The sequence below is a fragment of the Euphorbia lathyris genome, chromosome 10 (assembly GCF_963576675.1).
Source record: "Euphorbia lathyris chromosome 10, ddEupLath1.1, whole genome shotgun sequence".
Lineage (NCBI taxonomy): Eukaryota > Viridiplantae > Streptophyta > Magnoliopsida > Malpighiales > Euphorbiaceae > Euphorbia > Euphorbia lathyris.
The window spans coordinates 18823699-18895787 of record NC_088919.1 but is presented as its reverse complement, the minus strand read 5'-3'; the positions used below and the strand labels follow the sequence as shown (position 1 = coordinate 18895787).

The 72089-nt window shown below is 33.7% G+C and overlaps 3 protein-coding genes across 6 annotated transcripts; all 3 read right to left on the bottom strand.

Moving 5' to 3' along the window:
- Positions 1–34237: 34237 nt before the first annotated feature.
- Positions 34238–35390, bottom strand: LOC136209111 (transcription repressor MYB6-like). Its single transcript, XM_066000491.1, has 2 exons — positions 35115–35390; positions 34238–35034 (listed from the first exon to the last, which is right to left on the bottom strand). Exons 1-2 carry the CDS (start codon positions 35372–35374, stop codon positions 34617–34619), a joined length of 678 nt encoding a protein of 225 aa, XP_065856563.1. The 5' UTR covers positions 35375–35390; the 3' UTR covers positions 34238–34616.
- A 19174-nt stretch (positions 35391–54564) lies between these two features.
- LOC136209321 (uncharacterized) lies at positions 54565–56979 on the bottom strand. The gene is made up of 3 exons (XM_066000761.1): positions 56366–56979; positions 54835–56155; positions 54565–54739 (listed from the first exon to the last, which is right to left on the bottom strand). The coding sequence occupies exons 1-2, from the start codon at positions 56658–56660 to the stop codon at positions 54840–54842; spliced, it is 1611 nt and encodes a 536-aa protein (XP_065856833.1). The 5' UTR covers positions 56661–56979; the 3' UTR covers positions 54565–54739; positions 54835–54839.
- A 1776-nt stretch (positions 56980–58755) lies between these two features.
- On the bottom strand, positions 58756–64575 carry LOC136209565 (1-acyl-sn-glycerol-3-phosphate acyltransferase LPAT1, chloroplastic). 4 transcript variants are annotated; one of them, XR_010677585.1, is made up of 10 exons: positions 64372–64574; positions 63404–63446; positions 63260–63303; positions 62696–62765; positions 61226–61399; positions 60730–61136; positions 60478–60579; positions 59972–60192; positions 59300–59525; positions 58756–59192 (listed from the first exon to the last, which is right to left on the bottom strand). XR_010677585.1 is itself a non-coding variant. In XM_066001061.1 (9 exons), exons 2-8 carry the CDS (start codon positions 63444–63446, stop codon positions 59977–59979), a joined length of 1056 nt encoding a protein of 351 aa, XP_065857133.1. In that variant the 5' UTR covers positions 63447–63451; positions 64372–64575; the 3' UTR covers positions 59209–59525; positions 59972–59976. The 4 variants fall into 4 exon arrangements, 3 of the variants coding, with proteins under 3 accessions (XP_065857133.1, XP_065857132.1, XP_065857134.1); XM_066001061.1 differs by lacking the exon at positions 58756–59192 and having other exon boundaries at positions 59209–59525; positions 63404–63451; positions 64372–64575; XM_066001060.1 differs by lacking the exon at positions 58756–59192 and having other exon boundaries at positions 59209–59525.
- Positions 64576–72089: the final 7514 nt, after the last annotated feature.

Genomic DNA, 72089 nt, shown 5'->3' with positions numbered 1-72089 from the left:
TCCAATAACTCCTCTTGTGCCCTGATAAATTCAACACAATAATTGACAATATGGTCCACCTTATACTGTTGCGGATGAGTTATATTAAAAACATAATCATTCCTCCATTTCCACAACCACCAATCTATAAAGGAGAAAAGGGCACCTCTAACAACTGTGTAATAAGTATTTAAGTTTAGTACCAATCAACTCACTGTATCCCCGCAACAAAAGTTGTGAGGTACCTAGTCGGAATGAGAATCGACCAGACAGAAGCTGCCACTTTATAGTCATGAAGGACATGAATGACTGTCTCCTCTAGAGGACAACGAACACATGTCGACGAGTCTGTTAGCATTACACATAATGGCCTCGTGTGCGGCCTGCCATAGGAAACAGTGGATTTTTGCCGGAGCCTCAACCTGCCATACAACCTTCCAAATTTGTGAGTCCACTCCTGAAGTAGTACTTTGTAGCAGTGCATAACCCGTTGCAACCGAATATTCTCAGATGCACTAGGATGCCAGAACCAGGGGTCACGCACCTGACTAGACGGACGTACATCCAATGCTGCTGTTTTAAACATATCCGATGAGCTGATGCGCCCCCGAAGGCGATCCTAATTCCAGCAGCACCGATCAGAATCCCAGTATGAAGCCATCAATTCATCCATTTAAGCAGGGTCGTCAGTAATAGTATTAACATGCGTAAGAACTTCCCTACCGCACCAAACATCATCCCAAAAACGGGTGCTTTGTCCATTAAAAATCAGTTTCGCCGCTCTTTTGGTGAGGACCAATCCGCCCGCTACAATGTCTCGCTAAGTAGTCGAATTGGATGACGAGGATCGAAACATTTCCAAACCCACCTGATTTCCTATATATTTCCTGTATATTCTAGTTAATATACTACTAAAGTTATAAAAAATAAATGAGTAAAATTTCAGTCATTTTTTAGTTTTTCTATTTTTCTATTTTTCTCTTTTTCTTTTTTACTTTCTATTTTCTTGTTTTTTTTTACTTTACTTTGACAGTGTTAAAATCAATTATTGAATTTTGTAATTATAGAAACATATAAAATTTGGATTGGATTTTTCATTTTTGGTGGTATAAAATCTATAAATGTTTTATATTTTTAGCCTAGTTATACAAAAAGACCAATAATAATTATTTACCTTTTAAGCCTTATGGTATAAATTTAGCATTATAGGTATTGAAGGAGAGTGAATTTAGCTTTTACGTAAAAAAAACATTAGATTCTTAAAAATAATGTTTACGAGTTGGTGCAATTTCAAGCCTAGTTGATTAAAAATGAGTTTTTTTTCGATAACCTAAAATGTGTAACTTCAAACCATATTAAATAACCAGAACGGTGGAGGTTGGAGCGAGGATGAAATATGAAATTACACATAAAAAATATTATTATCATCAATTAAGCTTGAAACTATTCCAACTGAGAAACATTAGGTTTAAGATTGCACTATTTTATGCATGAATGTTAATTACTCTCCTAATAACCATATGGCTAAATTTGTATCTTATCCCTTATAATAAAAAAATTTATCTAGCCTCCGACTAAAAAAAATAGAATGTATATATGAAGAGATTCAAGTTTATCATCTCGTTCCATGCCTCTAAAAGATCAGGAACGACTATGTTTAAGATTGCACTGTTTTTTGTGTGAATGCTAATTACTCTCCTAATAACCATATGGCTAAATGTGTTCCTTATCCCGTGTAATAAAAAAAAATCTAGCCTTCAAGTTAAAAAAATAGAATATATATATATAAAAGGGTTGAAGTTTATCATCTCGCCTCACACTTCTAAAAGGTCAATGACGATCCTGGTCGAGGTTAGTGAAAAAAAAAAACACAATGGATCCACGAACTAAGAGCTTCAGTTGAGAGAGAGAGGGTGGCGTATACGGAGGGAGGAAGGAGGCTCTAAGTCTCTTCATTACTATTTATTTATAGTCATTAATTGATCCTAAACTAAACTCTAGTATATATATTATTTTATTTAATTATTTAATTATCTAGATTGTTGCATTTTTTTTCATTTGTAAGTATGGTTTAAATTTAATTTTTAAGTTTTTTATAAATATAATATATTAATTCAATGTTTTGGGTGTTGAAAATTGGGTTGTTTACCTGAAATTCATTAAATATAATGATATTTATTGTTTAATCAATATTGATATTTTAATTAGTAATATATTCTTTCTCAAAAAAAATTAGTAATATATTAAAAATATAAATCTTTATCTTGCAAATATCAAATTTTCTAAGTGGGCTACTGGTGAAATGCTTAGAAATCATTAACTGTATATTTAACATAATTCATAATTTTTTTTTACAAACTTGTAAATAATTTTTAAAATTTGAATCCCTTAATTTATAAAATTAGTATTCTTAGCCCAGCTCAACTCGATATAAATATAGAGTGGAGTAAACTGAAATTAGACAAGCTAATTTAATATAAAATCCGGTCCAAGCCCAATTCAATCCAACCCATAAAGAAGTATAATCTACGTTAAGCTAGTGATTCCTTTTTGTTATATGTTTGGTTGTTTATTTTTCTTGCTGCGGATTTCAAAAAATTAAAAATCATCTTAGAATTTATTTTATTATATATATATTATGTAACAATCCCTATTAAGAATATAATTGGGCTATACTTTTTTTTTTCTGTTTTGCCCTTGAGCTGCCTGATTGCTTTTTGTATTAGTAGTCTCTTAGAAAATACAAGAAGAACAACAAACTATCTCTTTCGATCTTCTTTGCTAATCAAATTCCCGTACTTTCATCTTTGGTAGATTTTTGTTGTTTTTTTTAAGTTAGTGTTTATATTTTTTTTTATCTCTTTATCTGTCTAAATTGTATATGCTCTCTATTATTTTTTTTATACATTTTTCGGATTTAGTAAGAGAGATAACAATTTGTTTTGTTCATAGATCAATAGATCTATATGGTTACAACATAAGAAATGATTCAGATCCAACTATTTGGAATGATCTAAATAATACAGATTGGACTGTAATTATTTGTCTGCCGATTTGGATTTCAAATAATTATATGTTTTTTTTATCTTTTATAGCTTTTTTTTTTTTTGCTCTTTATAAATGTTTTTATCTATTCGTGGATGTTATAAGGTATTTTTTTTTTACTGTTTTCTTATTGTATTCGTTATTATTTTAACCAATGAAGATATAAATATGTTAATACAAAAATGAGAATATATTTGGGCTAAAATATTAAAAGAAGCCCATCAATCTTTGAAGGAGCTTAAAAAAACTTTTTGAAAGAAGTTAGGAAATTTTAAAAAATAAGGAGACTACCTAAAATTTGGTGGAAGATTTGATGTCCGAATTACATATGGTTTACATGTCCTCCATTGAAATTTAGGGAAAATTACACAGAAATTCAACTTTTAAAAACTATTTACAACTATGTGAAGTCATAATTTTGGATTATGTCAAACTAATAAAATCAGTACTTTTACTATATTTTAAGGATTAGAATTTATAAATTAGAAGTCTATAATATATTTTCTAGGGTTTATGATTTATGAATTGGTGTCTAGAATTTTTAAACTATTGTATAGAATCATAATATATTGAGAATAATGACATATTAAGAATTAAGTTTGATTATATGAATTAGTTGTAATTTTTTAGTTAATTATGATATTCATGTATTTGACCCTTGAATTTATGACATGTCCCATAATTAGCATACTATACCCTTATTAACTTTGGTTAATTTTGATTAACCTTGATTAAATTGGATATTTATGTCATGTGTGATCAATTGAGTAGGAAATAATATAAGAGTTTTCTCTAAAACTTGATTTGAAATTTTTTTTTCTTATATATATAACTAAATAAACCTTTTGAAATTGCAAAATACTTGCTTAAATGCCAAAAAGAATACTTTCTACAAGTTTCACGGATTTCCAATAATTCAATATTGTATGCTTCATTCTCGTATCAATTTTCCTAAAAAGGGTGGCATGGATGGATTCAAGATGAGTTAACAGATGGCTATTCGAGTTAGCATTTTCAAAGGGATTTTTAAGAGATTCTTTTGAGATGTTAAGTTAAATTTTGAGGAGTTCATTTTAAACTCAATCCAAAAGAGTTTTTCTTTTCTCTCTATTATTGAAGAGCCTTTTACCACTTCTAATCCTCTCATTAGTTCTTTTTTATTATTATTCACGAGTCTCTCCTCCTAAATACAATAATACATAATGATAAAATAATAAATAAATCGAAGTATTGTTAGAGATGCCATTTATTATAAAAAATCGAGATGACAATTATTATAATGTCTTAAATGGTAGTCAATTGTTTATATTATATTTCGAGAGTGAACTAAGCTTCTCTTGGAGATTCTTTAAATGAGTCGAGCCACTCATGACCAATTTGACATCATACTCGATAAAAAAAATTTGACTACGCTCGACTTTATTTGTAAACGAGCCTAGTCTGAACATGATTGTGAGGCTCGATCACCAAACCGAGCTTGGGCATGGCGAAACTCGGATTGAAAGAATAAGCTCGATTTTATGTTCACCAAGATGCTCGTGCGCAAAAGTTCAATTATTTTTTAGTAATAGTATTTCTATAAAGGGAAAGATATAAAACAATGCAGTTTTGTGTGAAACTTTAGTTTTGTAGGTTTCAAAACTATGTAATTTTGTATTAAAGAAATTTCAAACGAGACTGAAATCTTATCTTTGACTTTAAAATCTTCATTTTAAACAGAGTTAATGAGTTGTTCACAAGCCTTGCTTATGAACATAATTAACGAGTTGTTCGCTAGTGAAATTCACGAAGAGAATTAACGACTTACTCGCGAGAAGCTCACGATTAGATAATTTTCCTAGTGAATTGAGTTCGAACAAAATGTTGAGGTTGAACTCAAGCTCGTCCATTCTTTACCGAGCCGAGCATGAGCAGGCCAAAGCTCGGCTTAGCTCGGCTCGATTACAACCTTATTTGAGAGTACTCTTTGGTGATATATATGTGCGCAACTGATCTTTTGAGTGCTTTTATAGAAAAAATTAAATCCTTCTAGTGTGTACCTAAACCCCCTAGACAACCGCCTTTGGATCCGTCCCTGAGGTGAAACAACGAGGTGTGGATTCTTCAAACCCTATAGGACGTGAAACATTTTGTTCTCTAAAGCCGAAACGGGAAAAAAAGAAGTACTATCTTAGAACTATGGGAATCTTTGTTCCATCCATGAATAAATATCTGTAAGGATCTCCAAAAAAACTTCATAAAGATCCCTAAATTTTTATAATTTTAATTATATTATATAGCTTTTGGATATTTAGTTATCTACTAATTTGGAACGAGACTATTCTTTCATTTAACAAGCTTTAAAAGTTGAACAAAACTAATTTCAAATTATATTGACCTTCAAGAGTGATGTGGTTGAATCCTGAAAGTCCACATGTAGATATAGAAATGTGAAAAACAGAGATATAGAGATTAAAACGATTGTTTTTTTATTGAATAATGAGTTCAAATATTTATACAGCAGATAACAAACTAATTCTGAAAAAAAATCTGCTATATCAAATCACAAACTATCTTCCTGAAAATAAGCATAAAGATCTGGTCAAAACTAACTAAAGCCTGACTTATTCAAAACAGAATCAAACAACAGTTTAGAGTCATATAATTCAACACTCCTCCGTGACTCTAAGACTGCATACACCAAGTTTTTTCCTGAGAAATTCAAACCTTGCTTTAGGAAGTGCTTTTGTTAGAATATCAGCACTCTGAACTTTTGTGTTGCAATGAATTAAACACACTTCTCCTTGTTATTGTATTTCTCTAAGAAAATAAAACTTTATCTTGAAATGCTTTGTTTTGTCGTGAAATACTGGATCCTTTGCAATTGAAATTGCAGCTTGGTTATCCACAAATATTTGTGTATGTTCCTTTTGCTCCATCTGCAAGTCCATCATGAGTTTTCTTAGCCAAAGAGCCTGATTTGCAATTAATACAACAACTATGTATTCAGCTTCTGCTGTTGACTATGCTATTAACTCTTGTTTCTTTGAGCGCCATGAAAAAATTCCAGAACCAAAGCTGAAACAATAACCAGATGTACTTCTCGCATCTTCTTCACTTCTAGCAAAATCACTATCAGAATAACCATGAAGATTCAGATTTTTTACTTGCTGAAATCTCATTCCATAGTCAGTAGTGCTCTTCACATATCTCAGAATTCTTTTTGCTGCCTGAAAGTGAATTTCACTTGCACAATGCATGAATCTTGACAACCAACTTACAACGTGCATGATGTCCGACCTAGTTGCAGTTAAGTACAGTAGGCAGCCTATTAAGCTTCTATACAACACTTCATCAATTGTTTCAGCTCCATCCTTTTTTGTAAATTTCTCCTTCTGATTCATTGGAGTTGCAGTAGGCTTGCAATCCTTCATTTTGAATTTTTTTAGGATCTCCATCGCATATTTGGTCTGACTTATGAATACACCACTTTGATTTTGTTATACCTGCATGCCAAGAAAAAATGACATCCTCCCAAGATCAGTCATCTCAAAAGCAGCTTCCATTTCTTCTTTGAACCTGTTAATGAGCTCCACATTACTTCCCGTGACAAGTAAATCATCAACATATAGGGATATGACAAGTATCTCTTCATCAACCTTTTTTTATATAGAGAGTAAATTCACTTATACTTTTTTTAAAGTCCAAGCTTAACAAGTGTGCATCAATTCTGCTGGACCTTGGGGCCTGTTTTAAACCGTACAAGGCTTTCTTCAGTCGATATACCTTCTCTTCTTGCCCTTGAATTACAAAACCATCTGGTTGCTCTATAAAAATTTCCTCCTCCAAGTATCCATTCAAAGAGGCTGACTTGACATCCATTTGATGTATAGTCCATCCCATCTATGCAGTAAGAGCCAACATCATCCTTATTGTATCCAACCTAGCAACTGGAGCAAATGTTTTAGAGAAATCTACCCAAAACATCTGAGCATATCCCTTAACGACAAGCCTTACTTTGTACTTGTGCACCGAACCGTCGGGATTGAGCTTCGTTCTAAACACCCATTTGACTCCTATAGCCTTTTTGTGTTCAGGTCTGTCCACCAACTCCCATGTTTGATTTTTCTCAATCATGTTAATCTCCTCCTGCATTGCAACTACCCATTTGTTATCAGTTGTAGCTTCATCATATCCAGCAGGTTCCATCAAGGCAACATTGCATCTCTGATAAATTTCAGAGAGTAATCTAGCTCCTTTAGCAGGTTGATCATCCACGTTATCATCATTCTCCTCTATGTTGTTATCATTTTGATCCTCGAAATCAAGTTGCTTTTCATTATTCCAACTCCAAGTTTCTGATTGAAGAAACTTTACATCTCGACTAACAATCAATTTGTGGCTTTGAGGCAGATAAATTCTGTAAGCTTTTGATATTAAGCTGTATCCTACAAAGATTCCAGGTTCTGCTTTCTCATCAAGCTTGTCTCTCTTAACCTGTGGAATGTAAGAGAAACAAACTAAAAGTTTTCAGATTCAACAGTTTTGGTTTGAAACCATACCAAGCTTAGAATGGAGTTTTCTCCTGAAGAGATTTAGACGGCAATCTGTTTAACAAAAAAACTGCAGTACTTGTAGCCTCGGCCCAGAAGTTCTTTGGCAGATTTTTGTCATGAAGCAAATATTTTGTCAACTCCATTATTGTTCGATTTTTGCGCTCTACAACCCCATTTTGTTGTGGGGTGTAAGGTGTTGTCAGCTGGTGTTCAATGCCTGCATTTTCACAAAACTTATTGAATTTTTCAGATGTATATTCGGTCCCGTTATCTGACCTTATCATCTGAAGTTTTTTTTCCACTTTGAGTCTCCACCCAATTCTTAAACTTGTGAAATATATCAGCAACCTCTATTTTGTTTTTTATAAAATAAATCCAATACATTCTTGTATGATCATCAATAAAGGCAATATAGTACTTACTACCATTTAGAGATGGTGTTTTCAGAGGTCCTCCCACATCCGTGTGCACTAGTTGTAGCTTGTTTGTTGCTCTCCAAGCATTGCCTTTTGGGAAGGGCAGCCTCGTGTGTTTGCCGTATTGATAGGAAGCACATGGAGGCAATTCTTCATCTAATTCTGGCAGCCCCTCCACAAGATCATTCTTTTTTATGTAAAGCAAAGCATCATAATGAAAGTGACCTAGCCGTTTATGCCAAAGCATTATATTGGTTTCTTCTTTATGCACCGCAGCAGTTTGCCCTTCTTCTATCAAATTCAAAGCAAAGATTTTGCCTTTCATTTGAATTCTGAATAGTTATGTGTCTTTTGCATCTTTGATTATGTAGGTTTTGTCTTCAAATGGGACTTTGTACCCCTCTCTAGCAGCTGGCCAACACTTAATAGGTTTTGATCAACATCAGAGATTTGTTTCAAAACTTGGCAGCCTTCAATTGCAACTGTTCCTTTGCCTTTTACAGCTACAAATGCTCCATTTCCAATTCTAACTTTGGAGAGATATGCGGTATCAAGTTCCCTGAATTGCTCTCGATCGTAAGTCATGTGGTTTGTACAACCACTATCAATCAACCAACTTTCTGTGTAGTTTGCAGTTGCAAAACAAGTTGCTATAAAAAGTTGTCCTTCGTCCGGTTGTTCAATGGCATCTATTGCTTTTCCTTGTTGAAACTTACAAACCCTCTCCAGATGCCCTAATTGACCACACTTTGCACTTTGCATCAGCTCTCTACCAACACCTCTCCTGTGGATGATTAGTTTTTTTGCAAAAAGGGCATACAGAGAAATTTTGAGAGTTGTTGCTGCTGTTTGAACTCCGTACCTGACTGTTCTTCTTGCTTCTGCCTCCATAATTATTTTGAAATTTAGCCAAGAGAGCTCCTTCCATAATGCCTTCTTGTCTCATGAGTCGTCTTTGTTCTTGAGCTTGTAATGCATTCAGTAATTCTGCCAAGGTGATAATTGACACATCTTTTGAGTTTTCCAAAGAAGTGATTGTAGCTTCAAATTTTTCAGGAATTGTTATAAGAATTTTTTGAACAATTCTAGAATCAGAAAAATCAGCACCAAGAAGCTTTATTTTATTTGCAATACTGAGTAGCTTGTCAGCATAGTCCTTAGTTATTTCCGAATCTTTCATCCTTTGTATTTCGAAATCTCGAACTAAATTCAGTACTTGCATTCCTTTGATCTTTGCACTTCCTTCATACTCCCGCTTCAAGAAATTCCAGATTTCATGTGCTGTTTTCATTGTCATGATTCTATTGAAAATGATAGAGGAGACAACAATGAATAAAATTGATCTAGCTTTGGACTTTCATAGCCTCCGTTCTTTGTGATTTTTCATTTGTGCAATGGTAGGATTGTCTGGCAAAGGTTGAATTGCATAATCATTTTCAATAGCTTCCCATAAATCATTAGCATCAAGATATGATTCCATTTTGACAGCCCATATTTGATAGTTTGTGCCATCAAATGTTGGAGGTGGAAGAGAGGTGAAAGAAAAAGAATCAGATTCCATTTGGGCTTGTTTTAGGGTTTTGTATTTGTGAAGAAAATATGATTATTTGGTGGTTGTATGTATGTGTTTGGAAAGTTGTGTGTGTTCTTTAAAAATCTCACAGATCCCTAAAGAAATAGCTCTGATACCAATTTGTAGATATAGAAATGTGAAAGACAGAGATATAGAGATTAAAACGATTGTTTTTATTGAATAATGAGTTCAAATATTAATACAGCAGATAACAAACTAATTCTGCATAAAATTTGCTATATCAAATCACAAACTATATTCCTGAAAATAAGCATAAAGATCTGGTCAACAACTAACTAAAGCCTAACTTATTCAAAACAGAATCAAACAACAGTTTAAAGTCATATAATTCAACACCACATCTCAACTTACAATTTCACAGAAGCAAGGACAAAGGGGGTCGTTTGCACGGCGAACCTACTATGATGCCTAAGTCAGTTTGTGGAGAAGACTGGAGGATGATCATAATCAGTAAACTAAAGCTATAATTTAAGCTTAATGTGAAAAATGAATGAATCTATTTACCTTGAGTTGAGCTTACTCTATTTATACTGATGTTGAGATGTAGAGGATGGTTACCGATTATAGAGTGGAGGTGGGTCATGTGTCTCATATTGATAGGACGGAGTGAGCCCAGATATTGGGACCTAATATCTTTTAAGGCCACTTGACAACTAACATGCTTTATTAACCGAGTAAGAAACAACAAGACGTGTAATTTCTACTTATTACAAGTGGCCCATCATATTGCGATAAAGCCCCGGACCAGTGAAAAGTTCACCAACATTGACTGACGATTTAGTTGAGGAGCAGAGTTAATACATTTCTAGACCAATGTGCCTCAAGACCAAGAAAGTAGGACAATCGGCCAACATTTTTGCATTGAACTCCATTTGCATAGCCTCTTGCCACTTGACATTTTTCATTGCTGGTGTATAATATGTCAGAGTTGGAACTATCACTCTACCTGTAGAAGTGTTTTTTTTAATGTACCCATCTTGCTGTATGCAACCATAGGGTTAGCATAATTATTAGGAGGTCATGGAATTGGAATTGGAGAGTATAAGGTTAAGTAAATTTGGAGTGGAATGACAAGTATTTGAGTGTGGGAGGCGTCATTCATGTGGTCATGTAAGGGGATGGCTAGTTGCGTGGGACGATTCGACATAGTGGCTTGTTGTGGCTCCTAGTAATGTGGGTAATATGATCGATGTGGTGAGTTAATCGATGAGGGTGTAGGTTGGTGTTTGTGCAATTTTGAAGTAGCGGTAATAGGGCAATAGATCGAGTTTGTGCAGGTATATTTGGGGTAGCAATGATGGTTTGAGGTACAATAGATGGAATTTGAGTAAAGGGTTCCCGAATTGGCAGAAATTGGATGTGTAGTCGTTGAGACTGATTAGCACAATATATTTAGTGAGACTTATGCATCAACGGTTGATATGGAAACACATGTTCATAAAAAATGACATGGCATGAGATAATTTTCTTTATCACTGAGTAAATCAAGACAACAATAGCCCTTATGAATCTTATTATAACCTAACAAAATGCACTTTTGGGAACGAGGAGATAACTTATTGAGACTATAAGGCCAGAGCCATAGATAGCACAAACAACCAAGTACATGAAGCATGGGATAATAAGGAGACACATAAAATAGTTTTTCATATGGAGTGCTATAATTCAAAGTTGGAACAGGTAAACGATTAATAGCATATATAGCATTGTCAAAAGCAAATGCCCAAAATTTAGACTGCAAGCATGACTGATGTAGCAAAGATAAACATGTCAGCACACCCATTTTGTTCAGGTGTGTATGGACATGAGACACGTTGATTAATGACATGTGTAGTTAAATAGTCGATTAAAGCTTAAAACTCCCCACCCTATTCTGACTAAAATAATTTAATGGAACAATTAAAGTGCTTTTTAACAAGAGTATAGAATTTAATAAACACACTAACAATTTTGGATTTGAAACAAACAAAATAAAACAACGAGAATTTACTGTAATGGTCATAAAATAACATATAATAATGACACTTATGAAAAGATTCAACTAGTGTCGGCCCCCAAGCATTCGAACAGATTAAGTCTAAGGGTCCTGAAACAGTAAAACCTGATTTAGGAAATGGAAGAGGATGTGATTTTCTAACACAACATGATTCATCTAAATTTGAAGTTTTATTATTATCAACCAAATGGATTTTATTCATACAGAGACATTCTTTAACAATAGGAAAATTGACATGCCCCAATCGAGCATGCCACCTAGGTAAAGAAACATAATAAGCTTAAATTTGATGATGAATTGACGATGGTAGTGATCTATGGTGTAGAGCCCATTTTTATTCTATCTTTGGTGAATCACTTGCTTTGTCTTCAAATCCTTCAAAACAAAGTCATTAGCAAAAAAACTCAATTGAAATCGAATTAGAATGGGTTAAGATGAAACAGACAATAACTTGTTTATAGTTCGAAGGGCACGAAGAATATCACAAAATTTTAAAGATGAACCAGAGACACGAAAATTTTAGTTACCAACATGAGATATATGAATTGAATTTCCATTACTAACTGATGAGGGCATCTCTTCACCCTATCTGATTTCGGAACCAAGAGACGAGACGCGGGGAAGACCATCCGAAGAAGGCAAGAACAAAGGCAGCCAGCCGAGCACGCGGGGCATGCCGCCTCATACGTGGAGCGTGGGGAGCTCTGTTTCTGGAAGAAAGTCCAGTAGCTCATCCACGCGGGGCGTTACACCTTGTACGCAGAGCATGGAGCCAGCTTCCAAAAGTAATTCTATCTGGGAGACCAAGTGCGCGGTGCGTGCTCCTATGGACGCCACGCGTGACACCCACCAGCCTGAGTTTCCAAGTCTAGGAGGTCAAGCCCGTGAGGCGTACGCCAAGGGATGCCACGCGTGAAGCCCACCTTCGTGAATTCCCCAAGTCTAGAAGCTCCAATATGCAGGGCGTGATGCAGGGGGCGCAGGGCGTGCGCAAGGGAGAAGACTTCTCCACCAAGTTCTTATTTGTTGGGGACCATTTCTGCTCCATATGAATTTACTGTTTTGCCACTACTCTTTATTTACTAAGCTACCCCTTATTAATTCCCTCCATGATGCTAGAAGGAAAACCCTACTTGAGGGGGTAAATTACACCAATAGTACATGAACTTTACCTATTTTACACTTTGGTACCTAGATTACATTTTGTCCCAAAAATATACCCGAAGTAACGATGACTGGAAAATTTAGTAAATTTTACCGATAAATGACCGGTCAATGCAAGTTTGTTTGAGTAAATTACATCAATGGTACTTGAACTTTTCCTAATTCACACTTTGGTACCTGAATTTTTTTGTCCTAAAAATATAACTCAAGTGAAGGTGACCGAATAATTTAGTACATCTGATCGGTTAGTGACCAATCAATGAGAGTTTGACCATTTTGAATTAAAAAAATTAGGACCTATAATACACTCAATTAACATAAAATTATAATACTACCCTTTAATATATATGTAGAGCTAAAGAGTAGTATTGTATATGTTAATTGAGTGTATGATGAGTCTAAATTTCTAATTTAAAATGGCTAAACTCACGTTGACTGATCAAATATACTAAATTATTGATTCATCTTTACTTGAATTATATTTTTTGGACAAAATGAAAATTAGGTACCAAAGTGTGAATTAGGGTAAAATTTAGGTACCATTAGTGTAATTTACTTATCAAACTCGCATTGACCGGTTATTGACCGGTAAAATATACTAAATTGTCCGGTCATCGTTAGTTCAAGTATATTAGTGTGAATTAGGATAAAGTTCAGGTACTATTGGTGTAATTTACTCCTACTTGAGGGCTTTGACGTCCTTTCCCTCTTATTTGGATGGAGTATATAAGCTCTTTATTTTTTAATGTTAGACAACTTTTTATGAAATCAATATCAAAGCCTCCATTGGAGCTCAAGGTTCATCCTTGTTTTGGGTTAATCCAACCTTCAAGTTTATCTTGAGAAGATTGAAATCTTTGTGAGTTTAAGATTAAAACTCTCAGTCTGCTTTAATCTACATCAGTTGGTATCAGAGATGAGTCGTTTTTCCCGGAGACTTCTTCTCGGAGATGGTTCAATCACGTATCACAAACGAAGCCACCGGATCCATAGAGCAACGAGTTGAAGTGCTAGAAGGCGCCATGAGGCAACTAACGGACTCCTTACGAGTGTTAGACGAGAAGCACAACTCAAGTAAACGAGATATCCTTCTTGCGATTGAAGGGTTAAAATTCGAAGGCCGAAACGCTCAAGCTCTTCTAATCGGAGAACCACAACGGCGACACGAAGAGCAAGTCCGCCTTCAACATGAACGACAACCGACACCACCCCCAATGCGAAATTATGCACCCCAACCAATGGACCCTCGGGTTCTAGAGGTAAGGTGAACTAATCCCGTGATCATTAAAAATACGGATAGTGGTAGGGATGGGGATTTATTTGATGATTATGATATGCCTAGGATTGCTAGGAATATGGGGATTAGGATTGATGATAATGTTATGAATGATAGACCTAGGCATGATATGAATGCAAATGATGTTGTTGGTCCCACGCATGTGCGTGCAGGGAATGTGGATATTGTGCATAATGATGTTGTAGATGGTTATGAGAGGGAGAATTTTGGTTTGAATGACCCGTATGGGGGTCGGGGTAATGAAAGAGGCGGATATAGAGGCGATCCGAATATGAGAATGGCATATGGGGGAAACTTTGAGAGGGATGATGCCTTCAAATTGAAAGTGGACCTACCGTCGTTTGGGGGAGAACTCGACATAGAGGGTTTTCTCGATTGGTTGCTAGAGGTGGAACGGTTTTTTAACTATACGGGTATACCGGAGGATCGGAAAGTCCGTTTAGTGGCTTATCGGTTAAAAGAAGGAGCCTCGGTTTGGTGGGATAACGTCAAAGAGGGGAGAAGAAGAGGAGGAAGGGAGCCGATTAGATCTTGGCTTAGAATAAAGTCGATGTTGAGAGAGCGGTTTCTACCACCCGACTACGAGCAATACATCTATAGCTCATACCGGAATTGCTCTCAAGGTGCAAGGAGTGTGCACGAATACACCTCGGAGTTCTTGCGGCTTTCGACAAGGGCTAACTTGTCGAAAACCGAAAACCAAAAGACTTCAAGGTATCTTGAAGGATTGGGATACAACATTTAAGATCGGATTGGAACGCAAATGGTGATTCAGGTCCAAGACGCTCGTAACCTAGCATTGAAAGCCGAATCTCAGTTGAGTTTGAGGGGCCGAGAGGGCTATAGGAGAGCCGGGGTTGAGAACGCGTATAGCGGGAGAGAAGCTCCCAAAGGAATTGATAAAGACAAGGGCATTGCTAGTTCAAGCGATCCCAGGGCACCTAGTGCAGGAAAGGCACCTATTGGGGATGTAAGGCCTTTCAAGGTGGCCCAACCCCCTAGGGGCAACAACCCCTATGCAAGACCTGCTCTATTCAAATGCTTTCGATGCAATGAGCCGGGTCACCATTCCAATGAGTGCCCCAAGAGGAGAAGCGCCAACATGGTTGAGCGGTATGAAGATGAGGATGAGTATGATGATGAAAGGGATGTTTTTTGTGATCCGATAGATAAGGAGGATGATGGATAGTATGATGGTGGCCTAGTGATACATGTAGTGAGGAGACTTTTGGTCTCAAGCAAGGTAGAGTCGGATCAACGGCACCAATTATTCCGAACACGATGTCTAGTGCAAGGGGTGAAATGCAATGTGATCATTGATAGCGGAAGTCAAGATAACATTATTAGTGTGGGGTGGATCAAGGACGTGGGAGAGATGAAGCTCACCCAAAGGTGTAGGGTACCCCTTGAGATTGGGGAGTACCGAGATGAGGTCTATTGTGATATTGTGGATATGGATGCTTGCCACCTACTCTTCGGCCGTCCTTGGCAATTTGATAGAGATGCTACCCATGCCGGAAGGAAGAACACCTATCGGTTTGTAAAAGATGGGGTTCGGTATGTGCTCACACCTCTTGTAGGAGAGGCTAAAACCAAAAGGAAGTCTACCTTGATCGTTTGCCCAACTCACAAGGCGTTTATTAACGAGTGCGAGGAAAGTCAAATGGTCTACGTAGTTATGGTGAAATCTAGCACACCGTCGGATGGGGTAGGAAGTGAAGATGGAGAAGTTCCGGAAGATGTGGGAAGATTTCTTAATGAGTTCCGTGACGTCTTTCCGGAAGAGTTACCATATAGGTTACCACCTCTACAGGACATCCAACACCATATTGATCTCGTGTCAGGAGCTAGTTTGCCTAGCCTCCCTCACTACCGGATGAGTCCCAAGGAGAGTGAAGTGATGAAGGAGAAAGTGGAAGAGTTAATAAAAATGGGCTATGTTAGAGAGAGTATGAGTCCATGTGCGGTGCCGACATTGTTGACACCGAAGAAAGATGGTTCATGGAGGATGTGTGTGGATAACCGAGCCATCAACAAGATCACCATACGGTACAAGTTCCCAATTCCCTGACTTGATGATATACTTGACCAATTGGGTGGGCTCTTTTCGAAGATTGACTTGAGAAGTGGATACCACCAAATTCGGATTAAGGCGAGAGATGAGTGGAAGACGGCGTTTAAGACGCGTGATGGGTTATATGAGTGGCTAGTGATGCCATTTGGGATGACCAATACGAGCACTTTTATGAGGTTGATGAACCAAGTCTTGCGTCCGACGATTGGGAAGTTTGTAGTGGTCTACTTCGACGATATTCTCATCCATAGCAAGAGTTTGGAAGAGCATGTAGAGCACTTGAGGTCCGTCTTAGTATTGCTTCAGGAGAATCAACTCTTTGCCAACACTAAGAAGTGTGATTTTGTGATGGAGAGTTTGGTGTTTCTCGGGTATGTGGTGAGTGGAAATGGAATCCGGGTTGATGAAGAGAAAGTTAGAGCTATTCGGGAGTGGCCGACTCCGAAGACCGTTGGGGACATTAGAAGCTTACATGGGTTAGCCACTTTCTACCGGCGATTCATCTGGAATTTCAGCGCTATCATGGCACCAATGACCGAGTGTTTGAAGAAGGGGAGAGGCTTCAAGTGGGAAGATGAACAAGAGAGTAGTTTTGCATTGATAAAGGAAAAGCTAAGCACCGCTCCGGTTTTAGCGTTTCCAGATTTTGACAAGCTCTTTAAAGTGGAATGCGATGCAAGTGGAGTAGGAGTTGGGGGAGTGTTGATTCAAGAGAGGCGGCCCATTTCTTATTTTAGTGAGAAGTTATGTGATTCACAGCAAAAGTGGGCTACCTATGATAAGGAGTTTTATGCGATAGTGCGAGCTCTCAAGACGTGGGAGCACTATCTCATTGGGAAGGAGTTCATGTTGTATACCGACCACCAAGCCCTCAAGTACTTGGGAATCCAAAAGCATCTCCAAGTTCCATGCACGCTAGATGGTCCACTTTTGTGGATAAGTTCCCCTATAAGCTTCTCCACATAGCGGGTCAACAAAACAAAGTGGCGGATGCCTTGAGCCGAAGGGTAGCACTCCTCAAAATAGTGGCGTTAAAGTTAGTGGATTTTGAACACATCAAGGGGGAGTACGGTGAGGATCCAGATTTTGGAAGTGAGTGGGAGAAATGTAGAAACGACACCGAGGGAGGCGAGTATCAGTTAGTTGATGGGTTCCTCATGAGGGGTGGCCAGTTGTGCCTCCCGAGTACGTCCATATGAGAAAGAGTGATCCGAGAACTACATGGAGGGGTGTTAGGAGGCCACTTTGGTAGGGTAATACCTTTGAAGCGGTTAGCTCCCGCTACTTTTGGCCTAGGATGAGGAGAGATGTGGCATACAACGTGGAGCGATGTGAGACTTGCCAAACATCCAAAGGACATACTACTAATGTCGGATTACGTATGCACCTCCCGATTCCGAAAACCATTTTGGAGGATCTCTCAATGGATTTTGTGTTGGGGCTACCAAGGACTCAACATGGTATGGATTCTATTTTCGTGGTGGTGGATAGATTCTTGAAAATGGCCCACTTGATCCCGTGTCGAAAGACTAATAACGCCACCACCATTGCTAAACTTTTCTTCCGTGAGGTGGTGAGGCTACATGGGGTTCCAAAGAGCATAGTGTCGGATCATGACACGAAGTTCGTTAGCCACTTTTGGCGAACTCTTTGGGCTATCCTCGGGACCATTTTGAAGTTTAGTACCACGGCTCACCCACAAACGGATGGGCAAACTGAAGCGGTAAATCGGAACTTAGGAAATCTATTAAGAAGCAAATGTCAGGACAAGCCCAACATGTGGGATTATGTGGTTGCACAAGCCGAGTTTGCTTACAACTCCACCGTGAGTTCTACCACCAGAAAGACCCCTTTTGAGGTCGTGTACACCAAGGCACCCAACCATTCACTTGATTTGGGGGAGGTTCCAAAAGGAGAGAAGAAGAGTATATCCGCCCACAATTTGGCCAGCGACTATCATCTAATGCACCAAGAAGTTCGGCATAGCATTGAGGAGAAAAATAGCAAGGTCAAGGCCAAAGTTGATGAGCACCGAAAAGATGTGCAGTTTGAGGTTGGGGACGAAATGATGGTGTACTTGGGGAAAGAGCGGCTCATGCATGCTCCGAGTAGTAAGTTGAGGCCTAGGAAGTATGGCCCCTACCGGGTCACCAAGAAGATTAGTGCCAATGCCTACCAACTAACCCTTCCTAATTGGCTTGGGAAGATGTCTTCTTCTTTTAATGTGCAGGATCTAAGCTTGTGGAAACCGGTTGGGGCGTTGCCGGCCAAGACACCCGAGGCGGGGTCCGACTCTTTCAAAGAATGGGAGAATGATGAGGGCATCTCTTCACCCTATATGCTTCCGGAACCATGAGACGAGACGCGGGGAAGACCATCCGAAGAAGGCCAGAACAAAGGCAAACAGCCGAGCACGTGAGGCGTGCCGCCTCATACGTGGAGCGTGGGGAGCTCTATTTCCAGAGGAAAGTCCAGTAGCTCATCCACGCGGGGCGTTCCACCTTGTACGCGGAGCGTGGAGCCAGCTTCCAAAAGTAATTCTATCCAGGAGACCAAGTGCGCGGGGTGTGCTCCCATGGACGCCACACGTGACACCCACCAGCTTGAGTTTCCAAGTCTAGGAGGTCAAGCCCACGGGGCGTACTCCCAGGGACGCCATACGTGAAGCCCACCTTCGTGAATTTCCCAAGTCCAGAAGCTCCAATACGCGGGGCGTGATGTAGGGGGCGCGGGGCGTGCGTAAGGGAGAAGACTTCTCCACCAAGTTCTTATTTGTTGGGGACCATTTCTGCCCCATATGAATTTACTGTTTTGCCACTAGTCTTTATTTACTAAGCTATCCCTTATTAATTCCCTCCCCATTTTGGCCCTATCCATGATGCTAGAAGAAAAACCCTACTTGAGGGCTTTGGCGTCCTTTCCCACTTATTTGGATGGAGTATATAAGCTCCTTATTTTGTAATGTTAGACAACTTTTTATGAAATCAATATCAAAGCCTCCATTGGAGCTCAAGGTTCATCCTTGTTTTGGGTTAATCCAACCTTCAAGTTTAGCTTGAGAAGATTGAAATCTTTGTGAGTTTAAGATTAAAACTTTCAGTCGACTTTAATCTACATCACTAACTGTTACTTCCTAAGGACCATCGTAATCATCGTGAACATGGAGTTTTCCAAGATCAGCATTAAATGGTGAGTAGCGCCAGAATCAACTAGCGAATCATATTAGGACGTGTTTGAGGTAGTGGAAAGGTTTGATTGAGGTCTATGAGCAGCTGGAGTCAATATATATTGTACCATTGTGACAGACATTGGTGAGAAATGTGAGCAGCACCACAGTTATGACATATGAGTGTAGATGAATCTAAAGGAGCAGAAGAAACAGTACTAGTATTGGACCCCCCCTTAAGACTATTTGAGTGTTAATTTTCTGGATAAGTTAACATTTATTTAATTTTTCTCATAATAATTAATAACAATAATTTATTTAAATTTATATAATAAAAATAATTGGACTCTCTAAAATTTAGAGCGCCTGTGCGGAAACAGCTCCTTGTACACTCTTCTCCTCCTCCCCTAAGAAACAGTACCAGTATTGGTGTTATGTCAACGATTGAAGTTCTAATTCTGGAATGAACGACCACGACCTCGTCCTCTTCCATTATTTCTGACCGAAAAGTTCAGAGATGGAGTAAAAGAAGGTCAGACAGCCTCCCGTGTCAATTGTCTCTCCTCACTGTGTAGAAGACCAATTAAATCATCAAAGCAGATTGGTTCTAGACGAGCTTCAAGGGCCACTACAACAAATATCATTTATAGCCACGGGTAAATTTGTGACTAAAGTGCAAAAGTTTCGTGACAAAATGATTTAGCTATAATAAAATATTTCGTAGCTTGTCGTAGCTAGAAGTGGCGTAGCTAAAGTTTTAACTACGCAACTTAGGTTACTCGTAACTAATAATAGATACAAAAATAAAAAAGATATAACTATAGTAATATTATTTATTGCAATGAAAATATTTAACTTGTAACTAAATATCAATATAATTAGCTACAAAAAGTTATGTTTCGGATAAATTTTAGTTTAGCTACTTATATCAATGTTTGTAGTTAAAAAATTGACTTTTTTTTTATCACAAGTATTTAACTTGTAGCAAAATAATAACATAAGCAGCCATAAGATTACAAAAACCATAGCTAAAGCTTAAATTTATAGATTTGAAATTAATTTTGTAGCAAAATTAAAATTTATTGCTTTAAATGAGAAGTAATATAGCAAAAGCCATTCAGTATTAGCTATAAATTTTAGATTTGTAATTGAAAAATATTAATAATTTTTTTTAACCAGAAAAATAATAATATTAAATACGTTAATATATAATTTTTAATTTAAACTAGCAAACCATGTCAATTATGTCAATTATAGATAAATTATGACAAGGAAAGATAAATTCATATCCATAAATAATATGAACATTTATCTAAATAGAATAGTTTTACAATTTTCAATTGTTCTAAACAACAAATATGAAAGAAGTAAATTTACAACATACAATGCTTAAAATTAAAATTACATTAATCAATATATTTAAATACATGTTTCTCTAAAGTGAAGCTTCACATCCGATAAAGTCAGTCTTCTACATCACCTTAAAGATCATCCATAGACTGCAAAAATTAAACAACACCTTCAAGACGATATATAAAAATAACTGAGCTTACATAAATTATACAATTGATCTTTATAATTTAGCTTTTCAATAACTTAAGAATGTTAAACAGGGACATACCTATATATATCAACATGAATTAAACCTCCCTATGATCCAATGGAATTATATCACTAAGCTAGGACATTAACCCGCTCATATGCTTCATTTATAATTGCTTCAACTTGTTTTAAAAGTTTCAATTTTGTTGTTCGAGCACCAAAATATTCAGTGACATATAAAAAATATGTTTCAAAAAGGGTATCTAGATACATATGCTAACCTGTCTTGAGGGAAGCACTCTTGCAGTCCATTCTTCAATCTCCTTGACACCACTGTCAAAACGAGGGCTGGTAACACCACATGTGTTCAATCTACCCATTATTTCTACAATAATTTTACCACATCTGTGACAATCAACATACTCAAACTCAGCAATGTATCTTACACGGCAAGAACAAAGGCTGAAGCAAAAATCAGAAACAGTTCATTAATCTTTTCAAGGAAGAGTAAAAAACAAAACAAAACTGATACTATGTTTTTGCATCAGAAGTAGAAATTTGATGATGACTTTTGAGGAAGGCCTAATCATGGCCTAGCGATTCCCTGGCTTTTCAGCATTGTACCTGCACTTCAGAGAATCATTCAAAACACTAATTCTCACCATCTTTGTTGCTAACAAATTTAAGATACGCCAATCACAAGTCAACTTAAGATACGGTAATAAAAGGGATTCATACCGAGACCAGAAGGATAAAAACAAACACTGTGATCTCATAATATATAACACTAGAAAATCAGAAGCCCAAAGATGTAGAAGTTTAAGCATAAATGACAGAACAAAACAAATTTTAATTTAAAAAAAGAACTACAAATGCCAAATGATCAAGAATATTCTGAATTTATATGTGCCCAAACTCTAAATCTAGTTATAGAGCTAAACTAGATAATTTCAAATTGGTATAAAGATAACTTCAGCATCTGAATCTGTTCTTCACAATTGAACATGAATATGCTTTTTTTTAATATATGATAATTTCAAATTAGTATTAGATTATTTCAGCATCTGGTTAGTCACCAGATTAAACATTTAATGAACATGAAAGATTTTTTGAAGGTTCAATGAATTATTTAATATTGTTGATCAAAATTTCGACGGACAGCAGGGATTTGAGGAGATAGATATAAAGAAAGTAGAGGAACAAGCAGCAGAGTTAGAGAAAGGTCTGATAGTAAAAGAACTTGAAACCCTTGATGTTCTTGAAGAACTTGGGACAACGAAACCGATCGTCAAGGAATTGAAGCTTCAGTTGCAGAAAGAAGCTCTAAGATGTATGTCAATCCCAGATGATCATGTTTCAAGCCCTGCTTCTATCAAGGAAATGAAGAAAGAAAACGTAGCTTATTTCCTGTCCCGAAGTCCTTTCCTGAAATGATCTTTATGGAGTTGAAACAAGCCAAGATGTATGTGAATTTCAAAACAGAGTGAACTTGTAAACCTAAAAAATGTAAGCAACAATATGGGTAAAAACAACTGTCATAACTATATTTGTTCAATTGAGTCTTCCATGGATACTGTCATTAACTTTTCTTTTTCTCAACCCTCTACGCCTAGACATGTTAACCTCTCTCGATTTCTTTTGAAAAAATTCTGGAAATTGTCAAATCAAAATAAAAAATCAGTTTATATATAATATAGAGATAAACAAAACTTTCAGAATGAGAAACAATTAACAAATGAACCTTCTAGAGGAGATGGAGGGGATTGTTGTACCTTTGGTATAACCTTCACAATATCTGCAATCTTCAAGAAAAGCCTAAAGGAATGAAATAAACCAATAATGATATACAGTGGCGAAACCAGGGTTTTTTATAACCCGGGCTCAAATATTTAACAACAAAAGTTCCATAACGTTTTAAGCAAGAAGTTAAGAGGCAGTAAAGTAAAACTTTAAACAAGATAGATATTCTTGGAGATGTAACAAAATGTAGAGAGAATATAGAGAACAGAAGTCAAATTAACATAGGGTTAAATTCATATATAGGCATATCCCACTAGAATTCAGACTCATAATTTGAAGTTACATACACCAATTTGAACTCAATCGATTTCTGTTTTAAACAATACACATTTTTATTCTAATATAATGAATTCACAATATCAAACCCCTTTAGAACAAAATTAAATAAAAAAGGAAATTCCTTTCATACATCAACTTAGCACTTAGATCAATAAATTGTAGCACCTGCAGCTAAAAAGTGCTCAATTAGATTGAGGTGAATACATCACAACTGAAACTAATGAATTAAAATGAAGTAAAACAGTACAGTAATCATCAAAAGCCCCAAATTCTGAATGGTTATAAAATTTACAATATCAGAGTAATCATCAAAAGCCCTCAATCATCAAAAGCCCTCACCATAAACAAAACTTTACAGTATCTGAGTCTCAATTAGGAGCAAAACAGTACAGTAAATTGAAAGATAAATTGAAAAACCCTCAATTCAGAATAGTAACCAAAGTAATAAGTAAAGAAAGAAAATTAGAAAGTCAAATTGAAAGAAAAAACCTACTGAAAGACGAATTGAAAGAAAAATTGAAAGAAAACTCATATATATACAATAGACTAACTAAGCTAGGGTTAGGGATTTAATATAAAAGTTGAAAACTAAACTAACCTGGTTGGAGATCAATTCCGTCGAAGAATATAGGTTGTGAGAGAAGCCGATGTGGATGATGGTTGAGTCCTGGTGGTCGCCGTCGTCGGGCCTGGAGAAGAAAATGAACGTATAAATGGGAGAGAAAAAATGACAAGAAAATTGTATTTTGGAGAATAAAAGGATAAAGAGGAACTATCATACTTAGTCGAAAATTTAGAGCGGGATATTTTGGTGTGAAAGAAAATTTCGTATAAAAATCTAGCGGGATTACAAATAGTGGCGAAGGTGGAATAAAGCTAGAATTCTATCCACGTGAGGTTACATTATTTGTTTATTAAGTAATTAAAAAATTAATGTATTTTTGAATTGTTGCTTTTACTTCCACTATTATAGAAATTCAAAAGGCACCCCCAATTAACACGTCCATACATTTTTATATTATTTTACTTTTTCTTGTGAGGAAAAAATTCATACTTTTTTTTTGGCAGAATTCATAGTTTTCTTATTTTAGAATCATATTGATGTAATATAATATATAGAATTTGGAAACTGTATATTTATTTAATGAATTATGTTACGTTACGTTACGTTACTGTATATTATTTATGTTACTCTGAGTTGCTCTGCGTTACTCTGAGTTACATTATGTTTCTATGAGTTACGTTACATTACCATGAGTTACGTTACTCTGAGTTACTCTACGCTACTCTGAGTTACATTACGTTACTCTGAGTTACTCTATGTCACTCTGAGTTACTCTACGTCACTCTGAGTTACGTTACGTTACGTTACGTTACGTTACGTTACGTTACGTTACGTTACGTTACGTTAACGTAACGTTACTCTGAGTTGCTCTGCGTTACTTTGAATTACATTACGTTTCTATGAGTTACGTTACATTACCATGAGTTATGTTACTCTGAGTTACTCTACGTTACTCTGAGTTACTCTACGTTACTCTACATTAAGTTACGTTACGTTACGTTACGTTACGTTACGTTACGTTACGTTACGTTACGTTACGTTACGTTACGTTACGTTACGTTACGTTACGTTACGTTACGTTACGTTACGTTACGTTACGTTACGTTACGTTACGTTACGTTACGTTACGTTGTTCTGTGTTACTCTGAGTTACATTACGTTTCTATGAGTTACGTTACATTACCATGAGTTACGTTACTCTGAGTTACACTATGTTACTCTAAGTTACATTACGTTACGATGAGTTACGTTATATTACCATGAGTTACGTTATGTTACTCTAAGTTATGTTACTCTGAGTTACGTTACATTACGTTACTCTAAGTTATGTTACTCTGAGTTACATTACATTACGTTACGTTACGTTACTATGAGTTACGTTACTATGAGTTACGTTACTCTGAGTTACGTTACATTATGTTACATTACGTTACGTTACTATGAGTTACATTATGTTACCATGAGTTACGTTATGTTACTCTGAGTTGCTCTGCGTTACTCTGAGTTACATTACGTTTCTATGAGTTACGTTACATTACCATGAGTTACGTTACTCTGAGTTACTCTACGCTACTCTGAGTTACATTACGTTACTCTGAGTTACTCTATGTCACTCTGAGTTACTCTACGTCACTTTGAGTTACGTTACGTTACGTTACGTTACGTTACGTTACGTTACGTTACGTTACGTTACGTTACGTTACGTTACGTTACGTTACGTTACGTTACGTTACGTTACGTTACGTTACGTTACGTTACGTTACGTTACGTTACGTTACGTTACGTTACGTTACGTTACGTTACGTTACGTTACGTTACGTTACGTTACGTTACGTTACGTTACGTTACGTTACGTTACGTTACGTTACGTTACGTTACGTTACGTTACGTTACGTTACTCTAAGTTGCTCTGTGTTACTCTGAGTTACATTACATTTCTATGAGTTACGTTATATTACCATGAGTTACGTTACTCTGAGTTACACTATGTTACTCTAAGTTACATTACGTTACGATGAGTTACGTTATGTTACCATGAGTTACGTTATGTTACTCTAAGTTATGTTACTCTGAGTTACATTACATTACGTTATGTTACTATGAGTTACGTTACTATGAGTTACGTTACTCTGAGTTACGTTACATTACGTTACGTTACGTTACGTTACTATGAGTTACGTTATGTTACCATGAGTTACGTTACGTTACGTTACGTTACGTTACGTTACGTTACGTTACGTTACGTTACGTTACGTTACGTTACATTACGTTACGTTACTCTGAGTTGCTCTGTGTAACTCTAAGTTACATTACGTTTTTATAAGTTACGTTACATTACCATGAGTTACGTTACGTTACTTTATATTATTTATGTTACTCTGGGTTACTCTGCGTTACTCTGAGTTACATTATGTTTCTATGAGTTATGTTACATTACCATGAGTTACGTTACTCTGAGTTACTCTACGTTACTCTGAGTTACTCTACGTCAGTTTGAGTTACTCTACGTCACTCTGAGTTACGTTACGTTACTCTGAGTTTCTCTGCGTTACTCTGAGTTACATTACGTTTCTATGAGTTACGTTACATTACCATGAGTTACGTTACTCTGAGTTACTCTACGTTATTCTGAGTTACTCTACGTTACTCTGAGTTACTTTACGTTACATTATGTTACGTTATGTTTCGTTATGTTACGTTTCGTTACGTTACGTTATGTTACTCTGAGTTGCTCTATGTTACTCTGAATTGCTCTATGTTACTCTAAGTTTCATTACGTTTCTATAAGTTACGTTACATTACCATGAGTTACATTACTCTGAGTTACTCTATGTTTCTCTGAGTTACATTACGTTACTATGAGTTACGTTATGTTACCATGAGTTATGTTATGTTACTCTAAGTTATGTTACTCTGAGTTACGTTACGTTGCGTTATGTTACGTTACGTTACGTTACGTTACGTTACGTTACGTTACGTTACGTTACGTTACGTTACGTTACGTTACGTTACGTTACGTTACGTTACGTTACGTTACGTTATGTTATGTTACGTTACGTTACGTTACATTACGGTACGTTACGTTATGTTACGTTACGTTACTCTGAGTTGCTCTGCGTTACTCTGAGTTACATTACGTTTCTATGAGTTACGTTACATTACCATGAGTTACGTTACTCTGAGTTACTCTACGTTACTCTGAGTTACTCTACGTTACTCTGAGTTACTCTACGTTACTCTGAGTTACTCTACGTTACGTTATGTTACATTACGTTATGTTACTCTGAGTTGCTCTGTGTTACTCTGAGTTACATTATGTTTCTATGAGTTACGTTAGATTACCATGAGTTACATTACTCTGAGTTACTCTACGTTACTCTGAGTTACATTGCGTTACTATGAGTTACGTTATGTTACCATGAGTTACGTTATGTTACTCTAAGTTATGTTACTTTGAGTTACGTTACGTTACGTTACGTTACGTTACGTTACGTTACGTTACGTTACGTTACGTTACGTTACGTTACGTTACGTTACGTTACGTTACGTTACGTTACGTTACGTTACGTTACGTTACGTTACGTTACGTTACGTTACGTTACGTTACGTTACGTTACGTTACGTTACGTTACTCTTAGTTGCTCTGCGTTACTCTGAGTTACATTACATTTCTATGAGTTACATTACATTACCATGAGTTACGTTACTCTGAGTTACTCTATGTTACTCTAAGTTACTCTATATTACTCTGAGTTACTCTACGTCACTCTGAGTTACTCTACGTTACTCTGAGTTACTCTACGTTATGTTATATTATGTTATGTTATGTTATGTTACGTTACATTACGTTATGTTACGTTACGTTACGTTATGTTACATTACTCTGAGTTACGCTATATTACTCTTAGTTGCTCTGCGTTACTCTGAGTTACATTACGTTTCTATGAGTTACGTTACATTCTCATGAGTTACGTTACTCTAAGTTACTCTACGTTACTTTGAGTTACTCTATGTCACTCTAAGTTACTCTACGTTACGTTACTCTGAGTTACTCTACGTTATGTTATGTTACGTTATGTTACGTTACTTTAACTTACCTTACTTTACGTTACCTTAATATGAGTTACGTTACGTTACATTCCTATGAGTTATGTTATGCTATTTTGAGTTATGTTATGTTACATTACTCTGAGTTACTCTACGTTACTCTCTGTCACTCTGAGTTACTCTAAGTTATTCTGAGTTACTCTACGTCACTCTGAGTTACTCTACGTTACTTTGAGTTACTGTACGTTACTCTGAGTTACTCTTCGTCACTCTGAGTTACTCTATGTGACTCTTAGTTACTCTACGTTACTCTAAGTTGCTCTACATCACTCTGAGTTACTCTACGTTACTCTGAGTTCTCTATGTTACGTTACATTGCATTAGGTTACGTTATGTTATGTTACGTTATGTTACGCTACGTTACGTTACGTTATGTTACGTTACGTTACGTTACGTTACGTTATGTTATATTACGTTACGTTACGTTACTCTTAGTTGCTCTGCGTTACTCTGAGTTACATTACGTTTCTATGAGTTACATTACATTACCATGAGTTACGTTACTCTAAGTTACTCTATGTTACTCTAAGTTACTCTACGTTACTCTGAGTTACTCTACGTTACTCTGAGTTACTCTATGTTACGTTACATTACGTTATGTTACATTACGTTACGTTATGTTACGTTACGTTACATTACGTTATGTTACGTTACGTTACGTTACGTTACGTTACGTTACATTACGTTACGTTACGTTATGTACGTTACTCTGAGTTACGCTATATTACTCTTAGTTGCTCTGCGTTACTCTGAGTTACATTATGTTTCTATGAGTTACGTTACATTACCATGAGTTACGTTACTCTAAGTTACTCTACGTTACTTTGAGTTACTCTATGTCACTCTAAGTTACTCTACGTTACATTACTCTGAGTTACTCTACGTTATGTTACGTTACTTTAACTTACCTTATTTACGTTACATTAATATGAGTTACGTTACGTTACATTCCTATGAGTTATGTTATGTTATTCTGAGATATGTTATGTTACATTACTCTGAGTTACTCTACATTACTTTGAGTTACTCTACGTCACTCTGAGTTACTCTACATTACTCTGAGTTACTCTACGCGACTCTCAGTTACTCTATGTGACTCTCAGTTACTCTATGTTACTCTGAGTTACTATACGTCACTCGGAGTTACTCTACGTCACTCTAAGATACTCTACGTTTCTCTGAGTTACGTTATGTTACGTTCCGTTATGTTACGTTACGTTACGTTACGTTACGTTACATTACGTTATGTTACTCTGAGTTACACTATATTATTCTGAGTTACTCTACGTGACTCTGAGTTACATTACTTTAACTTACCTTACTTTACGTTACGTTACGTTACGTTACGTTACGTTACGTTACGTTACGTTACGTTACTATGAGTTACGTTACGTTACATTCCTATGAGTTATGTTAGGTTACTCTGAGTTATGTTACGTTACGTTTCCATGAGGTATGTTACATTACTATGAGTTATGTCACGTTATGTTATGTTATATTGTGTTATGTTACGTTACATTCCTATGAGTTATGTTACGTTATTCTGAGTTACATTACATTACGTTACTCTAAGTTACGTTACGTTACGTTATGTTACGTTACATTACGTTACGTTACGTTACGTTACGTTACATTACGTTACATTGAGTTACGTTATGTTACGTTACTATGAGTTACGTTATGTTACGTTATTATGAGTTACGTTACGTTACTATGTGTTATATTATGTTATTTTGAGTTACTCTAGGTTACACTGAGTTATGTGACTATGAATTACATTATGTTACTCTGAGTTACATTACATTACTCTAAGTTACCTTACTTTACATTACGTTATTATGAGTCACGTTACGTTATGTTACTATGAGTTACGTTACGTTATGTTACTACAAGTTACATTACGTTATGTTACTACAAGTTACATTACGTTACGTTACGTTATGTTACGTTACGTTACGTTACGTTATGTTACGTTACTCTGAGTTACGCTATATTACTCTTAGTTGCTCTGCGTTACTCTGAGATACATTACGTTTCTATGAGTTACGTTACATTACCATGAGTTACGTTACTCTAAGTTACTCTACGTTACTTTGAGTTACTCTACGTCACTCTAAGTTACTCTACGTTACGTTACTCTGAGTTACTCTACGCTACGTTACGTTACTTTAACTTACCTTACTTTACGTTACATTCCTATGAGTTATGTTATGCTATTCTGAGTTATGTTATGTTACATTACTCTGAGTTACTCTACGTTACTCTCAGTTACTCTATGTCACTCTGAGTTACTCTACGTTATTCTGAGTTACTCTACGTCACTCTGAGTTACTCTACATTACTTTGAGTTACTGTACGTTACTTTGAGTTACTCTACGTCACTCTGAGTTATTCTATGTCACTCTGAGTTACTCTATGTGACTCTTAGTTACTCTACGTTACTTTGAGTTACTTTACATCACTCTGAGTTACTCTACGTTACTCTGAGTTCTCTATGTTACGTTACATTACATTAGGTTACGTTACGTTACGTTACATTACGTTACGTTACATTACATTACGTTACGTTACGTTACGTTACGTTATGTTACGTTATGTTACGTTACGTTACATTACGTTATGTTACGTTATGTTACGTTATGTTACTCTGAGTTACGCTATATTACTCTGAGTTACTGTACGTTACTCTGAGTTACATTACTTTAACTTACCTTACTTTATGTTAGATTAATATGAGTTACGTTACGTTACATTCCTATGAGTTATGTTATGTTATTCTGAGTTATGTTATGTTACATTACTCTGAGTTACTCTACGTTACTTTGAGTTACTCTACGTCACTTTGAGTTACTCTACGTCACTCTGAGTTACTCTACATTACTCTGAGTTACTCTACGCGACTCTCAGTTGCTCTATGTGACTCTCAGTTACTCTACGTTACTCTGAGTTACTCTACGTCACTCGGAGCTACTCTACGTCACTCTAAGTTACTCTACGTTACTCTGAGTTACTCTAGGTTACGTTATGTTACATTACGTTGCGTTACGTTACGTTACATTACGTTACGTTACTCTAAGTTACGCTATATTACTCTGAGTTACTCTATGTTACTCTGAGTTACATTACTTTAACTTACCTTACTTTACGTTACGTTACTATGATTTACGTTACGTTACATTCCTATGAGTTATGTTACGTTACTCTGAGTTATGTTTCGTTACATTTCCATGAGGTATGTTACATTACTATGAGTTATGTCACGTTACGTTATGTTACATTGTGTTATGTTACGTTACATTCCTATGAGTTATGTTACGTTATTCTGAGTTACATTACATTACGTTACGTTACGTTACGTTACGTTACATTACATTACGTTACGTCACTATGAGTTACGTTATGTTACGTTGCTATGAGTTACGTTATGTTACGTTACTATGAGTTACGTTACATTACTATGTGTTATATTATGTTACTTTGAGTTACTCTAGGTTACACTGAGTTATGTGACTATGAATTACATTATGTTACTCTGAGTTAGATTACATTACTCTAAGTTACCTTACTTTACATTACGTTATAATGAGTCACGTTACGTTATGTTACTATGAGTTACGTTACGTTATGTTACTACGAGTTACATTACGTTATGTTACTATGAGTTACGTTACATTACTCTGAGTTACGGTACATTACTCTAAGGTACGTTACGTTACCTCACGTTACGTTACGTCATGTTACATTACGTCACGTCACATTACGTTATGTTACGTTACTTTACGTTACGCTACAATACTCTGAGTTACGTTACGTTACGTTATTTAATATGATATGAGTTTTTATTATGTATAACAACAAAACAAATTTTTTTTTTGAAGAAGTTGATTCAATATTAAATATAAATTTAAAGTTTGAAAGGATGACGTGAAATCTTTGAAGGATCGAAGTTGTTAGGTTATTGATTTGAAATAAGATCTAGGTGCAATAGTATCTATGTTCCATCCCTTCATTCTTTTAAATCCTATTTAAAAATATTCATTTTTATCATAGCATTGATAAATTAAAGAAAATAAATATCTAAATATGGATTAGTTAGATGTGATAGTACAAAACTAAACCTTGAATTCACAATTGTCATTATATTTAGAGCATGATATTACATTGATTTATAGTAAAAAAAGCCATTCCTTAGATTTTGGACCGAATTTTGTAAGTTGGAATCAATCTCCAACATTTGTTATTTTAATTATTTAATTTGATTATTAAGTGACTTTTATGTTATAGCTATTTTATAAATTTGAATAAATCAAATTTAACAGTAGTTAACAAATTCAAATCTAAATCATTGAATTTTGATCTAATTACTATTATTATAGTACGAATAGATCGTGATATAGTAAGAATGTTTATATATATATATAATAAAAACATAGTTATGGAAAAAACAATTGATATTATTATACTTTTTAATATTTAATTTATTTGATTAATTATTTTTGAAGTATTAAGGGATAAAGTGTAAAAATACCCCTAACGTTTATAACTAGGAGTAATTTTATCCATATCATCTAAAATATTATAATTTTACCCCTAACTTTGGTAGCCAAGAGAAATTTTATCCCTAAAGTAGATAAATTGAGAAAACATGAGAAATAATTCATTAAATTGTTTTCTCGGTCATGAATATTGGCATCTAAATTTTACATGTGCGTCATTTTATCATTCATTAGTAATAATTTATAAACATATGATTAAATGTGAAAAATTTTAAAAATTTAAAAAATATACCATATTTTGTATGAGCTGGAAAAAAAATTTAAATATTTTGCCGAATTCTTAAATATTATCTTCTAATTCTATTATTAAATCACAAAAAATATGATTTTTTTTAGAACCAACTAATACACAATTGGTGCAGAATAAAAAACAAAATATCATTGTCTTATGATAATATCTGAAATTAACTCAACTTGCAAATATTATGGATAAAATTGCTCCTACCTACTAATATTAGGGGTAAAATCGTACAATTTTAGATATTAAGTGTAAAATTACTCCCGACTGTGAATGTTAGGTGTGTTTTACAGCTTATTCTAAGTATTAAAATTAAATAAAATCTATAATTTATCTTTACTATTGATATCTTCAAACTTCTGATTTTTTTTTTTAATTTACAAAGAATTTTCTTTGGTAGATGATTTTTTTCATTATCTATAATTTATTATATTTTTAATCTATATAGATATATTTTTTTTATCAATTTCTTTTTGTTTTATAGAAAAGAAAATAAACTGGTAAAAAACAAATGTGATAAGCAATGATAGAAATAAATAAATAAAATTAATTTAAGGCTAAACACATAATTCAACTCCTCAACTTTTCGGATTTTAAAAATTGATTCTCTAATTATTTATTTTTCTAAATTGAGTCTTTAAATATAACTTTCGCATACATTGACCCCTCAATGTGTGTGAAATAAAAACATTAGGAGTTTAATTGTTGAAATATTAAAAGTTCAAGGAGTTAATCATATGTTTTGATATGTATTTTTTATAATGATGTATTTTGACTTTTTTTTTTACTTACCATTTTATTGCTTCTAAGAAAATCATTTATTACTTTCTATAGTTTTTATTTATTTATAAAATTGCAATAAATAAGTAGATTTTGTTGCTAAATAATTCAATTTGTTACGGTATTTTTATCATAGCAAAGCGATTGTAGCTGATACATTGCTATGAAAGTGTTATACTTGTAGCTATTTGTATATATTAGCTACAAAGATTAATTCATAGCTAACTTTTGTAGCTGCTAATTATTAATATTACTATAGTTGGGTAAACTTTGTAGCTAAATATTAATTAGCTACAATATTTTTATTATAGTTGAATAGTTGTAGCTAATACATTAGTACTGATACAAAAATATATTTACCAAAGCAAAAATTAGTTAACAGCTACAAAAGTTATTAGTATACATTAGCTACAAAAATATTTTTCATGGCTAACATTTGTAGCTATAGATCACATTTGTTGTAGTGCCGGCACCAACAAAGGGCCTATAGCCCGAGCCAAGGCCATCAAAGACTGCCTCCACAAGCTCTTCATCCAAAACTGGATGTTGTAACGCACCAAGTTCATTAGAGATTGACTTTGCACTCTAAATGCAGGATGAGATACTACCATTCTCTCGTTTGAGATTGTGAAGACAATGTTTGAATTCTCTAACTTGAGACCTCAAACCGACGGAGAAGCTTTCACTAGCTTTTTATATACCGCACAAGCAGTTTCGGGTTCAATCATTTGGGGTAAGACAGCCGTAGAAGAGGATGATACAATTCTGACCTGTTGGTCTAATTGTTCCCAATTATACCGGAGGGCAAGGACTTGGCAGGAGGGGAAACCTTCAGGTCAATATGATTTGTCAATTTGTATCCTCTAAAAAAATGGCATCAACTGGGTACGCCATAAAAGGAAATTATTTAGGGTCAGTTTGTGATTGAGAACAAACCAGAGACTGACATAGGGTGGTGTTTGAGGTACGATGGTGGAGTTGTTGGCAGCGCGGAAAGAAATCGGAAAAAGAAGGATGAAAGTGGTGGAATGAAATCTTTTCTTCAGTTTTCAGTTGATAATACAAATTCACAAAGACTAATAAGAGATAAAAAAATTCACCATAGAATGTAACACATTTAGAATAATCAACGAAAATGCACATAATATATGATATGCTATCTTTTTATAACATTAAAATAATAATAGATCATACTTAATCAGCTAATCACTTGTATAATAATGATATACAGGAACGATATTACAAGTTGTGACCCCTCTTAATCATCCACTTAATGATGAATCAATACCCAATGTGGCAAAGGACCACTTGTTCTTCTTCTGCAATCACAAGAAGAGATCTTGGCCGTCCTTATATAGCACTTGATTGCATTGCATCAATCAGCGTCGAGTGTTGGATTTTGTACATTTTCCCTAAAATGGATTGTCTAATGAGTTAGAATATAATTTCCTTGAATCAATCATTTTACTGATTGACTAAATTACTAAAACAGACGAAGAATTGTAGATTCTGTATTATTAATCTCTTGCTTCTCTTGATCCACATTGATGATCGAAGAAGAAGAAGAAGGAAAGGTAATCGTAAGATCAAGATTTAGATCGGGTAAAAATCCTTGCTGGACATTCTGATCCAAAACACTTTCTCCATCAGATGCTGCTTGTTCATCATCATTATTATCATTATTATTAACAACATTTTCTAATTTAACATCTGCTGCTGGTTCTTGTTTGAATACAGAAGAAGAGTTAGTACTGGCAGAATGTTGAAGATGAAACTGATTCAAACGATGATTATTTGGATCAATTCCCATATTCAAAAGCTTTCTTCTTAAATGGGAATTCCAGTAGTTTTTAACTTCATTATCAGTACGGCCAGGCAATCTCCCTGCTATAAGTGACCACCTGAAATGAAACAATACTTTTTTGTCAATTAGGGATTGAGATAGAGAAATTAAGAAAAGGAGGAATGAATTAAAAGTGACCTGTTTCCAAGAAGGGCATGAAGCTTGATGATAAGATCTTCTTCATCTTCAGCAAAGTTTCCTCTTTTAAGGTCAGGTCTAAGATAATTGATCCATCTGAGTCTGCAACTTTTTCCGCAACGGAGGAGACCAGCAGCTTGAGGTAGGGTTCGCCAGCAACCTTCGCCATGTTTACGAATATAATCAATGAGTTTGTGGTCTTCTTGTTTAGACCAGGCTCCTTTGTTGGTATCTAGTTTATCGCAGCAAGGTTTTCTCATTGCAGCAGAAGAAGAAGAAGAATGGAGAAGATATGGTTACACAGTCAGTCACAGATATGAGATGATATTATAGTAGGTAATACAAAGGTTGACTTTGACCGGTGGTTTTGCCCTCATGCCATGCCACTGTTCTGTTCTATGACTGCATGGTTTAACTTTTTATTTACCATTTGCTTTTGGGGAGCAGAAAAAAGGGTTTGCCTTTCCATTTTTTTAAAAGAAATTTCTTTTTTTGGCTGTTTGGTTGCTGGCTGGCTGTTAAGTATAAGTCATTGTCCATTGTATACAATAACTTACTTACGTATGAATCATGTGAAAAAAGTTAAATATTTATATTTGAAACTATATTATATTTGCTTCTACAAAAAAAAGCTCTAATTTTTATTATTATTTTGGTTGATAATAATGTCTCGACTATTATAAAAAAATATGTTATTTTTTTTGAACGAATAAAAAATATGTTATTAATTTTAAAGGAAAAATATAAAAATAAACTTTGTGGTTTAACCGATTTATAAAGACGATCTACGTTGTTTAAAAGTCTGTAAACTGGAGTATGTATTTTTTTCAGTTTATAAACTCGGTCTTTCCTTCAAAAATTGTTGTCGTGACTATTTACATCAAAAGGGATCGATTTGAAGCAATTAAAAAGACTGACTTTGTAAATTATCTAAAATTCAATATCTAACTTTGCAAATTAACTAAACTACAAGAATTGTTTGGTCGAAAAAATTGACTCACATATCATTTAACTGTAAAATTCACAAAGTACATACCCATATTTGTAAACTTTTAAGCCACATTGTCTTTGCAAATCAGTCAAACAACAAAATTTATTTTTGTATTTTTCTCTTTTTAACACTATTTTCAATACAATAACAAAAAAAATAAAAGTACACATAAAAATAAATAAATATGTAATCAAATATATATATATTTATAATAATAATAATAATAATAATAATAAAACTTATGGAATCCACTCATGTTTATTCATATAAACATATACTACCATAAATAGATCTTTCATAATGTCAACATTCTTTAATTAACGGTATATAAACTGAGCAAAAACATAGTGAATGTAGCCTCGGTTCTGTAAAATCCAAGATAACAAAACAACAATTCTAATCTTTATTGAGTTGAGAGAAATATAAAATCCATTAATAAAAATTAAAACGATTGATTGTAATTTGATTTTAAAATTAGTACAATTACTTCATTTGTTTCCTTTGTAATTTTCAAACTAAAATATCATAAAAATATCAACAATAACACAAATTCTATTAATTCCACTACTTGTTCTATTTAGAATTTTGTACCTAATTGTGTAGAGCGAGCATATAGGATTGAAATTAAAATTTAAACCCCACTTTATTTACCGAAAAATATTGGGTAAGGAAATTTGTTTTTGTTGGAAAATAAAATATTTTCCGCTGCTTGAATACAACACCGGAAAACGGTAAGAACTGATGGGTGGTTACTGTTTAGAAAAGGATTAAAAAAAATAGAGTATGATTCTAAAACGTTTAGGAAAATGTTTTACTCTTGTCAAAATGGTAAAACATTTTCCTCACTTTATTCATATATTTTTCTGTTGACTAACCTAAAAGTTTATTTTGACTTATTTTCCTAAGCAAACAAATACCGAAAAATCAGGAAAATATTTTTTAGTACAGAAATGAGACCTAAACCTAAGATAACCCTCAAATCATCTTTCAACATCATCAATTATAACAAAAGACAATAAATGAAAGGGATATGACGATGTAATTAAATAATTTTAAGAGTTAAAGATAGAAGTGAATATATGAGCTGTTATCATTTAACTTATTATCATTTATGATAGATATGAACCTATTATAGAAAATTAGTTGCTAAACCGATAATTTACTAACACATAAATGTTTTTGATTCTCTTTCAAAAAAAATATCAACTTGATAACTCATGAAATACTAACAATTTTAGTACAAACCACAATATAATAGTTAATACCTATAATGGCCAGTATTGCAAAAGCAATAGTTCCAATATACCATAATTAATACACATTTTAGGATTTTCATCATCAAAATTTATTTTTATTTACATTTATTTTGATTTACATTCATTTTGAGTGCATATCTAACGTAATCCAAATTGTTGAAGAATAAACATCTTAACAAGTGTATTGGATGCTTACAATCTCTTTGCTTAAAGGATAATTGGGCAACAAAATTTAACTAATTGATAATAATAATGTAAAATCCATGACTATAAAATAAAGAAACTTAAAATGGTAATGACAACCTAATTTGTAATTGAAATAAACTTCATTGTAAGCTTTAATGTTTCAACCTCTTTAATTATTTTCTTTAATATATATTTCCAACTTCAATGAAAACTATTGTGTGAAACTTTATATATATTCGTACCAAACTGTCTAAAAATAGAGATAAATCTAAACTAAAATATTTAGTTAACTTCACGGAGTTGTGAATTAGGAAAATCAATCTAACTTCAATAAGGGGTGGGTTAAGGTTAACAACAAGCAATTCGCTATGCTTGTGGTTAGGAGATTTCCGGTTAGTTTCTAATCGAGTTATCAAAGATTTTTTTTCTTTTTTTTTTGTTGGATTTGGCATGGAGAACCAGAGATTTAGAGGTATGGTGGTTGTGCTTGATTATGAAATTTTGGTATGATTATTGATGATGCTGATTATAGGATTCTGAAATTAGTAGTACAACTGTTAGCTAGATTAATATGACCTGAGAATAAATATAGGTTGTGCTTTTCTATCTTTCAAACCTACCATACCATACCTCAATTTCTTAAATTTTATTATTAACGTAATTCCCAATTACCGAACTATTTTTATATGATATTGAGGTAGATCCAACTGCTAAAAAAATATCAATGAGTTTAGTGGATAATCACATAAAAGTCATATAGCTTTTAATGGATGACTTTTTCTGTGATGGAAAATTAAACATTCGTCATATATAGGAATAGGACGGCTTTCACATGCCTAATAGTTTTCCTTAAATAAACCTACAATTACTTAATATTAATTTTATTTTAAGGTAATTAATTTATTCGTCTCTGATTTTTCACAATGATACCTTAACACACTTTAGTTAATACTAATTTACCTTTACCTTTATTTACAGGGTAAAGTACAAATAAAATGCTCTAGGTTTGCTCTATTTATAAATAGAGATCTGTGGTTTAAAAGTTCGCAAATAAAGGTAGGTGGTATGTTTTCTTTACAAAATAAAGTATTTGAAATTACATTCTTAAGTTCTGCTTACAATCAAGAGTATTTTTAAAAAATAAATAAATTACATTTATATATTGATAAAACACAGATCCGAAAATCAAATTGCAACTGTGTTAAATGAATTTAAATATCAATTTACTGCATAAACTGACAAATTAGTAAAAAACGTAAAATGTCCACCATATGATTTATTGTTTCGATTTAGAGAGTTATTCTTTGGGGAGTTATGTTTTGTTGATACGTAAGAATGATTTTTTTCTAAGATAAAAATGCATTCTGTTGTAATTAGAACTTAATTGTGAAATTGCAATATTGTACTTTATTTTGTTTTGTAAATAAAACATATTACATACCTCTATTTGCAAACTTTTAAACCACGGACTTCTATTTACAAATTATGCAAACCACAAATATTTTATTTTATTTGTAATTTTCCCTTATTTATATTTATATTATATGTACACCAACTTCAATATTTTTTACACTTGATACATAACTTTAATTTACACACTCTTTTTTAAGCTTTAATTTTATACTTAAAAATGTTATTATTTTAAATATTAAAAAAATGCACTTTGTATATTTAATTTTTTTTCCTAAATCTCTTTCTCTCTCCTATTTAATTTAAATAAAAATATAATCTTAGTTATTTAAATATATTAATTTAATTATTTTAAAATAGAAATATTATATGTTTTTTTAGAATTATATTTACCAATGAACCGAATATTATGGTCCACCCGTTAATGGACTAGACTGAATTCTTATAAGTAAAGTAGTGATTAGAGTTTCACCGTAATTATCACTTATATATAAGGATAAGCTTTGAGTTAGTTGTCCCACCTATTTGAGGTATTTATTAACCAGCGAACGAAAATTAGTTTGGATATGGATATGGCTTAAAGGTACATCTGTGGTGGTGCGGGCCTTTCAAGATTAGCTCGTGGTTTTATAAAAAGAATATAAAGATAAACTTTTTTTTAAAGATATAAGGATAAACTTAAAAGCTTATTATGAGTGATTTTTATTTATTTTTGTGGTTCTGAGCTTTCAAGATTGACTCATCTTTAAAAATCGGTCTGTTTTTTTTATGTTTTTTTAGGATTAGCCCGTCATTATTGTAATAAAAAAATAATGAATTAAAACTACATATGTTTTTAGGATTAGCCCGTCATTATTGTAATAAAAAAATAATGAATTAAAACTACATATGTAAAAGTAGGAAATAAATGGTAGATCAATTAGTTTTTGGAATGACATCTGGCTTGGGAAGAAGACGTTATTAGATATTTGTACTTTTCTGCCGCCACTGGAGATTCGTAATTGGAGTATTGCTGATGTTGTGGATTCGGAGGGAGATTGGGTTTGGTCGAGATTTGAGGCTTACCTTAGTCTGGAAACGCTCCTGAAGATTCAGGGAGTTAAAGTTAGTAGTAAGGATGAAGATAGGGATAATCACTATTGGTCCCTTACGAACAATGGTGCTTATTCTTGCAAATCTGCTTTTAAGGCCTTTAATCTTAATTTGGATGCTCCTCATTCTATCGCTTGGAAGAATATTTGGGCCTTGAAAGTTCCTTATCGCATTAGGAGTTTCATGTGGCTTGGTGCAAAGAATAGGTTGCTTACAAATGTTGAAAGGAAAAGACGTCATCTAGTGGAGTCTGATACTTGTTGTAGATGCAGAGCTCAGGCGGAAACCATCTGTCATGTTCTTAGAGATTGTGTTAAGAGTAAAAATGTGTGGAGGAAAGTTCTTCCGATCCATTTGCTTTCTGATTTTTTTGCTCATTCTGGCCGTGATTGGTTTATAGATGGGGTTAGTGGTTTGTTATTGCCTGAGCTGGAGCATGGTGCTATCCTCTTTCCAATCGTCTATCACCAGCTTTGGCAGTGGAGGAATGCTGATATCTTTGGAGATGGAGCTATTGTTGTTCCTAATTTACTTGTTTTCTTCTCTACAAAAATCAATATTATTATTAATAGCTTCAAGGGGGATAATTTATCTAGTACTATCCAGAGAACTATTGTTCATCTCTTTGGATGGAGTAGACCTGGTGAAGGGATAGTTAAGTTAAATATTGATGGCTTTTGTCTTGCAGATGACAGAATTGCGGCCGGAGGTGTTTTGAGAGATGCGGGTGGTACTTGGGTGTCTGGCTTTGCTCAGAACCTAGGGTTGGACTCTTCCTTTACTGCTGAGCTCTGGGGGATCTTCTCTAGGCTTAGGCTCGCCAAAAATCTATGTTTGAAAAGACTACTCGTGGAATCGGACAACCTCGAAGCGGTCAAAATGATCTCTGATAATAAGGCTATGAGTCTAGGTTGCCAAAATTTAGTTAAATGAATTAGAAGATTGTGTGCTTCCTTCGATACCATCAGCTTTGGCCATGTCTACAGGGAGCAGAACTGGGGGTCTTGTTTGATAAGCCACTTAATGACTTAAATTAAAATATTAAACACTTATTTAATTTAAGTACGTTTGATAACAATTATTTCTCACCACTTAAATCAATAAATTAAGTTAAAAAACACTTATTTTGATAAGTCAAAATATTTAACTTAACATTTTAAGTTAAACATTATCAACTAATATTTTTATAATAATTATATCACTCAATATTTTCAGCACTTATAATATTCAGCACTTAAAATTCAGTACTTATTTTTTCAGCACTTAATTTTCAGTTTTATCAAACAGCACCGCCTTGCTGCTGAGGGTCATATGAGGTTATTGGGAGTCTCAACTTTCTCTTCTCTTCCGGACTTCCTTTTTTCGTTACTTTCGGATGATCACGTGGGGGTTAGCTTTCCTAAGCTAATGTCGGATTAATTTGTAGGGCTTTTGTTTGTTTTTTCTTTTTTTCTCCTAAAAAAAAGTAGGAAAGAAATAATTAAAGTTTTGCAGATTTTGTAGCATAGAGAAACCGAAAAAAGAAAAAAAGAAGAATCTGAGTAGAGTATAATATAGAGTTAGATGTGACAACATAACATATCCTAATTGGAGCCTACAAAAACAAACAAGATTAGCAAGTTCAGTTGGCCACACCACCACAACTTCTTCCCTTTGACTGATAGTTTTCAATCACACATTTTTAACAAACGGTCCTCCTCTCCTTACTTTATACATTTAATGACAATAAATATTCACCATATGGCTTTAAAATTATTTACACCCTAACCTATTTTAACATATTATTTGAAAGTTAATACTTTCAAACCACAAGGCAACAAACGCAGAGGATGATGCAAGATCAGAGATGATCTAACGGATACAAAAGATCTAACGGATACAAAAGAGATAATACCAATAAAAACCGAATCAATTTATAAATAAAAAAAAAAACTTAAAAAATCAGATTCCGGATACTAAATTATAGAGGTAATTAATGATTGTACTTCACTAATAATGAGTAATAAAAATTGGATGACCTTCGATTAAAATGATAAAAATATTTAATACACTGAACTAATAAATGTCGATAAGATTCGATAATAACCTCAAACTCATCAAAATCCTCAGTTGGAGTCAGCATTTGGCTAAAAAAAAGTTACTTGGAAAATTAACATTAAAATTAAAAGGAAATGTGTCTATTTGATTTCTATAGATACATATTGAGCATTGGATATTGTGGTAGGCAATGAAAAGAAAGTCAGTTGTGCAATTTTTAATTATGTAGCAAGTGAGATTCATTAATGATAATCACGTACTATAGCAATGGCATAATTAAATGAATCACAACTGCACCAAACTTTTACCGACAAATTCTTGTTTATGTGTCAGTCAAAATTTATGCATGCATAGCGTATCATCTAATATTAATGCTACTCCCACAATCAACTATTATTCGATGCATTTTCATTTTCATGTATCTATATTTTCCACCGTCACATTTCACTACCAGACAGAATTCAAATCGAAAGTTTCTTAAATTTTTGAACATTTCCAACTCGATGCTCTCCTTATCAATAAACCATTTTAGTTACTTTTAAATGGATTCTTAAGTTTAAGTTTTAAGAATAGCTTTTTAATATTATTCTTATTTCTTAACACACCCTACTATTACAGGAATATTCTTTAAGTTTGAAACATATACAGTACAAATTCCATTTACTATGGGTTGAAATTTCACTAATAAATAAATGAGGTTGTTAGGATTCAAACTCTAGTCTAAAAGACTATGATAGTATATTGTTGGCTCTCAAAATAAAAATTTGTTTTTCATAGTATATATAAATAAAAACTATATACTAAATTTTAATATTTAGTCCAAGGAAAATGGTTTATACGACGTGTTGCTAAACTCGTACGTTGTGTGAACCATGTGAGCCTGCCACCAAGCAGCAGAAGCCATTTACATGATGTGTGAAACATCACACGGCGTGTGGATGTGAATCTGAAGTCTCTATCCAAAATTTGTTAATTCACACGTCGTGTAAAGCACAAAACGACACAAAAGAAGTGTGTGGTTCGACGGTTTTGGATCGCGAGACGCACCACAATGAGCCATCAACTGAATTAAAGACTATTCACTCTAGCCAGATACATCTTTTGCACGTGTACAAAAGGTCATCCCCTACCTACCATACCTTAAGCCTTAAATCAAGGAAAATTGGATGAAATGACACAAATATGGAGCAAAATTAGGCATTGAGGGATGAAACTAAATAGTGGGCGAAAGAAATTTAAGGAAAGTGGACAACCTATTCAACCAACAAACTATCCAAAAACTATAAATAGACCCTAAAGTAACCATTCCAAACCACAACCAATTAACCAACAAAACCAAATAAAAACACATAACCTATGTTATAGCTTTTTTTCTTTTTAGTTTCCCGCTCAAATTTCATTCCAAAAATGTCTTTTTAGTCTCAATCCAATCCATTAGTAACCCGTTTTTAAATTTCTTACGTTTAGTTACGATTCCTAGCCCAAAAGCTACATATTCCTCAACTAAAAGTTCACCAAAATCACTTTTTGTCCATTTTTATAGTTTTGCCCAATGCTTTTCCGTCTCCTTTTTCGAACCTTTAAAGTTCGTTTTTTACTTCGACTTCTCTTAAACATTTGTTCCTGACATTTTAGATTTCATCTTAGCATTTCGTTTTGTCTGGTTCTGTGTTCAGAAACCTGTTTTACAAGTCATTCTTCTGACCCCAAATATTTTTATACAATCTACCTAGCTTTTTACACGTTTTGCCCCACAATTTCGTTTTTACGTTTCAGACCTCTTATATCTTGTTTCTATCTCCAATTTGTACACCAAGTTGTTCCTAACACTCTGAACTTGATTTTAGACTTTCGTTTTGCCTCATTTCAAGTCTAGAAACTCGTTTTACAAGATATTTTTGAGACCCTAAATTATTTTACACATTCTGCCAACTTATTAGGTTTGCGAGCCTTTAAAGTCCAATTATGTTCCCAATTCTTATGCACACTGTTCCTAACATCCTAGCCTTTCGTTTTGCCTCATTCCGTACACAAAAACTCATGTACGAGCCATCTAAAGTCGGACTAAATTCTGATCCGAATATGTCCAAACTAAGTCTATCCCGCTCTTTTCCATCCGTTAGAAGTGCTCGTGGTTCCAAATCCGACGTCAATTCAACCCGTCGCTGATAGCCAAATGTGGCTCCGAGTTTGTCGTTTGAATTTTTAATTTCATTTCCTTTATTGTGAATATTACAATTCAATTACAACATATGTTATTATAACTTGTTTACATATTATTCTCAGGGCCGGCTGGGCTTCTAGGCAACCTAGGCAATTGCCTAGGACCCCCTAAAAATTAGGGCCTCATATATACATTATTATAGTAATATATAGGTTAGTTTGGTTAATTGGTAAAAAAGAGAGCTGAGATAAATTTGCTACATGATTTTAAGTTAAAAAAAATTGTTAGTTTCATTTAATGTGGAGATGGGAAAGTACAAAATATTGCCATATTTTATTATTTTGGAAGGATAAAAAAGGCATCACTCAATTGACTAAATGCTAATAAGTAGATCATAATCTCCTCTTTTTGTGTTTGATCACAGACTTGAAAAAGAAAGTGAGCAGCTAAATACCGCACTCAAATTAATGACACCGCCTTCATTTGGACTTTTTTGCCCTTCTCATAATTTTGATCAAAAACTAAAAATTCTCTCTCCAAAATCATAAACCCGAAAAACAATAATTGAAATTATGAAAATAATTGATGTGTAACAACCTGAACCACGAAAATGGACGATTACGAGTCGGAAACATTAAAATTTATGTTTTTTTATCAAAGAACTCATGAAAATAATACATATTTTTCATGACGATTTTGTATTTTTTGTCACAAAAAATTGGGGAATTTTGCATTTTTCGTCATAAAAAATTGAACGATTTAGTATTTTTCGTCACTAAAAATTTTACGATTTTGCACATTCAAAATTTGGCCTAAACGGATGCGGCATCCGTTCGGCCCATGGTGGGGGCGGACGTGACACTCCGCCCCACCAATGGTGAGAACGGATGGCGCATCCGCCCGGCCCATGGTGGGGGCGGATGCGCCATCCGTTCTAGCCATGGGTCGGTCGGAGTGCCGCGTCCGCCCCCACCATGGGCCGAACGGATGCCGCATCCGTTTAGGCCAAATTTTGAATTTTTCTCTCAAATTTTTTTTCTCAAATTTTGAATCAAAAATTATGCAAAGGGTAAAATTGTCAAAAGATGGCGGTAGTAAGGAATTTAAGGGCGGTAAATAGCAATACCCAAAAGAAAAGGTATTCAATTGTTATCAGTTTTCTAACATTCAAAAAATTGAAAAGACAAGGTGTTTATATGCATGAGTCCTTACAAATTGAGTTCTTTACAATTAAATTTCTCTACTACAAGTTCTTCTTTATATTCACTTACAATTGTGTTTAACTACAATTATTCTAATCTGGTTCTCTACAAGTTCTTCTTCATACTCATTTACAATTTTGCTCAACTATTCTAATCTGGATTGATTTTTGTTCACCGATTCATCTTATCATATATAAAATTATTGTTCCCCATTTAATACTTCCTTTGATTTTTGTTTAGGTGACTTTGCTATATTTTTTATAGTTTCCATATTTTGTTTGTTACTTTTGTATATTTTCTTTATTTAAATTGAAAATTGTAATTTATAATGAAGAGAAAATATGAACCTGGTTATGAAAAAAGACAAGAAAAAAAGAGCTGAAGAATTCGTACAATCACAAAAAGAGGCTCTTAATAAGTCTTTGATAAAAACTACATCAACATCACATGAACCAGAAAATGATATGGTTACGGAGGAGTCTAGAAATATAGAAAACAAAGAGAGGATGATATTATACTTAAATACATCTATTTATTTTTATAGTTTTGCTTGTATATAAGGGCCCATATTTTATATTTTGCCTAGGGCCCTAAGTAGTCCCGAGCCGGCCCTGATTATTCTTGCAATGGTTTATCTTTATTGATATAGGTTCATTTCAATTGTAATTACCTATCATTAAACATATCTATTCATACTCATTCATTATCAATAAAATAAACTTTTTTTCACCAAATCATGTGTTTCGCACTTTCATTTTCTTACTTACTTCCAATAGCTTAGATAAAATTATTTCTAGCAAAGTTTCTATAACGACATTAGGAATCCAATTGGGACTTGTTCAATCCTTGCGTCCCTCACTAATCGTTTCGATTAGCTTTCAAGTTTTAGTGCGCAAAATCCATAAACTTAATCCATGTTAATTAAGAATTAATTTTTCTGGCACGTCCGTATCTAAACCACAGGTAACAACATGTATTAATGAACCATTTCACTAAAAGCTTTAAAAAAATATAAGTTTAAACTGATAACTAAAATCTAAAAGCAGCTTTTATTATTATTTATGACACTCGTGCTCTATAAAGAATCTATATTATATAATATAAAACAGTAATGATTGAGCTTATGTGTCACTTCCTCATTTTTTAGTGATAAAAAATATAATGTAATATATAATATATTAATTTTAATTATATTATTATATTTATCTATAAAAAAGATTATTTTATCCGTACTATATCTAAGAATTCTACAGAATTTAAATTAATCCCTAAAATTTCTCTAATTCTCTGCATTTCTATCTGTATAATATAAAACAGTAACGATCGAGTTGAGGTGTCACTTCCTCCTTTTTTAGTGATAAAAATATAATATAATATATAATATATTAATTTTAATTATATTATTATATTTATCTATAAAATGATTATTTTATCCGTACTATATCTAAGAGTTCTACAGAACTTAAATTAATCTCTCTAATTCTCTACATATCTATATATAATATAAAACAGTAACGATGGAGCTGGGGTGTCACTTTCTCCTTTTTTAGTGATAAAAAATATAATACAATATATAATATATTAATTTTAATTATATTATTGTGGTGAAGCTCTTAGCCTAGTGGTTGAGAACTTACCTATGCCTTGGGAGGTCATCTATATATAATATAAAACAGTAATGATGGAGGTGATGTGTCACTTTCTTCTTTTTTAGTGATAAAAAATATAATACAATATATAATATATTAATTTTAGTTATATTATTGTAGTGAAGCTCTTAACCTAGTGGTTGAGAGCTTATCTATGCCTTGGGAAGTCATGGGTTCGAATCACATCTGGATTTGGTGGAGATTTTTCTTTCTTTTTTAATGTAAGCGCATTTAAAATCTCTCTAATTCTCTGCATATCTATATATAATATAAAACAGTAAGGATGAAGTCGGGGTGTCATTTCCTTATGTTTTACTGATAAAAAATATAATATAATATATTAATTTTAATTATATTATTATATTTATCTATAAAAAGAAAGTAAATGTGAAAATAAAATAATAGTTTTTAATATATATATATATATATATATATATATATAGCACCTTTATATCATTAATTGTAATTATTAGATTATATTTTTGTTAATATTTATATGTTAAGATGAATCCGTACATCGCACGGCCAAAAACTAGTATATGAATAAAGTACTACATTCTATTAAGACATGAATAATATCATTTGTCATAGCAATATATCTCGGACTTATATACATACCAATATGTTATATTAATTTGACAGCATAAATATAAATTCCTTTTTTCTTCCTTTTTCAAGAAAACACAAATTTTCCTCGAAATTAGACTTTTTATTTCCTCATAAGAATAGGGCTCTATTCAGGATGAAACCGGACATTTGAAAATCAGTATATTACTATACTAAAATATCACTAACACAATTACTGGCAACTTGATGTGTTGTTGTGGGTAACTCGTCGAGTTGAATACCTTTGAAGAAAATCTTCAAAGGGAAACTTGAAATGTTGCTTGTGAGTCTTTTGCATTTTCTGTAATGTGGCGAGCAACATCGCGTTGGGATCCGTCGCAAAGTTTCGAGTTGTATCATGCTTCTCATGTATCATACTCGAGATCATGGACCTCGAGATCTTGCTCGTTATTATTTGAGACTATCTCTTCCCTCCCAATATGGGATCTACTAGCTTTTTGGATCCTTGGATTGAAAATTGAATTTCTTATTAGTAGTGTCTTCGGGTTGCCCATACTTTTGGAAAATGTCTCGAGTTGTCTATACTAAAAATCTAGAGCGCGAATTAAGATCCGCATTCATCGCACCAAATGTTGGTTGAGTCCAATCTTCAAGTTGATATCTTCAAATGCCCGTTGACTTGTACTAGGACGGACCCACAGTCTACACTCTGATATCAAAGTTTGTGACTAATAAAAAAAAAGAAAGTGAAATATTACATAAATAATAAAGAGATGAAAGTAAATACTATCCATTTATAGGTTTCTATAAGTGGAAAATATAGTTTTACTCCTGGATGGACTGTGGAAGGTGTCCATCTTGTTAGACGTCACGGGTTTCTCTTTTACCAATGGATTTTATATAATCGGGTTGTTCTTAGAAAATGAATTGAGTTTATGTTATATATATATATTTATTTATTTATTGAAGATGAAGTTGACATTTCCCAAATTATAAATTATTCGGTTGGTAGGTGAACTCATAATAATGAAAATATATAATTTTGAGAAGATTTCACAATCAACAGTATATATTGAGTCATGGATAAGCTTTGGTGAATCATCAAATGAATATTTTTATTCAGTCAGTACCTTTTACTACTTCACTAAAAATGCTTGAAGCGACATCGTAATTGATATTACTAACATTATCCATTTTTATAAGAAATATAAAAGAAAATGAAATAGTTCAAAGAATGGTAGCTGCCTAAAACATTACTACATTAAGCATGAAAATTATCTATTAATATTATTATAATCTTTTATCCTTATTAAGATAGATTGGACGTTGTAGAATAGTTGGTTTGGCTAGCAGGCACGTGTTAACCAAAAGGTCAGCCTGATAGTAAGTAACGGTTTATTTCGTTTATGTTTCTGTCTCAAAATAAAATTAAAGGCAATGTCAACTGTCGATATATAAAAATAAACTATAATTTTCCTGTTTTAGGAAAGAATCTAAAGATGGAGGGAGATAAAATATTGCAGTAATGTTCTAGACAAAACATATTAAGAAAAAAAAAAAACTGAATAGGGTGCAAGACGGGAATAAGTAAAATAGTCGGGGGCGAAAATGGAAGAGGTGATATTTTGCTTCTAAAATCAAGACGTGGGTAAGGTAGGGGGAACTATCTTCATCCTTGGCGATCCCTACCCGTCTCCTAACAAATCCTGTTTTAGTAAAAGTTGGAAATCGGTTGAGAATCAGCTATTGACATCTCAACTAGGTTGACATTCCAAGAAACTAAAACTCAAACCGGGTCCAAATAATATAAAAAAAAAAAAATACAAGAATAACATTAAAAGAGCATAAACAGTTAACAAAACGAAATTGACTAGCCCCACTATAATCATCACCTATAAAAGAACACTATAGAATGAATGAGATGAGATTCGGAAGTAGTGAGAACATGCTTAGCCAAAGCATCAACAGTTCTATTACCCTTGCGAAAAATATATAAGAAACCCGAAAATGCATAGAAGATAACAAAAATAAACAATGCATCTGCTCTTGTCTTAGAGCCCAAGGAATTGAGGAGGATCGGTGGGCTAAAAAATTAGCCACATAACTTGAATCTACTTCTAATCATAGTTGATGTCAACCCTTCTCCCAAGTAATTTTTATAGTATGTATGACACCGTAAGTTCATCTTCAAAAGCAAAACAATCTGACAAATGGATTAGAAAAGCTTCTACAGTTCCAAAAAATACCCTTGATTGTTGCAGTGTCTACGCACCATCAGTGTTTATTTAATCCAACACGAAAGTGGAGGATGCCAATGAACTTCTATAACTTTTGGAACAAATCCTCAATATGTAATTATTTTTTGTTATATACTTCTATTGGTTTAGTGTCCTATACATAATTGTTTAAGAACATATTTATTAATAAATGAATTATAAGTTGGATTATCATAAGCTGGTGAAATAGACAACACAACCGGTTGTTTAATTTTTTAGTTCCCTAACATAAAACGAAGCTGTTTTGAGTTAATACAAAAATGACGTCATTTTGCATTGGGGTATTTCAAAAAAAAAACATGGCAATCCAATGGTGATTCTGACGGGCAAGAGGGTCGGACAACTCTCCCTAGCTCCGCCCCTGCCTGTGAGCTCCTCCAGCTATGGCAGCTCTTCTTCAAAATAAGAAGGTTTTTTTATTTTTGAAATATCCTAATGCAAAACGATGATGTTTTGTATTAATTCAAAATGACATCCTTTTATGTTAAAGAACTAAAAAAATTAAAGAGCCGGTTGTGTTGTCTATTTCCCAACTTATATTCCCAAAGAACCTTTTGGTCCGACTAGTTGAAGGCTAGCAATAAATATATAATTGGGTCAAATATATGAATATTATAATTAAGTACAAAATTACAATTAAGTCATATCACCAAACTTAATTCTTAATATGTCATTATTCTCTATATATTATGATTTTACATCATAAATTAAAAATTCTAGACTCTAATTCATAAATCATAAACCTTAGAAAATATATTCTAGACTTCTAATTTATAAATTCTAATCTTTAAAATATATTAAAAGTATTGATTTTACTAGTTTGATATAATCCAAAATTATGACTTGACATAGTTGTAAATAGTTTTGAAAATATGAATTTCTTTGTAATTTTCCCTATATAATTAAGTGTTTCTTTTGGTTTTATACATTTTATTGGGGTTTTTACATGAAAATCATATTTGATTATAAAATTACAATTAAATTACAAAACTTAATTCTCAATATGTATTATTTACTATATCTCACATATAAAGTATGATTTAAAAAATTGCTCCCGACCCAAAATCATATCTGATTATAAAATTACAATTAAATTATAATTTAAATAATGTCAAAATACTAATTTAAATAATGTCAAAATATGAATTTCTTTGTAATTTTCCCCATATAATTAAGTGTTTCTTTTGGTTTTATACATTTTATTGGGCTTTTTACATCAAAATCATATCTGATTATAAAATTACAATTAAATTATAAAACTTAATTCTCAATATGTATTATTTGCTATATATCACATATAAAGTATGATTTTTTTTTTTAAATATAATTTTATGTTCTAATTTATGAATTTTAAAACTCAATTCATAAATCTTAATCTCTAAAAAATACATATTAGACCCTAATTCATAAAACATAGTTCTTAGAATATATGAAAAACAATTATTTTCTTATTTTAACATTATTTAAATTAGTATTTTGACATAATTATAAATAAAAATTAAGATGCAAAAATACCTCTAACGTTGGGTCAGAAGCAATTTTACCTCTAACATCTAAAATGGTGCAATTCTACCCCTAACATTGGAAGCCAAGAGCAATTTGACCCCCTAACGTTGATAAATTTGGTCAATTTTACCCCCTATTATAAAACACAAATATTTTTTTCCTTGTTCTGCACCAAATGCATATCAATTCGTTATAAAAAAGAATTTCATGTTTTTTATAATTTAATAATAGAATTGGAAATTAATATTTATAAATTCGGTGATTTTTTTGAATTTTTTGTGTCCAATTTGTACAAAATACAGTACTCCCTCCATTCCTTTTTGTAAGTCGTTTTAGGGGAAAAAATATTTTCCTTAATATTTGACGTTTTAGAGTTCCCAGAGTATTTTGTATCATCTTTTCCATTATTGCCCTTCCTTTGGTTCGTTCATTAATGGCTACCATTCTTCTACTATTAATTGATTGCTTATTTGGTTTCCAAGGTTCATTAACCGATAACGATGCAATAAGAACGTTTGTTCTTCATATATACAGAGGTTAACAAAAATGAAATTCATAGAATACAAGGAAGAGAGAAAAGCATCAAGAGGAAGCAAAAATGACAATCTTCAGGAAGGTAATGAAGAAAGCTGGAGATTGTAAGGGATTGAACCCTGAAAAGAAAACAATATTCAAGAGGAAATTGAAGAAAGAAGAAGATGGAGGTTTTGAAAACCCACAAAAAACGACAGATTTCTTAATACTACCAAACAAGAAAGAAGAAGAATACGAGGAGTTGAGTTCTAAGAAGAAGAAAATTCTACTAGATTTTGATTTGAATAAATTTGCAAAGGAAGGAGATGAAGCTTTTGAAAAGCCACAAAAAATGACAGATTTCTTAATACCAAAGAAGAAAGAAGAAGAATCTGAGGAGTTGAGTTCTAAGAAGAAGAAAATTCCACTGGATTTTGATTTGAATAAATTTTCAGAAGAAGGAGAGGAAGCTTTTGAAAACCCAGAATTACAACAAGTGGTTATGAAGAAGTTGAAGATTTATCTGCCTAGGTTTTATTAAGCATTTTACTTTCCAGTTTTGTAATATTGTTGTTGAAACAATTTTTCTTGTTAAAAGGATTTCCAATTTTCCAATTTTAATCTATCAGGTACTAATCCATCAGCAAAAGGGTTTTATTCCCAGTTTTCCATTTTCAGAAGGTTCTAATAATCAATCAATTGGGTAATATTGTTGTTAAAACAATTTTGTTGTGTTTGTAGAGATGAATTTATGTGTTGGGGTTAATTTTTTTTAGGAATTTCTGTTTATATTGTTCACCTGATTGTGTTGTGTTTCATTGAATTGAGTTGAGTTAATATGAAATTGGATGCTGTGATTTGCTTAATTTATTGCTGATGTATTGCTGATTTTCTCTTAAAGGGAGTATGAACTTGTTAATAGTGTTGATTGCCTGGAGTTGCTTTGCTTGATTGCCTGCTACTTAGTTGCTTGCTGATTTCATTTCATTTTTACATTGCTCAAGGCTTTCTGCACATTTACATCCTATCTAGTACAATATCACAAAATATAACCATTTCGTATCAGTATCTTCAGATATATATATAATCATTAGTTTAGCTTTGCAAAATGATTTTCAGGCTTGATTTTCAATTGACGAAGGGAGTGTTATATGATAAAGGAATGTTGATCATTTTAACAACCTCAAAATGGATACAAATTGTTACTTGCTGAGTTTCATATATCTTGGGACCTATCTCACAAGCAGTACATACTTTTATATTCATTGCACTCTTAACTTAAGGTTCTAAGTGAAACATCAGAATGCTAACTGATTCCGATTTCATTTGCTTTAGAATTACAGTATCAGAACAGTTTTTGGACTACCAAACATTCTCTTGAATCAATTGAATTATAGTAGGCCTTAAAAATCCACCATCATACAAGCACATAAAATGTGAGGGAGCTGATATGAAGCCAAAGACCAAATTTCGTATTGTAGTGGTGGAGGATATGTTTTTTTCTGTGTTCTAGCAGGTTAAACTTTCTACATTAACAACTTTTGCAAACTGATATATATACACTTTGCACATGGGAGAGAGAGATAAGTAAAAATTAGATCATGCATACTTTTATCAAATACACTACCATTAATTAAGACATGTGATATCTCATTAGTGGTATTGATACCTCCATTAATTAAGATATCACCAATACCATCATGTGTTCCAATGTCTATATGATATTCTTTTCATTATTTTAAGATATTCAACTTTTTACTTTTCCATTTTACATTATTGTGATATTCTTTGTAACTAATCTATGCATTTGAACTCTTTAATGTCTTATTACACTTTAAAATGGGATATTCTTCATAATCAATTTATTTGATTGCAACCACTGAATCTTTAACAATATGATGCAATCCGTAACATGGAAAATTCAGTCCCACTTAAGTTATTTGACAGAGAAAAATTCAGTCCCACTTCAAATATAAAATTCAGGTTGTCCTCAATTTGACAGAACAAAATTCAGTCCCACTTAAACCATAAAATTCAAGCTGCTTCCAACTAAAACATAAAATCCAGCCCCACTTAAGCAATTTGACAGAGCAAAATTCAGTCCCACTTAAAACATAAAATTCAGGCTGCTCCTAACTAAAACATAAAATCCAGCCCCACTTAAGCAATTTGACAGAGCAAAATTCAGTCCCATAAAATTCAGACTGCTCCTAACTAAACCATAAAATTCAGCCCCACTTAAGCAATTTGACAGAGCAAAATTCAGTCCCATAAAATTCAGACTGCTCCTAACTAAACCATAAAATTCAGCCCCACTTAAGTTATTTGACAGAGAAAAATTCAATCCCACTTAAAACATAAAATTCAGGCTGCTTCTAACTAAAACATAAAATTCAGGCTGTCCTCAATTTGACAGAGAAAAATTCAGTCCCATTTAAAACATAAAATTCAGGATGTTCCAATTTGAAAGAGCAAAATTTAGTCCCACTTAAGAACATAAAATTCTGGATGTACCCAATTTCCTTGTAACATGAGCTTTAATATAAACATAATTGAACATCAGCATAAAAAAAACTCTATTAAACACAATTTAATCAGCATAATTGAACATCAGCATAAAAAAAAGCTCTATTAAACATAGTTTAACATAATCGAACACATTATAGCATAAACCCAAAAATATATCTAACCAGCTATCCTAAAACACAATCAAATAACAATAAATTTTCCTCTTCTCCACTAGCTGAGCAAAAATAGCAGATGAAGTTTCTGATACCTGCAATGATCAATAAAACAACAAAGATTAATTAATTTAAATTATCCAGAGTAATTAACCAAAATTTACTCAACAAGGACACTATAACTATATACCTGAATCAAGTTGTTCTATTAAGATGATTAAGTACTTCTTGTACTAATTCAGATTCACATTTTAGTTGAGTAGGAAGCTGGCTCTCTCTTTCTAACACTGCCTTTTTCATATGAGGAATTCTGTATTTGTTAGAACCTTGAATTTTCATTGTTTCTATCATGCACTGTTGTAATGTCAAAAAAATTCGGTTGGACTTCCATGAAGGAAAATCCTCATACGATTTCACCACATCATGTACAAGCTCATCAACTGTAGTCGGTGACTCCTTATACTGTAAAGCCTGAATTGCACTAAAAAACCCGAGATCCAAGACATTCATATCTGGAGAGTTAGCAGGTTGACACATCAAACGAATATTAAACCCACCTTGGCTAGCAACTTGGCAAAATTCTTCATCGTTTTGATCAATGTGTGTTCTTGCATTGTCCTGCTGAATAAATATTGGATCCCTACAATCTACTCTTGGCCATTTTTCCTTAATTGTCGGTAGTACTTTACCGATCAAGTAAGACCTTATAACATCTCTAGTAATTGAATTTATTGGTTTAGTCTCTAAAGTCCCTGCAGCTCTGTTAACACTGTTCCTTTTGGCTGGCATTTGAGTAACCAAAGGAAACACACCGATCTTCCCAGAGAAAATTTCATTTCTTTCAACATCAAATCTTGGTCGAGCTAAGGCAACTAAAAACATGACTTTCCCAATAAAGTTTTTGTTTTTACATGTGCGTAATGGGTCTTCTTCATCCGGAAGTAAGTAATAATTCTGATTTTTCTTTGTCATCTGGAACCATTTCTCATCAATATGGACAATATTGTACATCTCTTTAAACGTTGGATCATGTGGGATACTGCTTTCTTCAAGCATTGATATGCAAAATTTCAACCGGGATCTCTTATTTTCTTCCTTTAAAAGAGGTTTTATAGCATTTGAATGTCTTCGTATTGCTCCAGATTGCAAACGTCTAAACATTGTAGTCCTTTTCATGTCCATAGCATAAGCTAAAGAGCTAAGGGTTGTCCGCTGCTGCAAAGGGATTTCACGAAATCGATTCCAGTCAATCTGAATTCTCTTACGACCACAATTCTTTGTCCTTTTATGCGAAACATCAGCATGTAATCCGTCATTTTTCCATTGTTTCCAAACGCGTTGAACAAGCCGAATACCAACCGAAAATATTGATGCCACTGAATTGGTCGTCCCTTTAGGCAATTTTCCATCAATGCTTTTCTGTAACAACATATCGTATATTGCTCGACGTTGAGCATTGGATAAATATTTCCTCTTACTTGTCTGGTATGGTATATGTTCACCTTCTATATCTGCATAATTCAAAACAAATGATTCAAAGGATGTGGCAAGTATATAGATTCAAGTGTCATTGTATAAGGTAACTCCATTAGAAATAATTGAGATTTCAAATGTCAGAAACAGTACTAATAAAAGTGAAAAAGCCAAGTAGTTATACAACACTTCAAGTATGATTTAGGAAGCATAAATCGAACAAGAAAAAAAACAAAAGAATTAAATACCATTGAGATCAATACTCAAAGCTTCTGCTTCTTCAAAGCCATTAAGGTCTGGTAGAATACAGCCTATTTCATTTTGTCTGAAATCTCCATGACTAATATCAACATTTAGATCTATTTCAGTCACTCTGTCCATGGATGATGAAGGAAAATTCATCTCTGGAGAAGAAAAAACAGACAAGAAAGAAGAAGATAGCAATCTATAACCATGAAGGATAAAAACCAGAGAACGTATTCTTGAGTTACAATCATCAATCTTTAATTTGTTCATATATAAATGGAGACTCTTCAATTCCATTTTTTGGTGCTAAAGTTTAAAATTAGAGCAATCAAAATTTTTGGGGGAAATTTAAATTTGAGAGAGATTGAATTTCTGAATTTACAGAGGGAAAGAAACGTATTATTGAAAGGGAGGGAGTTTTTGTTTTTTGACGTGTTTTTCTTGAGAGAAGTACAGTAATAAATTGATGAGAGAGAGTTTTTCTTAATTAGGCAATTTTATTAAAAATTCTCTTTACAGCCAAGGATTAAAGGTTAAATTAGTAATTTTTATCTATATTAATTGAGTTTCTTAATCTGTGTGAAACAACCTAGAATGACTTATAAAAAGGAATGAAGGGAGTATATTTTTATTTATTTGTTTATTTATCTTTTTTTCATATCTCAACATATGTTTGTGATTTGTTACTGATAAAATGAAATGACGCACGTGTAAAATTTAGATGACAAGATTAATGACCGAGAAGACAGTTTGATGAATTATTTCTCAAATTGATCCAATTTATCAACGTTAAAGGTAAAATTGTTTTAGGATTCCAACGTTATGGGTAAAATTGCACCATTTTAGACGTTAGAGTAAAATTACTTCTAACAAAAAACGTTAGAGGTATTTTTACATCTTAGCTCTATAAATAATTTTTCAAATCTGAATTTCTGTGTAAACTTACTGCCCTTTTTTATTCCATAAATTAATTCGCAGGATGAGCATGCATTTTTATATTTTTCTTATTTACTTTTTTTAAACACTTATGTACTTTTTTTATTTTTTTTATTGAATGATATCTTATTAGCCTCCTAAACTTAAAGTGTCATGATTTAGTGTAAATCTAAATAAAAATAAATAAAAAATAAAAAAAAAAAAAAAAAAACTATAAAGATATGCAAAACAGAAAATTAATTTTAAAAACTTACAAGTTCATGTAAACAACTTTTGGAGGCCAATAAACCACTTTAAACAAATCCATATAGCCAATAGATTATTTTAAAAGAGTTAAGAAGCTAACAAAACACATTGCGAGTTTAGAAAGTTAATCAAACTTTTGGGATAAATTCAAGAGGCTCTTGATGTATTAAGCCTTATTTTATTTTTATAAATATATTCAATTAGTATTTTAAAAAAATTATACATGGTGGAACCCCTCCGAAGTTTCGGCTCTGGCACCCCCACTGAGTGTTGGAGCAATATAAGATCAAAGATGTAGCCTGTTAGAAAGTGTGATTTTAAGAAGAGTTTGAATTATGTAGAACATATTTCCAGAATTTATGAAAATGTCTCTTTTGGTCCTTGAGGTGTGAAAAGGATACACTAATGCGCAACAAGATGGAATTGAGCCTTTTGTTTTGTAAAACACCTTACTCAAAGCAACATAACTTTAGTAGTTTATGTATAATTACCATTTTGATCCTTGAAGTGCAAAATGAGTTCAGTTTCGGACTGAACTTACAGTCTAACATTTGGTATACGTGAAGTGGATCATGCTGGTAACACTGGTATGTTTGATCATTCTGGGAATTCAGTGTAGAAGTTGCATTGAAGTCCCTACAGTTTCAGTTATTCTAAGTGGAGGGACTTCTCACAGAATTACAGAATTAATGCTTACTATAGTCATACTCCAGCAGAATTGATAAAGGAGGAGCATATTGAGACTAGCTTTGAGATGTTACAATGTTTGATCAGAGTGTTAAACTCATGGGCCTCCCTGCTGGTTTTATGACAGTATAACAGCATTGATTCTTAAGACATTGGTCTTGAATCAGGGGTCTATACAGCTACGTTCTGGTCTAAAGGCAAATGTTGATTAGATTCAAGCATATCAAGCAGCTTTTTGCAGTATAGCTGTTAAAAACAGCCTAATCCTAGAAAGTTATGCATAATCCATGAAGGTAGTCATACAGGATATCTTAGGTTGTATCAGCATGTTATCTTGACTGACATTGCTTTGAAGATTCAGGATCATTTTGCACTAGTTGAGCTATTCAGGACATATGACAGAAAGATTATTTTGGTCATTTAAGGGTTGAAATTTTAGCACTTCCAACTACTATTAAAAGGTAATTTTGTGCTTTAAAAAAAAGGTAATTTTGTAACCTTATTATAAGGTAACCATCAAAACAAACACACCAACATTATTAAACCATGATTTTACCTTACAATCATACCAAACATACAAGGTACTCGATATCCATTACTATACTTTACCATACCAAATTTTACTATACATTAACACTTCATCAAACATTGTAAACTCAATCCTGCATATGATCAATATGGATCATCTCTAAACGTTCCAACATTCCCGACGTAGTTACACTGGATTCTGGAAAAACGAGCGGTTGGTGAAAAGTATTGAAACTTTAGGGATGATCGGGTTATGAAATACATTGGCAAGTTGGGAGACCATACGTGAAATTTACCCTATTGATTAATTTGAGATCTTGAAATTTCGAAAGGTAAAATGTAGATAATATGGTTAATTGCATAATCGATAGCAACATGTTAGTAACAGGGATGTTGATAATGTTTCAAATCCAGTTGCAAGATGGAACTACACTGCACAAAAGAGATGGAACAAAAGTTTTACGCGTATTTATTCGATTATGAAACTCTGTTCCGTCAAAACTGTGGGAAAAAAGTTAAAAGAAATATAAGAATCCTACCCCTATTTCAATTTTTCATATCCATTTCCAAGGCTGAATCCCTAACTTGCACCGAACATCACAAATTCACTGGTAAAATATCAGTAGTCATATCGAAACTGATCCTATTTTGTTAATGTTCACTAACCTCCTTCAGCAGCTGACTTCGGACAATAGAAATGCTTTCATTGCAGGAGCCTGGAATTCTTTCTTATATCAGTTGAAGTCCAGCCAATACATCTATTTCCTGCAGCAAGTAAACAAATAGAAAGAATGCAAAGTGAATGACAAAATAAAATTGAAAGCAACAGATGAGAGCGATTATGGTTTTAACTAAATAGTAAAGAAAAACCAGCTTCTAAGCTCAAAATACTATAATAGAACTGCATACTTGTTTCTTTGATAGAAGTACTTGAAGAACAAAAACAGGATATCAAGATATTAATTTTTTATAACTGGAGGACAAAGGCGATAGATTTTAAACCCACAACCCTGCCTACACTTTGTGGAGATATAACAATTGAATGACACCAAACTGGTCGGGACACATTAATCGAACAAGTATAGTAGAGAAAAGATAATTAATAAGCCTTCACAAGAGCAGCTATGGAACAAATACAACATCCAAATTTTAAATTTAAAAAAAAAAAAACAGCCAACACAACTAGTTATAGAAACTAATGTTACTCCTACCATTCTCAACTTTGCTGCTGTAGCACATCTGCTATTATATTTCTAACTTCATTGCATAGAGCTTCAGGATCACTTCCCTGTACAGGCTTATGAATAACAACTCTGACAGACCCCAAATTCACAGTGCTCTCCTTTCCTGTAGGCATGATTTTTCCAGTCCCAATTAGGGTAATAGGGACTACAGGCACCCCAGTTTTTGTTGCAATGGAGAATGCACCTTTCTACAAATAAGAAATCAGAAAAAGAAAATTCATACAAATGTGACAGTTCATTGAAGTCACGTAGCACCATTTAAATATTACCAATAATAACCCAAAAAGTTCGACTTTTAAATTAACATTCACAAGTCCCAAATTCCATTTCAATGGAGGAACTAGACTGCTAATTTCTTCTTTCTTGTCTTAGCTATTCACATATTTTTTTTATGTTTTATGATTTAATAATAACACCCACATTTATCAGGACAATAACTTGTCATGCAACAAGAAGAATTTACATGATCTTACCTTAAAAGTGCCTAATTTGCCATCTTTACTCCGTGTTCCCTCTGGGAAAAAACATACAGAGGCTCCCTTCTTCAGCTGTTCCATGCATTGTTTAAAACATTCCTATACATATGAAGTATTGGAATTTCAAATCCAAGTCCAATGATAAATCACAACTCATGAAGAACAAACAAAATTAAGCAGTTCTATTATACTTCATCGGGTATGAACAAAATTAACGAAACTAATACATCAGACAATAAAATGGCTCACCAACTGGCTTTTGCTGTCCATGCGCTTCAAGGGAATGGCACCCAGCATTGACATGGCCCACCCAATAATGGGAATTAAAAATATGCCAGTCTTACTGATAAACTTAAAGCTTCTTCCAAGAGTGAGAAGTGTATATATGTCTAGAAAACTCTGGTGGTTTGAAACATATACAGCAGGAGTATCTGGAGAAGGTAGATTCTCCAATCCCTCAAACTCAATTTTAACAAATGGATAGAGAGTTATTGTTGCCCAAATTTTGGCAATAAAACAATGTGCTTTTCTTCGATATCGGTCCAACAATAGTACAAAAGGATGTTGTACTAACATCACCACAATCAGAAAAATGGCAGCAATAGCAGTAACAGCATAAAAACAGAGGCCTCGTACTTTTGAACCTAATGTAATTTCTGCACTTCAGAGACATTTTTCAAAAGAGGTATCAGCATAAGCTTAAAATCAAATAAGCAGATGTCTGAAAAAGGTGTTTAAGAAAGACCTGTTGATGGATGTATATAATCAGGGGTCCCCCTCCCCACAAGTTCAGATCTCACAACTGTTTGTCTTGACAATTTCTTCCTCTGGTGCAACTTATAATCAAGACAAGGCCAGTTGAACTCCTCTTGTAAACAAGAAGCCCACGACGTTCCCACTTGCTTCCTTGGAGTGCAAACTGAGGCACCAATACCAGTTATTAAACTAGAAATTATAAAACTATTAAAAAAAAGGGTGAGCTGATGAAAGCAAATAAGTGAAGGATGGAATACAATAGGAGGTAACCATAAAATTCCCTGGAGAAAAGAGTCTATGATAAAGAGGCTAGAGTTGATATTGTTGTCAAGTTCTAATTCAAGTAAATCATTCCCTTGGAGACTAAATTGAACTGATAGATTCTACACAATTTGAATGTCAAATCAAATTGGACATGTGTTTGCTCACGTGTATGAATATGCTAATACCCATATAACCATAGCATCCTTCTCCAATAACAGTGAAGATGCCATCAATTTTATTTCATTACAGAGATTTGATAAGAAAGTGCAGGTCCACAAAATTCTACAAACTGAATTGCATTTTAAGATGCAGAGAACCAGAACACAAAGATCTCTAGCATCCCAGCCTATGGTCAGTACCATAAGCCAACAAACTAGAAAGAAGAAATCTCATTGAAGAAATCTAAGACATGGCTACATCACATTAGTAATTAACAAGGAAGTTCAGACACTTCTTGCAACCATGTCCTTTGCCCACCCCCCACCCCCAGTTACCTCTCTCTCTCTCTCTCTCTCTCCCCCATGATAAATGAGATACTTTAAAAGGATCAAAATAGGCAGGTGCATTGATCAGGATCAAATACAGCTTCAGCTCCAAATTGGAATAGGATTTGTAGTTTAATTTCCACTCTTCCTCAATAAAGTAATATTCTAGTCTTCATTTTTCCTTCCCTATGTGAACTTTTTAAGCTATAACTGTTTAACTTTACTATTAGGACTAGTTCTCAGATTCTATATTATTTAGAGTTCCTATTTGATCAAGGATTTTAGTAGTACAAATAGACCTTCAAAAATGAATTCATATACCAATTAAGAATTTTAATCCACGGTTTTCTCTAAACCTATTATTATTCCAAGCTCAATCTCTGTATCTAGCCTATATGTTGAGTTCAAGTAGCCTAAACTCCTGTGCTGTATCCTGCATCGCAAGCACATAAAAGGTGCAACGTAAAACAAAACATCTATTATAGTATTACTTATATGACCAATCATTTTAGATATACTTCGTAATAGTGTAATCAGATGCATATACAGTATATTCAAGAAGTAAAACAATCCATGAAGGACCACAGGATTCTATTTTTTCAAACAAATGTCAAATTTGAACTTATCCAATTCCAAGACACCGTCAGTCAATCATTTATTCAGAAGCATGTTTATACAAATGCATGCAACTAAATGCATCTTTCACTTACAATTGTATGAACTACACATTTGTTGTTTAATTGGGGAGTGTTCAGCGTATAACCCATTATGCACATTGAACTGCAATAGGTGAAATGTAAACAATTTCAGTCAAGAAGCAAACCATAAGGGTGTGGAGAAGACAAACAAATGCAAATTTCATCCATCAAAGCCATAAGATACCAAAATCTAACAATGTTTGAAGCATTAGACAATCAAAAAGATACTCTGACTCCTAAATAAAAAATTTAGGCCAGGATTAAATCATTCAGAAATGGAAGCTTTTTCAACAAAAATATCCTGGTCACTAATACATGAAAATTCAAATGCAGAGCAGCATCAAAAGAGAATGAGGCCATTAATCATTTCAGTTAATGTATAATACTTTGAGGAGGAATTTGCTCTTCCACTATACTACCCAGAAGAAAAAAAAAAAAAAAAAAAAAAGAGTAGAATGGGCAATATAAAGCCTTCACTATCACAACAAGTAATCCAATTTCCCCATCATTTCCCTCCCATTCTACTTACCTTCCAACCAAAAAGGATAGACAACATGAACAATAAGAAGAAATTACCAACGATGAAGACGAGAAAGGACGAATACTATATCTTTGACAACCTGTAAAATTTTCATCAACAACAGAAACCATTAGAAAGAAAATAAGCTTATAACATTATAGAAACACATAGCAAAGAAGGGAGAAAAGAAGAGACATTACAAAGAAGAACACGGTTGCAGATTGGATGAGAACCGATTTCCATCTACACTAAAAATGCAAGAAATTAACCTCTACTTGGTGATCAATGGAATAAGAAAGGGAATACACTACTACTATACAGTTAGGAGTTACAACAGGCTGCAAAAAGCAGGGACTGAACGGGTCTAGGATTTTCTACGAGTGGGGGCAAACTATATATAATATATATATATATATATAGAAAATAATAAATTTACAAAAAACAACAATATAAATAAAGAACACACTTAAATTTGTGACATCAAAGTAACAAGAATGCACATCAGCAACACACATAATAAGGAAAAAAAAATGGTCTATAATAGACATGAAAAGGGAATTAGTGGCATGGAATCCAAATGAGATAGCCTCTTTCCAAAGCCTTCTATCAACATGAGAATTATCATCTTCTACTAAGATGCTTGCAATGATTTGGTTGGTCATCCACAGTATCCAGGACACTGCTATTCAAACTCGACCCCGAGCTTAGACTGCATTGCTACAGCTTCCAGTGATACTATATCACCAACGATAAATACAGCTATTCTTCTGATCCTATGAAACAAATGTACAGAAAACATAAAATATGTTCTGCAATCAGATTCATTGGCTACTCTCTTCTATTAAATTAACTGGTCTGAAGATTATAATGAAAACATTCTCTAGCATTAAGTCACTGGATAGAAAATGCATAAGAACTGATTAATATGAACTTCTAATTATTTCAGGCATAGAATTCCGAAAAATGATTATCCAAATACCCACAAATTTTATAGAGAAAATAAGATCTGCAAATCACAAATGCTTTAATAAATTTAATCCACAGAAATAATTAGAGAACAAGACAATAAACAAAAATAAATAAAAACATTCAGCAGCAATTTAAAGTGAAGAACAACAAAAGAGAACTCACAATTGATACAAAAGTAGGAAAGACTGAAGTAAAGTACCTTTTGAAATTTGAAAATTGAAAATTGGAAAGCAACGGCTGCGAATCGCGGTGAAAGGTGGTGACTCTTATGGTGAGGAATCCCGCAACATGAAGAATTGGATGTTGTCCGTGTGTTTTCCTAACTTCTAACTGCAAATCAAGAAAAGAAGAAAAGAAAACTCCTAACTTTGAGAGAGAAAAGGGCTATGGTTTGAGCTTCCTGAAATTTAGGATATCCTTTCCTTTTATTATAATACTAACTCTGTTTCATATTACATGTTTTTTTAGAGAGTTGTATAAAAATTAAGAATATTGGAAAAAAAATATTATTGTCCTTTATTTATTGATTTGAATATTTATTTATTTTATAATAAGTCCATTATTCTAATTAATTTTCATAAACCCGTATTTTATAGTAGAGAAAAATATGACTTAACGTGTACTGATCATATAAAATGACATATAATATGAAATAAAAAATAATCTCTAGAAAGACATGTAATATGAAACGGAGTTAGTAATATTTATACTTATGGGAAAAAAGCATTCATGATGCGGTGATGAGATGAATTTTTTTTTTAGAAAAATGGTTGTAATATTTGATGAAAAAAAAAGCAATAGCCAAAATGTAATATGAATGATTAAAATGACTATAAAGAGTAAAAAAGTATTCATAAAAGGTGTAAAAAGTACAGACCAACAATATATTTATCGTAAATCCAAATCTGTAGAAAGATATCTGCAATCCAAACTTCATCCTTTAGATCATTCCAAACATTCGGATCTGAATCCTTTTTTATTGCAACCACGTAAATTTATTAATCTACGGACAAAATAAACCATTTTCGCTTTTGCTAAATCCGAAAAAACAGAAACGACAGAATAATAAAGAGCAGATACAATCAGACGGATAAGGAGTTCCGATGAAATATATGAACACAAACTAAAAAACACAATAAAAAAATGCAGAAACATAACCCGGTGTGAGGAGGAGGAAGATACTCCGTCCTCCTCAAAGCGAGATGATTCTATTCTTAATACATCATTTGACACATGAACTTTTCAAAAAAAAAATTTGACTGGCACTTGAACTTTTAAAATATTATAATAGAACCTGAATTTGCATAAAATATTCAGTTAGTCCTTTGAATTTGTGTAAAGTATAATAAATTAATCATTCTGTTGTAAAAAAAAAAGTTAAACGTGGAATATGTATTGCACACGTTTTAAAATGTTATTACATAATTTACACAATAAATTAAAATGAAGTTCTTACTTACTCAATTATAAAACTTGTCTTTTCTAATATTAGAACTGCATACCCCGATCTTGATAGTTTTACTTTTTTTAAGCCACATGCAATACATCTTTTGCAATCAACTTACTTTTTTACAACCGAGTAATCAATTGATTATATTTTACGCAAGTTCAGTGGACTAACTGAATATTTTATGCAAGTTCAAGAGGCTATCGAGACACTTTGAAAGTTTAGGGGTCAATCAATTTTTTTTTGAACAAGGTCAGGAGACAAATGATGTATTAAGTCTTTTTTAACATATTAAACTTATGTTATTTTATCACATTGAGACATCAAATTAGTTAAATTTGAATTATTATTTTTTTATTAAAAGAGGGTAAATTATGCCCCTGTCCAGTTCAACGCCAAAGCCCCTGGTCAGCTTGTCGTTGACGCTGATCTTACCCAACACCCTCAACCTGAGAGTCGGGGTGGCCTGGGAGCCCTTCTCCGGTCCTCCGATGGATCGTTTATGGCATGTAGAAGCACCTTAACAATGATGTGTGACGATGTGCATTTGTTGGAGGCCTTGGCGTTACGTGAAGCTATTTTTTGGTCAGTTGAATTGAATTGCATAAACGTTATTTTTTAATCTGATTCCCTTTTAGTAGTTAATAGATTATTCTTTGGATTCCGATATGTCGGATTTTAGTTCTGTTATTCAGGATTGTAAGATTATTTTAGGTTCAAGGCACGATTTTAAAGTGTCGTTTGCTCCACGCCTAGCGAACAGGGGTGCCCATGTCGTTGCACGACATGGGGGTAAATTACATACGTGGTGTACAACATTTACCCATAATCACACTTTGGTGTACAACCAAAATTTTATCACACTAAACCGTACAACCTTTTAGTGACCTCCCACTAAAGTGTAAAGCAGGTAATTTTAACCGGTCAACGCGCCACCTCATCACTTTTAACCTCCTAACAAATAAAAGTGGATCTCATCTAATACTAAATGACTAATTTACCATTAATTATATTTTCTTTTATTTTTTATTTTTCTTTTATATTAATTCTTTTCTCTCTCCTAATTTCTCTCCCATATCTCTCTCTTCCGCCTCCGCCTCTTCCACTGGCTCCTCCTCCTTCTTCTTCTCTACTTCATTGAATCCACAAACCCTATGAAGGGAAGCAACGTCGTCTCCTTTGCAAAATTTGGTTACTAACAGCAAACCAGCAATGCGTTGCTCGTCTCTCTCTCCTTTTAATAGCTTCAAGCAATCGTGGAGAGTCGGAAGAGTGTTGTTGCTTCTGCTGCAACTCCTGCAAAAGATAGCAGTAAGGGGGAAACGCATGAGTTTTGACATTTTAGGGATTTAGAAAGGAAAGGAACTCGAAAGAATAGCAAACCATGGAGGTCGAGTACTGAAGATCAGAAGAGGAGAAGTTGTTAGAAATTTCTGAAGCAATGGATGTGAAATTGGAGGAGGAAAGAGAAATAATCACTTCCTTATGTTTGAAAATATATTCAACTTTGAAGTAAAAAGGACCAGATTTTAATGTATTCGACGGAGGTGGGAGAGAGCAAACCGTTGTAGGCGGAGGCGGAAGAGAGAGATAGGGGAGAGAAGTTAGGAGAGAGAAAAGAATTAATATAAAAGAAAAATAAAAAAATAAAAGAAAATATAATTAAGGGTAAATTAGTCATTTAGTATTAAGTGGGTAGTAATTTTCACCTGGGCAGTGACTGACTAAGTGAATTTGATCATTCACCATTAGATTTAAACTTATTAAAATCATGTGGTGGAGATTAAAAACATCGTAAGGCTTAGATTCACATCTTGTAAATCTAATGGTGACTGATCAAATTTACTTGGTCAGTCACTGACCAGGTGAAAACAACCGGTAAGTGGGATCCACTTTTATTTGTTAGGAGGTTAAAAGTGATGAGGTGTCACGTTGACCGGTCAAAATTACCTGTTGTACACATTAGTGCGAGGTCACTAAAAGGTTGTACAGTTTAGTGTGACAAAATTTTGGTTGTACACCAAAGTGTGATTATGGGTAAAGGTTGTACACCACGTATGTAATTTACCCCACAACATGGCCTTTCCAATGCTAACGAGTTCATTGCTTTTTCTACTGCATGTTGGCTGCAAGATAATCTCTGTTCCGATTTGATTCATTAATTTATTGATTCTTTTTCCTCAAAAAAGAGGGTAAATTATATATGTGGCGTATAATTTTTTGAAAAAAGTACAAAAATAAATCTTATGGTTTGGGTTATTTTCAAAAATAGACTATTTGGTTTAAAAATTTATAAAATGGTACATTGTGGTTCATTCCGTTAGCAAAGACAGTCCATACTGACTAACAGTGTTAAAAAAAATCAACAGTTTAATGGTAAATAACTATTTTTTATCTTTATCTTTATTTATTTTATAAATTAACTCATTTATTATCTAATTATTACAAAAAAAAAAAAAAAAAAAAAAACCTCAAAACAAAAATAAAATATCAAATTCACCATCTCTCTCATTCTCTCACATCTTTTTTTAATTTATTTCCATTTTCTCTTTAAAAACACTCACTTTTCCTTTTTCTCTCTCTAAACCCATTCATTGTTTCTTTTTTCTCTCGAAATACATTCACTCTCACTTTCTATATAATCTCATGGTTCATTATTTAGAAAAAATCCCCAAGTCCCAAAAGACTTTCACACGTGGTCAACAATCTCTTTGTGCAGAGTTGAGCTTTGATCAACACCTGATAAATCAATATGGGAAAATTCAAGTTGAGATCATCATCATCAGCACAAGTAGTAGGCGAATTGATGTGGTTGGTAATAAACCTGGTCTTCTCCTTCATATTCATATGTTATTCATTTAGAAAATAATCAAGTGAAAGCCATAATGGATACAAGCCAACAAATTAATTTGGTCTAATGGTACATCAATCAGCTGATCAGTTTTAGTTGAATATTCAATCCAAAAGTAATGGACACGTTGAGTTATGTATATCACTTGATGTGTTTACGTTTTCAATGTGTTTAAAGAGAGACCGAATGTATTTAAAGAGAGAATGAAATAAATTAAAGAGTGTTAGGGAAAACCCCGTAGCGGAATGAAATATTTAATTTGGGTAAATAAATTGACAACAAAATAAAAGAAGAACAATAAAGTAAATGACACAAGGATTTACGTGGTTCGGCGGTGTGTCTAGTCCACGGGCGAAGGAGACCGAAAATTATTCCACTAGAGAGACAAAAGTGGTACAAAAGAATAGAGAAAATAACACTCAAAACCCTTAACCCCAATACACCCAAAACCTCACAATTCTCTCTTAGAGAATATCACTCAAAACTAGCAATCTAATATCAATTGCTAGGATGCACAAACCTATGCCAATGCATGGTATTTATAAGAAAATTTTGGGATGTGAATGGAAGAAATCAAAGTCAAAAATTACATGTGAACAAAGGGAAAAAGACTAATGTGAACTTTGACAAAATTGTATGGCTTGTGTTCAAAATTCAAGACAATTTAATTTGAATGTTGAAATTCAAATCACATTCATACAAATCTCCACCTTGATTTGAAATTTCACCAAAGGTCTTCCTTCGCCGTAATGCCCTTTCGGGCTAGCTCACTTATTGCTAATACCAATCAAGTTCAAGCAATGCTTGAACTTAGTCGTTGGAAGAGGCTTCGTCATCATGTCGGCTGGATTATCTGCAGTACCAATTTTACTAACTGTAATATTTCCTTCAGAAATAACATCTCGAATAAAATGGTACTTCACATCAATGTGTTTCGTTCTTTCATGAAACATCTGATCCTTCGTCAAATATATAGCACTCTGGCTATCACAGTGAACGACAATCTTCTGCAAATTTGAACTGAGCTCACCAACTAAGCCTCGTAGCCAAATAGCTTCTTTTACAGCTTCAACTACAGCCATATATTCTGCTTCTGTAGTGGACAATGCAACTGTAGGCTGTAAAGTAGCTTTCCAACTGATGGCACTGCTACCAAGAGTAAACACATAACCTGTAATGGATCTTCTTCTGTCAAGATCACCTGCATAGTCTGAATCAACATAACCTGCCACCATATTATCACTCCTTCCAAATTTTAAACAAGCATTAGTAGTACCCCTTAAATATCTCAGAATCCATTTCTCAGCATTCCAATGATCTTTACCAGGATTAGACATATATCTACTGACTACACTGACTGCATGTGAAATGTCAGGACGAGTACAAACCATCGCGTACATGATACTACCAACCGCACTAGAGTAAGGTACATGTGACATATATTCAATATCCTTTTTGGACTGTGGACACATATCAGCAGAAAGTCTGAAATGAGCAGCAAGTGGAGTACTTACAGGTTTAGCATTTTTCATGCCAAATCGCTCCAACACTTTTTCAACAAAACTTCTCTGAGTTAAACAAAGTGTTCCTGCAGCTCTATCTCTATAGATCTCCATACCAAGAATCTTATTGGCAGCTCCCAAATCTTTCATCTCGAATTCACTACTCAGCTCTGCTTTCAATCTGTTGATATCAGACATATCCTTGGCAGCAATAAGCATATCATCAACATAGAGTAACAAATAAACAAATGAGCCATTTAGAAGTTTTGTGAAATAAACACAACTATCATATTGGCTCCTAAAATAACCATGCCCAATCATAAAGGAATCAAACCGCTTATACCACTGTCGAGGAGACTGCTTTAACCCATATAGTGATTTCCGCAACAAGCAAACATGGTCTTCTTTGCCTTCGATTTCAAAACCTTCAGGTTGTTGCATATAGATTTTCTCCTCAAGTTTTCCATGTAAGAAGGCAGTTTTGACATCGAGTTGTTCCAACTCCAAATCATTTATAGCAACCAATGCAAGCAAAACACGAATAGAGCTATGTTTAACAATAAGAGAGAAAACATCATTAAAATCAACTCCTTGTACCTGACTATAGCCCTTGGCTACCAATCGTGCCTTGTATCGAGCATCTTCAATGCCCGGAATGCCATCTTTTCGTTTGAAGACCCATTTACAACCGACAATCTTCTTGTTCTTTGGCGGTTTCACCAATTCCCACGTTTTATTTTTGTGAAGAGATTCCACCTCCTCTTGCATGGCTATCAACCATTTTCCAGAATCATTACCAGACATAGCTTCTGAATATGTTGAAGGATCGCCAACTCCTTCAGTCTCTTGTGCAGCAACATAGGCAAAAGTGACATAATCTGCTAACCTTAGAGGCTGTTTTCTTTCTCTTTCTGGCCTGCTTCTAGCAACTGGATGCTCCTCTTCAATTGCTGTAGATTCTTCTACTTCGGTAGACTCTGACAATTGTTCATTCAATGGAGAGAATGAATTCTCCACCTCAACTTGAACCTCCACCTGCTTATCAGAATTCTGTATCTTGGTGTTAGAAGTGACTGAAGACTCCTTTGGATTAAGCATGACAGATTCATTAAATACAACATTTCTACTGATTACAGATTTTGGTGACTTAGGATCAAGAAGCCAAACTTTCTATCCCTTTACACCAGGAGGATAGCCGAGAAAAATGCCCTTTTTAGATCTGGGCTCCAACTTTCCATCATTCACATGAACATAAACAGGACATCCAAAAATCCTCAAATCAGAATAATCAGCGGGTTTTCCAGACCATACCTCTTCAGGAGTTTTACAATTAATTGAAGCAGACGGAGAACGATTCACTAAATGACAAGCTGTTAAAGCTGCTTCAGCCCAAAAGTCTTGAGATAAGCCAGAATTTGATAACATACAACGAACCTTTTCCAATAGAGTTCTGTTCATCCGCTCAGCTACACCATTTTGTTGTGGTGTTCCTGGAACTGTGAGATGTCTAGAGATGCCCATATCTTTACAAAATGTGTTGAATTCATCATTGCAAAATTCTAGACCATTATCAGTGCGGAGACGCTTAATCTTCTTACTGGTCTGGTTTTCCACCAAGGCTTTCCATTGCTTGAAAGTGGCAAAGGCCTCATTTTTCTGCTTCAAGAAATAAGCCCAAACCTTCCTGGAGTAATCATCAATGAAGGTAAGCATATATCGAGCACCACCTTTTGAAGGAACACGTGCAGGCCCCCATAGATCGGAATGGATATAATCCAAAGTGCATTTTGTTTGGTGAATACCAGTGTTGAAACTGACTCTTTTGTGTTTGCCAAAAATGCAATGCTCACAAAACTCCAACTTGGACGTATGTTGACCACAAAGGAGACCTCGTTGACTTAACATGGACAAGCCTTTCTCACTCATATGGCCGAGCCTCATGTGCCACAATTTGGTAATGTCTGACTCCGGCATGGAAGAGGAAACTGCAGCAACACCTGTGGCTGTTGAACCTTGTAACACGTACAATCTTCCAACTTTTCTGGCTTTCATTACAACTAGAGCACCTTTCAAAACCTTCAAGCCTCCATCTCCACCAGAAAATCTGCAATTACTGT

Excerpts from the sequence above, each read along its gene's own strand:
- LOC136209111 (XM_066000491.1), bottom strand. The coding sequence starts at position 35,374 with ATGAGAAAACCTTGCTGCGATAAACTAGATACCAACAAAGGAGCCTGG. Across the intron at positions 35,035-35,114 it reads CATGCCCTTCTTGGAAACAG|GTGGTCACTTATAGCAGGGA; the intron begins GTCACTTTTAAT and ends GTTTCATTTCAG.
- LOC136209565 (XM_066001061.1), bottom strand. The coding sequence starts at position 63,446 with ATGGAAATCGGTTCTCATCCAATCTGCAACCGTGTTCTTCTTT. Across the intron at positions 63,304-63,403 it reads CTGCAACCGTGTTCTTCTTT|GTTGTCAAAGATATAGTATT; the intron begins GTAATGTCTCTT and ends AAAATTTTACAG. Across the intron at positions 62,766-63,259 it reads CTTTCTCGTCTTCATCGTTG|TTCAATGTGCATAATGGGTT; the intron begins GTAATTTCTTCT and ends CACCTATTGCAG.
- LOC136209321 (XM_066000761.1), bottom strand. The coding sequence starts at position 56,660 with ATGGAATTGAAGAGTCTCCATTTATATATGAACAAATTAAAGATTGAT. Across the intron at positions 56,156-56,365 it reads TTTGAGTATTGATCTCAATG|ATATAGAAGGTGAACATATA; the intron begins GTATTTAATTCT and ends TGAATTATGCAG.